The following is a 71,828-nucleotide window of genomic DNA, read 5'->3' on the forward strand; positions in this document are numbered from 1 at the left end:
ACTGGGAATCGAGCCCAAGACCCTTCAGTCTGAGGGCTGATGCTCTAACCATTGAGTTAAACAAGCTAGGGCTGCTTTCAGCTCTTTTGAGTATATAGCCAGAAGTGGAATTGCTGGATCATATAATTCCATTTTTAATTTTTTGAGGAAATGTCATACTATTGTCCACAGTGGTGATACCATTTTCATTCCCACCAGCAATGCATAAGAGTTCCAGTTTCTTTTTTTTTTTAATCTTCACCCGAGGACATTTTTCCATTTTTTTGTTCAGATAGAGTGGGAGGGAGAGAGAGGAAGAGAGAGAGAGAAACATCGATGTGAAAGGGACACATCGTGTGGCTGCCACCCACATGACCAACCAGGGCTAGGTCTACAACCGAGGTACGTGCCCTTAGCGGAAACCGAACCCTGGTTTCTCTGGACCGCAGGCCGATGCTCTAACTGCTGAGCCAAACCGGCCAGGGCGAGTTCCAGTTTCTTTGTGTCCTCATCAACACTTTTTTTTTTTTTTAAATAATACTCATCCTGATGGGTGTAAAGTAGCATCTCATTGTGGTTTTGATTTGCGTTTCCTTCATGAGTAGGGATGTTGAGCATCTTTTCATGTGCTTTTTGTCCACTGTATATCTTCTTTGGAGAAATGTTTATTTAAGTCCTTTTCCCATTTTTTTTATTATTAAGTTGTCGGAGTTTTTTACATATTTTGGATATAAATCTGTTGTCAGATAAATGATTTGAAAGTATTTTCTTCCATGGGTTGTATTTCACTCTATCAATAGTATCCTTTGATGTACATTCTTAATTTTGATGAAGTCCAATTTATCTATTTTTTTTTTCTTTAGATTTTGCTTCAGTGAATAGTAATCACTGTTATTCGTTCTTTGCTTTAGCAGGAAAAGGAATGTAGGAAGGAAGAGATGGAAGGAGACAAACGGTATTCTAAACAGATCTGGGTTTATTCAGTAGAGAAATGGCAAAGTTAACAATAATTTATTTAATAATAAATATTAACTTACTATCTCTTAGATTCCAGACTGCACTTAGCCCCGGGATATAAAATGAGTATGGAGAGTTCTTACTTATTTAGAGGACAACCAGAAAAAGGTATTTCCAACACAATGAAATAGCATATACAGTATATGAATGCCGTGGCCTGTGGTGGTAGCATTGAGGTGGAAGCCACTAAATGCCTAGCAGAGTCAGAGCAATCTTTACGGTGGAATAACTTTGAAGGAGAGTAGGAAACCTGTGGCCAGAGAAGGTGGGGAAGGGCAACCAGTAGAGGGAACAGCATGTACAAATAAGTATTGACATGCATGGCCCAATTTGTAAAAGGCAAATGATTTCCTATGGCTGGGATATGGAGAAGATAGTGAGGAGATACGGGAAATGTGGGGCCTGACTGTGGAGTCTTCAATGGTAGGACAAAGAATTTGAAATGTGATATTACAGGCAATGGGGAGTTAATAAACTTTTTTTTTTTTTTATCCTCACCCGAGGATATTTTTCCATTTTTTGTACAGATAGAGTGGGAAGGAGAGAGAGGGAGAGAGAGAGAGAAACATCAATGTGAAGGGACACATCGAGTGGCTGCCACCCACACGACCAACCAGGGCCGGGGACAAACTACAACCGAAGTACGAAGTATGTGCCCTTAGCAGGAACTGAACCCGGGCCTCTATGGACCGCAGGCCGACGCTTTAACCGCTGAGCCAAACTGGCCAGGGCAAACTTTTTTTTTTTTTCTTCAAAAGTAACAATAATCCACATTCATTATAAACACTGGGGGAAATACAAAGAATAAAATAAAAACCACTGGGAACCTCAAATCTTTTTATGTAGGGAGAAGCTAACAACATACCTATATCAGTATGCTTTGGAAAAAAAAGTCTGGTGACACGGGGAGAGAATGGAAGACAGGAGATAGGTTCAGAGGTTACTGCATTAATGAAGGTCTGAACAAAGTAGCAGTGGATGGAGAAGTGGGAAGAGATCTGAGACATTCCTGAGGGGACTTCAGCAGAGCCTAGTGACTGAATGTGAGAGGACAGAAAGAGGGGAAAATGTGGGCGACCCTAAGATTTCTAGTTTAGTTAGCTCTGACTTAGCAAACAGTTCTGAGATAATGGGGCAGCTAAATTTTAAGGGGATGGTGTTTATACAAAGTTCTGATATTTATACAAAGGTCTGGAACAAGGAATCCAAAGTGAGAAGTTTTCTTTAGGAGTCTAGAGCTGGGGTCTTCCCTGCTCATGGGTTACACTGAATTCTAAAAACGGCCCAGGTACTTTGGCTCCTAATGATTAATTAGGCAATTCTAGGCAATGAATATAAAAACTCTTTATTCCATTGTTAGTGAGAAATGAATCACTAAACTGTTTATTGAAAACATGTATTTGCTAAATAAAGTTGATTATATTGGGGCTTATTCTGTGAGTCTTTGATTCTGTTTATTGGTATGTATATGACATTTTTCAAAACCAAAATGTAAAAAAATTTTAGGTAACTTTATCAAGTAGAGTGTAAAATGATCTCATTATCTTTTCATTTATCAAGCATTTATTGAATGTCTATTATGTGTCAGGTACTCTGCTAGCCCACATGGAGAATACAAAGATATCTAAGGTGCATAAAAGTGCTATCAGAATGGTAAAAAATGTGCACAATGAATTAAAACTGGGAAGGACTCCTAGCTAATATGACCTGTACCACTTATTGGGGAGGACATAGGATAGAAAGCATGAATTTCTAATGGGCCCATCGGGAAGCTCTGAAACTATAGTGAAGTGAGGTACTAAGATAACCCATTTTTTGAGGGTCCCCTGCCTGTGCCCAGTTTCTTAGTGAAGGTTGTTTGTTAAGCATGCTCAACAGTCAGGAAAGGGAGGCTAAGAGTAAGTTTCACTCTGCTGCCCTGGCTTTAAAAGTTTGGTTTGGATCGGAGCATTGAGTATCTTCTTGATTCCAAGAAATAGTTCAATATTAAAAAATGGAAAAAGGTTTTAAAAAGCATAATTGTGATGCCAAACTTACCATGGAAAGATTGATTTCACTTTCTAGGACAACCCTGTGACCTAGGCATTACCATTCTCTTTAACCTGCAGGTTCTTAATTTAGAAGAGTCAGAAAACACATAAACATGTCAGCCAGCCTGTGTTGGGGTGACCTGTTTACCTCTCTGGGCTTGTTTCCTCATCAGCAATAACTGTCTTGCCAATTTCATAGTCATTGAGGGAACAAACAAGGTAACAGATGCAAAGGCTCTTAGAAAAGTATAAAAGCACTACATATAAGTGAACCATCACTATTATTCTAAAAGTCTTATTCATAATCTTGGATCTAATACATGGCTCAGTAAGCATAACATGGCCAGACATCACTGTTCCTCGTAGGTTTTCCATAGCCTCTGCTTCGGGATAAATAAAAAATGTCCTCATATCCAGCCTTCACTTTGTTGACTTCAACACCCTTTTTAGCTACATGTTCTGTTTGCTTTTCTGTGTGTATATAGGACAGCATTCTCCAAAACAGAGGAGAGAAGAGTATTTCCCTTAGAGACAGTGACTTGCAGGTGCCGTTCCATCTAATTGTCTAAGGTAGAATAGAAACTGGAGTACATAGCTGCCTTCAGGAGCGTAGGGTCCATCCACGGATAGTGACATCTTTCCTGTCAGGAGAGTAGGAGTTACCCGCCCACTTGCAAGACTGCACCAGCTGCAGACAAGCAGGAGCTAGCAGAGCAGGCCCCAGCTGGGCTCTGGAGGTGGAGCAGCCAGATGGAGGCTTCCAGGACCCCTGGAGCTTGGAAGGCAGCCCTTCCTTCTTCTTTTTTTTTTTTTTATCCTCACCTGAGGACATTTTTCTATTTTTTGTTCAGGTAGAGTGGGAGGGGGAGAGAGGAAGAGAGAGAGAAACATCGATGTGAAAGGGACACATTGAGTGGCTGCCACCCGCACGACCAATCAGGGCCAGGGACAAACTGCAACCGAGGTACATGCCCTTAGCGGGAACCGAACCCGGGTCTCTCGGGACCGCAGGCCGACGCTGTAACCGCTGAGCCAAACCGGCCAGGGCAGCCCTTCCTTCTTCCATTCCCCTTTCTTAGAGCCCAGAAAATATAAAAGATCCTTTCCTACAAGATAGTATAGTACAGCCATTTCCAACCTTTCATATCTCATGGCAGACATAAACTAATTACTAAAAATCTGCAGCACACCAAAAAGAAAAAAAGTGTATTTTTTGCTGACCTGACAAACAATAGGTATAATTTTGATTGATATACCAAAACAATATATTTAATAGTAATTACCTACTGTTTTTGCTCCAAAGTGACTTTTAAAAAAAATCAAGCGCCTATACTTGTCTACAAGGATTTCTGGTGCCAAGAATTAACCAATCAGACACAATCTTATTATCCGACATGACCAATAAGATGCAACTCTATTATATTGTCTGTATATTTGCGGTTCAAGACAGGGCACTCACACTAGAGCGCTATTGTTGTTTTGGCTGTTACCATGTTTTAATTTGGCACACGGGTTGAAAATCGCTGCTAAAGCAGATGAACTCCACGTGGGGACTTAAGAGTCTCAGCGCTCCGGCTCTCTGCTCCCTCTTAAGGAGCCACTGCGCCCTCCAGCGGAGGAACCCCAGAAGGTGCGCCAAAGCGCACCTTGGAGTCCTCCAAAGGAACTCCTTATTGCCGGCCGTCCTCTCCACGGAGTCCCGCCTCCGACGTGATCCCGTCCTGTGGCGCCGATTGGCTGGCTCCTGGGCGTGGAGACGCGGGGCGGGGCAGAGGAGCGTTGTCTGGAGCGGCTGAGCGGCGTGTCCCCGGTCGCCGCCCCCGCTACCGCGCGGTGTCCGCCCCTCGCCTGTGTTTAGGAGATACGGGCGGCAACTAGGCTTCGGGTGGTCGTACAGCCGCCAGCCGTTTCCGCGGAGCCGTCCTTCCCAGCTGGCGGCGGCTCTTGCCCGGTCCAGGTCGGCGAGGAAAATGGCGCCGGCGCCCCGAGGCGTCCGGGAGGAGCCGCTGCTGCAGTGTCGGTGCGGACCCCTTTCCCGGCTCCTCTTCCTCGCGCAGGCCTTCCTCCTCCTGCTGCCGGCCGCCCGGGCAGGCCTGTGCCCCGCGCCCTGCGCCTGCCGCATCCCTCTGCTGGACTGCAGTCGCAGGAAACTACCGGCGCCGAGCTGGAGGGCGCTGTCGAGCCCGCTGCCCCCCGACGCCTTCAGCCTGTGAGTCGAGTTGCCGGACGGGGGTGGGGGGTCTAAGGAAAGGGGCGCTCCCCTTCCATGGCGGACGAGAGGCCTGGTCGCAGGGCGCGGTCGGGAGCCTAAGTTATGAAGAAAAATGCCATTGCGATGTTACGAACTTTTTTTGGGGGGGAGGGAGGGGTTCGAAAAACCTGATGTTAAGGTTCTGGAGACTTGTATGAAGACCGGAGTTAAGATTCTTGGGGCCTGGGACGCCCTGAGCCTTGGGTGGGAGGAGCTGGGGCGGGGATATTGTTAAGGGCTCAGTAGGCCTGGGCACCCGCATTGACTCTGGGTGGTTGGGGCTCCTCGCCCACTTTGGGCCGCATCATCGGTGTGTCCCCCAGCTTCAGTGGTCCCAGGCCTGTGATTCTGCAACCACGACCGCCGAAGACACATGAACTGCCTTTGTCCCTGGTTCGCATTTTGGCTCATTCTGTGCTGCAGTTTTGGTACGTTACGGGGTTAAAACTAAATGTGTTAGGAGAGCCAGTGCTACCCCGAACAAATATCTTTATAAGTAACATTCTTGGTCTAATTTAGGAAAGGAGTAGTCTCTCCAAAATCATGTGATGCTTTAATTGTTTTCAGTGCATTTCTTGTGGCAAAGAACCATAAAACCAGCCCTCTTTGTTTATGTGTGAGAAACTGGTCTAGTGATTGGTTGAATTCTTCTGGAGACCCCACTGCTGCGTGCTCATTTTGACAGGCCTGTGTCAGTGGCACCTGGGGAGCTCTTTGGTCTGAGTCAGCCTGGTGGCAATAGCAGCAACAGTAGGTATTAAATGCTGCAGTCATGGGGCTTCTTAACCACTAACATACAGTTATTTCTCTGCCGCTAACTGAGCAGTTCATTTATTAATTAACAGATTTCTAGAGTACAGTAGTCTCCAAAAAAGGCTTGTCACAAAAAAGAATAGCTTGAAGTGGAATTAAAATATGAGGCTCCGTTTGAATTTTCAGTGGGAAATAGGATACAAATGGAAGATTCCTCTCATGCAGAGGTTATGTATACATTTTCAAATAGGTTAGAATAGGTAAGAAAGTTACCTCATAAATTACTTCAGAAAATTTAAGTAACTTAAGTAAATGCTGTAATAATGTAGACCTGTAATATAATACAGTGCTTTCTCTTGTTTTAAGATGTGATACCTGTAGCTAGTTCTGTTTCTGTTGATGCAAATAAATTTAAAAATCCATATCAATGTGCAACATAGTCTGAATTAAATCTAGCACAGCATCTTTGTAATGCAGCAAAGTGCCTTTTTCTAAGAAATTATTGGAACAGCTACCTGATTATGACAGAATAAATCTGGTGCAGGTTTCAAAACAACACTTTATTTAGCTGTAATTGAAATAAATTTGGCCTACTTTTAAGATCTTCCATTAGGTAAACAATAATTAGAAATGCTTTTATATAAGACACATGTATTTTGTGTGTAGGTTTGATTTTTGTTTAATTGAGATAAATTTCTTAAAGCCAGATGACATTCAAAAATTTTAAATGTTCTAGAATGAAATTGACATCTTCAGTTGAAGTGAAATGCCTTGGAGAGCAATTCTGTGGTAGAAATGTAATTGGATAGAAGTCTTATATTAGCAGAACAACTCTCTGAATATTAAAAGATGGGGTTGTGCTCTTTTAAACTGAGAAATGTAACAGTGTTTGTAAGTTGCCTTCAGCTATAAAACCACCACATGGGTTTCTTTATGTAATTTTGAATTTTTAAAACACACTCTATCCTTAAATATATTAGTGATTCAAACCCAAATGCTCAAACTTGTGGCCGTCTTCAAAGAGATTGTAGACAAAATTCATTAAACCTGATTTTTTAAATATATCAGCCCCTGGTTCCTGGCACAGAGCTCCTGAAACCCTTGTAATTTTCTAAGTGATAAGAGCACTAGGAGCATCTTTCTTTTTAATATTTGGTGTTTGACCTTGTTTCCTGACACAGGGCTCCTAAATCCTTTGGAATTTCCTGCGTGATAGGAGTGTCTTTTGATCTAATGAGACAATTCTTGGTAGGTTCTGGATAGCTTCAGGATGGGGGCTGGTTACCACAAAGACCAGTCTGTCATTAGAAGCTTGTGACTTTCAGCCCTACATCCCTTCATCCTGGAAGGGGAAGGGGGCTAGAGATTGAGTTAATAATTGATTATGCCTATCTGGTGAAGTTACCATAAAAATTCCCAAATCTCTGGGGTTTAGAGAGCTTCTGGGTTGGTGAACACATTTGCATGCTAGGAGGGTGGTGTACCCGAACTCCAAGGGCACAGAATTTCCTTTACTGAACTCTTTTAGATCTCATCATATGTATGTCTTCATCTGGCTGTGTTTGTCTGTGTCCTTTATCGTATCTTTTATTATACAATAAACCAGTAAACATAAGTGTTTCCCTGAGTTCTGTGAGCTGTTCTAGCAGGTGATTGAATCTAATGAGGGGGTCATGGGAACCTCGATTTGTAGCCAAGTTGGACAGAAGTTGTGGGAAACAAGGGATTCTGCTACTTGTGATTGTTGTCTGAAGTGGGGTGCAGTCTTGTGGGATTGAGACCTTACCCAGTGAGGTCTGCACTAATTCCAGTTAGCGTCAGAATTGAATTGAATTGCAGGATACATGGCTGGTGTTGGAGAAATGATTGGTGTGGGGAAGAAAAAAAAACATCCGGTATCAGAAGTATTATATGTGTGAGTAAAGGAAGAAACAGGTGACAAAAATTTTTTGCTTGATCAAAATTTAGGCTCCTGAACCTTCTCCTAGGCCATCTGTACACATCCATGTAAGGTACAGTTCTAGCAAGGAGCCTCTACTCTCTATGTTAGATTGGGTTCCTTCCTATACCATGTCCCAGATGATGTCTGATCACTCTGACCTGTTTTTAGCAAGAATCCTGTTGGGTCTGTTTAGTCAGAACCCTCTCACCCCTGATGTTTTCTCTTAGTATTTTTTATCTGCTGACCCTGCCCTGCTTTAAATTCTCATACACGCAGGCAGTATTTGGAGTTGAGCCCAGTCTCTTACCTACATAAAAAAATTTCATTGCAGTGGTCCCTATGCCTAGCTCCTCATTCCCCAAACTCTTCCTTATCATCCTTTTTTTTTTTTTTTAATCCTCACCCGAGGACATTTTTCCATTTTTTGTACAGATAGAGTGGGAGGGGGAAAGAGAGAGAGAAAAAATTTCATTGCAGTGGTCCCTATGCCTAGCTCCTCATTCCCCAAACTCTTCCTTATCATCCTTTTTTTTTTTTTTTTAATCCTCACCCGAGGACATTTTTCCATTTTTTGTACAGATAGAGTGGGAGGGGGAAAGAGAGAGAGAGAAACATCGATGTGAAGGGACACATCGAGTGGCTGCCACCCGCACGACCAATCAGGGCCAGGGACAAACTGCAACCGAGGTACGTGCCCTTAGCGGGAACCGAACCCGGGTCTCTCTAGACCGCAGGCCGACACTCTAACCACTGAGCCAAACCAGCCAGGGCTTCCTTATCATCCTTTAACAAGTGTCATTGAATATTGTTTTCCTTTTAACAGTTGTGGTGCCACAACACCGATAGGATCAGATTCATCACTGGACCCCCGGACCTCTCATCCAGGACCCTAAGTGCATAACCTTTGAAGTCTTTATCTTCCTCCTGACTGATTGATCGGGGATCCATTGGTGAGTCCGACTCCTGAACCATTGCTCCGGACAAATGTCCGTGGAAGCTGGTAAGGACAGATTTTGATTCTTAAGAGTCTGTATTTATTCCGTATGCTCTGGAAGATGGGATAGAGTCCCAGATAAACACAGGCTGGGTTAGAGTCCCAAGTAAGCAGCTGTTTGTAAGAAGTTGGATTAGAGTCCTAGGCTTCTTTGTTTGAAAGGTACCTACTGGGCTGGATGTCTCTAATTCCTGGCTCTCTTTTTGATTATTTCCTGACTCCTTGCACTGGTAGGCTTTCTTCCTGTATCTCTGTGACACCTCTCAGTTTTCTCTGTTAGATCCTGGAATTTCTCAGTTGATTCAGACTCTCTTGTTGAACCCCTGCTGACTATACTCTCCACCAGCTCTGTCTACCTCCATTTTTGTTGGCATGCTTTTGCTGAGAATAATATGGAACTTCATTGGCCTCTTTGGGAAACTTCACATCTCGGGCTGGCTCCTCTAGGACCTCTCCCTTCCCATTGTTTTGGCTTTTTCTTTCTCCTCATACCACCTTCAGTCTTCCCCCCAGTCCTTTGATATGTTCCCCTCCAAACCTCTTCCTTCTGTATTCACCCCTGCCAGACCTTTTCCCTGCCCACATGTCTATAGTCACTTGAACTTTGGGCTCCCTGCCCTCCACTGGGAGCTGTCAAGGACTTAGGGACCCTCAGAAGCAACTGCTTGAAGCTGAGAAAGAAAAAGGCTATTTGGAAATAGACTGGATGTTTTGGTTAGGTGGATGGGCTTTGGAGACATCCAGACAGCTGCAAAATGACTCCTTGGTCACTCACCTAAAATTTGATCCACAGCTTCCATATCAGGGCAAGGGAATGTCTTGAAGATGGTCTCTACAAAATTGGTAAACAGATAATCTTAACTTGTCTCATTTGCCAGAAACATAATTTGCATAGAAATATAAAGTAGAGAAAAGATGAGCTAATGATTTATAAATCAGCGAGTTTGTTTTACTAACTCATAGATAAACTTTTAGAATGTAAACCATAAGATCTCTATTTGCTTCTGTCTGTATTGTGTTTGTGTGTGTGTGTGTGTGTGATAGAGTGTGATTTTTTTTTTAATCTCTGGATCGTATTACAAAATTAATTTATAAAATCCCTCGAAGGAGTTCTATTCAAATTGGCTTAGAGATAAATGAGCACTTATAAATTAAGTATTCTTAAAGCTCTCAGAAATAAAGAAACTACCCCAGTGTTTTAACTTCACATGATCTGGGATAATTTTTTGTAAATAAAGCTGATTTGAAAGTTGTTGGGAAAATAAAAACAGAATTGTCTGTATTAAATATAATGCAGACAGCCCTGGCTGGTTTGGCTCAGCAGTTGGAGCATCGGCCTGTGGACCAGAGAGTCCTGGGTTCGGTTCCTGCTAAGGGCATAATTAATAAATAAATAAATAAATAAATAAATAAAATAAATAAACAAAATGCAGACATATAATTTTTTTCTACCTAGTCAAACAAGATTGTTATCTGTGCTCAGTGTTTAAGATTATAAAACTATAAATCCAAACTAAGAATAAAATATACAATAAAAATAAATTACTTGATGTATGTTGAGCACAGCAGTACAAAAAGAAAAAAAAGGGGGGAAAGACCATGTATTTTACCTTTTTAGGTGTTTGCTTTTGTGATGCCAACCTAACATGCACATTAACTGTGTAAAAACAGTTAATAGGAAAAATAACTTGAGATGATGGCTGGCTTTGTTTGGTGTTGTGTCTGCCTAAAATAAAAATCTAGGTAATTTCTAAGTAAGATAAACTACTGAAATATTTACCACTGAACCTAAGTTTAAGTTTCTATGTTTTTGGTATCTTGGTTTTGTATGGTATAGAGAAGCTAAATATATTTAGATCTATTGATAAACATATACTGTGCCACATTGAAAAGTTGTACTGTGAGGAATCATATGCCTCTAGAAATTGTGAAATTGAATATTCATAAATTGACTAGTCTACAGAATACTGATATATGACAGACCACAATTGTCTACTTCCTAGTTTTTCCCTGTAAAAGAAAGTTTACTGATAGCTAAAAATTGTAATCATTATAGGTAAATGAAACTTAGAAACCATAAGAATGAAGAGAAACAACTTTGTATGCAAAGTATGCAAGGTGTATGTATTTTGTTCAGGGGAAAACAGTAATTTTATTCTAAGGTAGACTCACTGGTTGTTCCAGAATGAGAAAGAGAAGAAATATAGGAAAAAGGCTGAATGAATATCTTGTATTAGAAAAAATAGTTGTAGAAGATTTGTAGAACGAGAATTTTGTAGAATGGATATTTTTTAGAACGGGAATACAAAACTAGAATGCTGAAGTTTTCTTGGAATATTGGTCTGCTCTTATTAAGAAATTGTTTAGCCCTGGCTGGTTTGGCTCAGTGGTTAGAGCGTTGGCCTGTGGTCCAGAGAGACCCAGGTTCGGTTCCCTAAGGACATGGTAAGGGCATGTACCTCGGTTGCAGTTTGTCCCTAGCCCTGGTTGGGTCGGGCGGGTGGCAACCACTCTATGTGTCTCTTTCACGTCGAAGTTTCCCTCTCTCTCTCTCTCTCTTTCTCTCCCTCTCACTCTATCTGAACAAAATATGGAAAAATGTCCTTGGGTGAGGATAAAAGAAAAAAGAAATTGTTTAAAAAAGCCCTGGCCGGGTAGCTCAGTAGGTCAGAGCATCATCCTGATATGCCAAGGTTGTGGGTTCAATCTCTGATCAGGGCACATACACAAATTAACCAATAAATGCATAAATAAGTGGAACAACAAATCAGTCTGTCTGTCTGTCTGTCTCTCTCTCTCCCTCTCCCTCTCTCCCCCCTCCCACCCCCTCTCCCCTACTCTCCCCCTCCTCCTCCCCCTCTGAAAAATCAATAAAAAAGGAAATTGTAAAAAGATTTACCTTTTAAATCTGCCTAGGAAACAGAGATTTCGTGTCATCAAAAGTATTTCCTGGCGCCAGCCAGGTGGCTCAGTTGGTTGGAGCGTCATCCTGTACACCAAAAGAGTGTGGGTTCAGTTCCCTGTCAGGGTTCTGTTGCTGGTCGAGGTGCATAAGGAAGGCAGCCAATTGATGTTTCTTTCTCTCCCTCCTCACTCCCTCTCTCTCTAAAATCAATAAACATGTCCTCAGGTGAGGATTAAAAAAAAAAAAAAAAATGAATTCCATGTGCTTCATGTGGTACTTATAGATCTTTGATTATTTTTATTTTTTTTTATTTTTATATTTTTTATCCTCACCCGAGGACATTTTTTGTTCAGATAGAGTAGGAGGGAGAGAGAGAGAGAAACATCGATGTGAAAGGAACACATCGAGTGGTTGCCTCCCACACGACCTCGACCTGGGCCAAGGACCAACTGCAGCTGAGGTACGTGCCCTTGGCTGGAATCGAACCCATGACTCTGGTCTATGGGCTGACGCTTTAACTGCTGAGCCAAACAGGCCAGGGCTGATCTTTGATTATTCATTTATTTATTTATTTATTTTTTATAGTTGGAGATTTTATTTTATTCTTTGATTATTTTTAAACAGTCTTCTTTATATTAAAAGAGCTAAGGGGTGTGTGTGTGTGTGTGTGTGTGTGTGTGTGTGTGTGTGTGTTTACAACTATATATTTTCTGGTTTTGACTTTGAAATAGTTTGTCACTTTGTTTATTTAGTCAGGTCTTTTGACCTTTTTAACAGTTTCCCAAAATCAAATTCTAAATGGAGTCTTTTTTACTTCAAACTAACTTAGAGATTTTCTAGAGAGCTCCTAGAAAATCTCAAAGAATTTCTTTCACCTTATAAAAGATATGTTAACTAATTAGATTTATGTTGTGTCTTAGATTACCATGGAAGCATTGGCAAATAACAAATGATGACAAACCTTCTTAGGTTATAGATGTATGTTACTAATATAGGTATTTATGAAATTCATAGAAATTTGTCAGTATGGTTGTTGTCTGCTTATTATGTCAAAATATTATACGCCATAGGAATAACTAATTTTCCTTATCAAATGAACTCTCATTAGAACTTTAACCAAAGCCATTGAAAATCTTTTTTTCATTCACAGACAAGTAGTTTTACTCTCTCATTCTTTGAAAGCATTTACAATCAGCTGTAGACAAGAATGTTACATGATGGCATCAGTTGAATAACTTTAAAGACCATGCTATTGGACTGAATTGGAATTTCCAGAACTAATGTAGAAGCTGATGGATTCATAAAACTGTCAACTCAAGATTAAGTAGAACAACAGTTAATTACATGGAACTAATTGAACTAATGAAGATGATTATAGTTTTTTTTATGGCTCTTTAATATTTTGTTTATGGGTTTTAAAGAATAATTTTTTCTTTTCTCTGAAGCTATCTGGTTGATTATACCTTTGTGAACGAATATGAAACAGTTACCTTTTCTCCCTAACTGATCCCTTCAGAATTCAGAAACTCTTAGTGAGTATTCATTCTTATTTTCCCAACAATATAGTTACTTGCATAAGTTCAATAAGAATCTATTCTTGTAATGGGATATAATTAGGAACATTGGTTATATTAGCAGGACTTTGATTAGAGTGTTATATCTGTGAGTGATATACATTGAATTTGGGTTAAGGGACTGAGATTGACTTCATGGAGCCAGTGCTTTTGGAAAATAGTTTGGTCTGGCCCTGGCCGGTTTGGCTCAGCGGTTGGAGCGTCGGCCTGCGGTACAGAGAGACTGGGGTTCGGTTCCCGCTAAGGGCACGTACCTCGATTGCAGTTTGTCCCCGGCCCTGGTTGGTCGTGCGGGTGGCAGCCACTCAATGTGTCCCTTCACGTCGATGTTTCTCTCTCTCTCTCTCTCTCTCTCTCTTCCTCTCTCTCCCTCCCGCTCTATCTGAACAAAAAATGGAAAAATGTCCTCGGGTGAGGATAAAAAAAGAAAATAGTTTGGTCTGATATCTGTCTTACAGGGTTCCCAGCCTTATAGGTGAGTAAGAAAGTCACTTCCTGATAGGCTCAGGAACCTCAGGATATGTATGGGAGACGAAGTCTGGTGGTTAGTTCCTAGATTGACTCCTCAGTCTCAAGAGGCTTTTCAAAGTTTCTGGCCAGTTTGGTTGAGCAGTTAGAGTATCAGCCCTTGGATCGGAGTCCCAGGTTCAGTTCTGGTCAAGAGCACATACTTCAGTTGTGGTTCATCCCCAGCCCCGGTTGGGGTCGTCAGGGAGGCAACCAGTTGATGTGTCTCTTTCTGGTTGATGTTTCTCTCTTCTCTCTCTCTCTCTCTCTCTCTCTCTCTCTCTCTCTCTCTCTCTCTGTCTCTCTCATCCCCTCCCTCCCGCTCAATCTGAAGATAAATGGAAAAAGATCCTAAGGTGAGGTTAAAAATAAAAATGTCTGTAGCATACCCTTGTGTATTCTGTCTTGCATATTTTGCTAGGTTCTTTTTTTAAATCAAATTCTCAATTCTTGTTTCCTCTAATACCTGGCTATAATTCACCAAACTAATATTTCCAACTTTTCTTCTGCCCTCCTTACTTGGCATCACTGAACTAAAACTGCCCCCTTTCTGGAAACTCTGTAAGCTGAAGCTGGATGAATTGATACATATATAATATAAACTTAAAAAATAATTACAACAGATGATGTATGGGTAACCTTTGTGCCTCCTGCTATATGGACCCCTCACAAAGTTCACCAGAGATATTCAAACTGCAAACCTGGGAGATTCTTCAGATGGCCACTGTCATTCTCACTCTACCATTTAGAGATGCTTCAAACTATAAAGTCTAAAAGTCTCAACTGGCTGTCTTCTGGACTCAGAAACTGAGTTTTAACTATTAATTTTTTGTTGTTGTTTTTTTACTTTCATAGGAACTCCCCTCATTAAATGCCCGACTGCTGGCTCCACTGAGCACATATCCTCTAATATCAAGTCCCAGCTGAAGCTTCACCTAGTCTTTAGTGAACAAAAGGCTACTGAATGAGAGAATAGACTGATATTGTTAAGAGGGGAAAAAAATGTCTATTCTTTCCTTGAACAAGAGACGGTACTGCTTAAGATTCTTTGCTTGACCAAATTTTAGACTTCTGAAAGTTCTAGGCCCATTGGTATACTTCCTTATAAAATGCAGTTTAAGCAAGAAACCTGCTAAGTTTAGCAAGAAGCCTCTACTCTCAATTTTTGATCACCCTTGCTATCTGACTGAGTCTCCCACCCCCACCCCCCAGGTAATGTCTGATCATCCTGGTCTATCTTTTTTTTTTTTTTATCACCCGAGGACATTTTTCCATTTTTTTTTTTTTTGTATAGTTAGAGTGGGAGGGAGAGAGAGGAAGGGAGAGAGAGAGAGAGAAACATCGACGTGAAGGGACACATCGAGTGGCTGCCACCCGCACGACCAACCAGGGCCGGGGACAAACTGCAACCGAAATATGTGCCCTTAGCGGGAACCGAACCCGGGTCTCTCCAGACCGCAGGCCGACGCTCTAACCGCTGAGCCAAACTGGCCAGGGCCCTGGTCTATCTTTGATAAGAGTTCAGTTAGGTCTATTAGCCAGAACCCCCGCACCCTTGTTGTTTCCTCTTGGTAATTTTCTATCCACTGGCCTTGGCTGACCACCCTGCTCCTTGGCTGTAATTTCCCACTTGCCCATGCAGTTTTTGGAGTTGAGCCCAATCTATTCTCCCACAGAAAAATTTCATCACAGTGATTTCTATACCTATAGAGATAACCTGTACCACCTTGATTAAGGTCTTCCTTGCTGGTTTTTAACAAATGTCATTGAGTATTTTAACACAGGGAGTTTTTCCTGGACATTCGGTGTCACGAAGTGAGATTTGCTAGAATGGCCCTGGTTCATGGAAATGTGGATGGGAAAAGAAGGGATAAAAGGGTGGGGGATATGGAACCTTTGATTCCTTGGTGGTCATGTGGTGCTCTCAGTTACTAAAGGTAAATTTATCAATGGAGATGGATCCAGTTCCCAGCGCATTAGTTCAGTCCCTTGGCTGTTACCTGTAATAGCTAAAATGAAATTACAAGAGAGTGCTGAGTCAGACCTTGATCTTAGACCAAGCTCAGATTTCAGTGAGTCTGAGCTTTGGCCACTAACCCCAAGGGAAAAATTAGGCAAGGATAGTAGAAAGTACTACTAGACCTCTGGTCACCAAGAAGGTAGTTGGTGTGAGGGAAGGGCAAAACCAATAAACTATTGGAAACCAGGGAGTATAGTTAGTGTGAAGGAACTGTTTTATTTTGTGGCTCAGTAACAGCTTTCTGAAGAACCTCTACTAAGGTATTCTGTGAGAGTAATGAATTTAGGAGCAGTGTCTGGTTTTAAATGCTGTGGTGGGGGAAGAGCATGTTTGGGTGGATGCAGGGTTTACAGCTCATTATGGAACAATCACAGATGGTTTATGTGATCCATACAAAGGTCATTCCCTAGGGGACAGCCAGCTTGGTGGACTGAATAAAGGCCAGTATAAGATCTTTTTACCCTGAGAAAGGGGACTGACTGCCTATTTCCTCCATAAATGCCAAGTGGAACACCCCTGATGAAGTAAATGATATGTTTTCTATATAAACCTTGTGGGATTATCTTTATGATAATGGGGATATTCACCTGCTGAATATGGCTGTTATCGAGTTCATGGTAAATGCAGTGGCTAAGGGGGACTCTTTTACATGGACATCCCATAAAACCTTACTTCTGCAAAACTAAGGGATAGTTGGGGAAACTTTGTGTATTTGCTGTCTCATCTTTGCCTCTGGGTTCCGTAGATCCTAATAAAAACATTAGGTTAATAGGAGAATGAGGAAAAGCAAAGGACAGAGTCAACAGACTTGGTCTTAGCAAGGCAGAAAAATTTAAATGGTTATTAAGAAATAAGATGAACTCTGGCCGGTTTTGCTCAGCGTTTGGAGTGTCGGCCCACAGACCGATGAGTTGCAGATTTTATTTGGGTCAAGGGTACTTACCTTGGTTGCAGTTTGTCCCTGGTCGTGGTTGGGGCTGTGTGGGAGGCAACCAGTTGATGTGTCCCTCTCACATGGATGTTTCTCTCTCTCTCTCCCTCCCATTCTATCTGAAGATAAATAGAAAAACATCCTCTGGTGAGGATTAAAAAAAAAAAAAGAAGGTGAATGAAACAAGTATATTAGGAGCAAAATAAAGGAAAAAGAAAGGGAAGAATCACTGGACTTGACCTAGTAGAATGGAACATTTTAGATGGTTATTAAGAAACTTGGTGGACCCTGGGCAATGTGACTCAGTTGGTACAGCATCATCCTGTGCACCAAAGGGTTGCTGGTTCAATTCCTGGTCAGGGCACATGCACATACATGCCCAGGTTGTGGGCTCGATCCCTGGCAGAGTAGGAGGTGAGTAGGAGGTAGCCGATCGATGTTCCACTCTCACATTGATGTTTTCCTTTTTCTCTTCTTCTCAATAGAAAAAAATATATATATATTTTAAAAGTGCGGTGGCCTTTCTGTGCTACCCAGAGAGGGGCCCACACTATATTATTCTTGGTTCCCACATAACTTAAAGGGAAACTTTCACATTGTCTGGAGCCCTTAATGTCCTGAAAATGAAGGAGGAGGATGTCCTCAAATTCCTTGCAGCAGGAATCCACTTAGGTGGCACCAGTCTTCATTTCCAGATGGAACAGTACATCTACAAAAGGAAAAGTGATCGCTTCTACAACATAAATCTGAGGAGAACCTGGGAGAAGCTTCTGATGGCAGCTTGCTCGTACCATGCTTACCATTGGAAACTCCACCAAGGTCAGTGTCATATTGTTCGGGAACACTGGCCAGGGAGCTCTGCTGAAATTTGCTGCTGCCACTATAGCCACACCTATTGCCAGCCGCTTCACTCCCGGAACTTTCACTAACCAGATCCAAGCAGTCTTCAGGAGCCGAGACTTTGGTGGTTATTGATCCCAGGGCTGAGCACCAGCCTCTCACAGAGTCATCTTATGTTAACCTGCCACATACCATTGCTCTGTGTAACACAGACTCTCCTGTGCGATATGTGGTCGTTGCCATCCCTTGCAGCAACAACAGGGCACACTCTGATGTGGTGGATGCTGGCTTGGGAAGTACGGCATGTGTGTGGCACCGTCTCCCTTGAACACGCTTGGGAGGTCATGCCTGATCTTTATTTCTATAGAGATCTCTAAGAGATTGAAATTGAAGAGCAGGCCGTTGCTGAAAAGGCTGTGACCAAGGAGGAGTTTCAGGTTGAATGAACTGCTTCACCTCCTGATTTCACTACTTGTGGTCGGAAAGCGCAGGTGCTCTCTGTGCCTGTTCAGCATTTCCCTCTGAAGACTGGAGCACTCAGCTTGCCACTGAAGACTGGTCTGCAGCCCCCACTGCTCAGGCCACTGAATGGATAGAAACAACCACTGAGTGATCTTAAGCTGTTCTTCCACAAACTTAACAGAATGGAAATAAAGTTGATGGAAAAGAAACAGTTTCTAAAAACAAAAAGAGGAAAAAAGAAATTAGGTGATTAAAACAGACATTGATGGGGTAATAATAAAGGTTTCAATATAAGACTACCTAAGTTTGTGCAGGCCAAGAAGCTCTCCTGGTCCCCCATCATTAGAGAGCCCCAAACAAGTCTGCTCTATTTACTTCAGTTTGGAAAAATTTAAAAATCCAAAAGCAGAGGTTGCAATGTGAAACCTGACCTGCAGTTGCTTGAGGCATTGCTTAGGCAGATTAAATTAGATGCGAAAGTTGACAGAAGGACGAGGATCCCTTCCTTCAACTCATGAGGGTGGGGGAGATCCAAAGCCTCTTGCACAAGAGTGGGTAAAATGGTCAGGAACTGGAGAAGTGTTCAGGATTCCTTGATATGGGAACCTCTTCTACTATGGTCCAAACCCATTGGTGAAGCCATGATGTAATTGAGAACATTGTGAAAGTTGGAATGTTTAAATAGGCTTTATTTAAAGACATCGTGTCGCCCTGGCTGGTTTGACTCAGTGGTTAGAGTGTCGGCCCATGGATCGAAGAGTCGCGGGTCCGATTCTGGTCAAAGGCATGTACCTTGGTTTTGGTTTGGTTCCTGGCCCAGGTCAGGGTTGTGCGAGAGGCAGCCAATCGATGTGTCTCTCTCACATCAGTGTTTCTCTCTCTTATCTCTCCTCTCACTCTATCTGAAGATAAATGTAAACATATCCTTAGGCGAGGATTTAAAAAAAAAAAAAGTAGTACAAGTAAAAATCTTAAAAAAAAAAAAGATGTTGTGTTTCCTTTATCTAAATATATTATGGGAATGGATATTATGTCTGGCTGGGGGAACACTACCCCTGCCTGGTATTGTAAAACCAAAACTTGTTAATAAAGTCCTAATGGAGGGTTACAGTGAGGAATGTTAAGGTACAAGTTTGTAAGGGAAGTAGTTGTTTGAAGAGGCTTTTACCTGATTGTGTTATGGAGATGGACATTGTGTATCTGACTGAGGGGGAATGTTTCCTTTACCTAATATTGTAAAACAGAAGGCATGTCAATCTACCCTTCAGGCAATATTAATTGGACATTCTTAATGGGAATCAGTAAGATTGCTCCAGCCCACACAATGCAGAGTGGAAATTGGAATGCTGATGTGGATTCTCTGTGGGGATAGCCCTATGCATGTGGTAGACTGGGGCTTAGGGCAGAAGCCTGTGAGTGCCTCCCAGCAATGACTCCTAGGACTTTGGACTAGAGCATTTCCATTTGAAGGGCAATTATTGGCTTGCTGTTGGACATTAATCGAAACTGCCGTGATGACTAAGTCATAAAATAATCTTGAAACCTGAAATACTCACGATGTCTTGCATAATGTCAGATAAACACTCCAGTAGGGAGGGCAGTGCCTAGAAGAGTTTCATAATAAAATAGAAATGGTTTATATAGGATCATGCTACCTGGGGAATGCAAGGCGTAGATACTCCACAACAGAGAGCCTTTTCCTCCCCTGACTGACTTTGGAACTGTGGGAGGATTCTGTTGGTCCTTGGGCAGTGTCCTATAAACAGCTCCTAACTGACCAACAAGGAGCTGCTTAGTTTGTGGATGGCAATTCCAAGATGGATGGATAACATCCTTTTTGGAAGGTTACCACTCTGAGGGAGGTAAACCCCAGTGGGCTGAAGTGCATGCTATTTTCCTAGCTGTAATAACAGTGATAAAAGTCCCTGTGTTTGAGTTTTTACTAAATCATGGGCAGTGGCCAGTGGTCTGGCCATATCGTCAGGCAGAAGAGCAATGGAAACTTGGTGTATTTAAGGGATGCCCATGTGGAGCACGGATAGGCCTGTGGAAATCACTGTGAGACTTTGACACTTTACAGCAGATAATGCCCAGCAGTGGGCAGAGAGATATCCTCCTTACAGTATAGTAAGTCCTCACTTGACGTCATTGATAGGTTGTTGGAACTGGGGTGAAGTAACGTATAATGAAACCAATTTTACTGTAGGCTAATTGATATAAACACATTTCTTGTTTTTTTAATTTTTCCTCACCCAAGGATACTTTTTATTTATCATCAGATAGAGAGGGAGGGAGGGAGAGAGAGACAGAGAGAAACATTAATGTGATAGAGCCATATCGATTGGTTGCCTCCCGCATGATCCAACCAGGGCGGGGGACGAACTGCAACTGAGGTACATGCCCTTGACTGAATCGAACCCGTGGCACATTGGGCTGTGGGCCGATGCTCTAACCGCTGAGCCAGACTGGCCAGGGTGATATAAACAAACACATTACTATGGCATCTTGTCAGTGTTATAAGGAAGTTATGTTTTTGAGGACCTGCTGTGCTAGTTTGATAGAGAATTGGAATGGGCAGTTAAAATATTGGTTGTCTAAAAAGGGAAGAGATAAAGATGGGAAGGACTGGCTTACATACCTTCTGGAACATGCTCACACTCAATGTCAGGTGGTGCTAAAGAAGTGGCCCACTAGATAGAGTCCTCTTTTTCTGGTGGATATGAGGTAGAGGGGGTGGGTTTGAATGCTGGAATGATGATGCAGTTCTTACCAAGGGAGGAGTATGCTGGCATAACGACTATACCTTTTTTTTTCTTCATACACTTCAACTTTTTTCCCCCTACTTGGTGAAGTGGTCATAGGACCAGAGCTGCAAATATAGGTGCTGGAAACAGGAATGATTCCTAAGCAAGAAACTGTATTTTTAAACTTTTGGGTCAGAATTCCTAAGGGCGTAATGGGGTAGATTGTACCTTCACCCCGTCTAGCAAAATTGAGGTTAACAGTGAATACCAATATATTGTCTGGTGGTAAAAATAGCTCAGTAGTTCTGAGCCTTTGTAACCTTACCCTAACTGAATGGAGTGAATTGAAGGGGAGGTACTTCCTAGACTAGTATTGCTGTTTGCAGTCTAGACCAGCACAATGGCTGAACCTGATGTCCCTTCCAAAGGTGGAAGATTTTGGGTATATAGTAGCTGTGGGTAAAAGAATGGATAAATGGTTGTGTAATGAGAGAAATTCATATTAATATCTCGGAGGGGCTCAGAGTAAGAGATGACATTGTTTCTTAGCTCAGTTATACCCAGTGACTGAAAGGGTGAAACCATACGTTTACTTAGACCACTCCTGCTTTGGAACCTGACAAAATTGAATGGAAGGAAGCCTGAAAACCTGAGTGGCCTTGCCTGGAATGCATTTTGCTTTCTTTCTATGTTTAAATCCTCACTCGAGGATATTTTTCCATTTATCTTTAGATAGAGGGGAGGGACGGAGGGAGAGAAGGAGAGAGATAGAGAAACATCCATGTGAGAGAGACACATTGACTGGTTGCCTCCCACACAACCCTGACCAGGGCCAGGGACCAAACCACAACCAAGGGACGTGCCCTTGACTGGAATCGAACCTGTTATTCTTTGGCCAAGGCTTTAACCATCGAGTCAAACTGGCCAGGGCCTGGCTGTAAGGGAGTCTCTGGCCAGACACCAAGAGGGTAAGGTATGGAATAATAGAAAAAATATATATTGGTCTCTGCCCCTAGTTCCTGAAAAGCCTTGTAATTTCTTAAGTGATTAGAGCACTATAGGAGCATTTTTTATTCTAATATTTGGTCTTTGAAAGTTTTGTTTTTTTTATCCTCACCCGAGGACATTTTTCCATTTTTTGTTCAGATAGAGTGGGAGGGAAAGAGAGGAAGAGAGAGAGAGAAACATCGACGTGAAAGGGCCACATCAAGTGGCTGCCTCCCACATGACCCAACCAGGGCCTGGAACAAACTGCAACCAAGGTGCGTGCCCTTGGCAGGAACCGAACCCTGGTCTCTCTGGACCGCAGGCTGATGCTCTAACCGTTGAGCCAAACCGGCTAGGGCGGCCTTTGAAATTTTTATTTAATTGCTTCAAACCACAAAGTGGTGAACTGAAAATGAGTCTTTTTTAAAAAGGTACAGATTAGATTTTCCTTCCATTTAAGGTCCCTTGTGTTTACCTTAATTGTTGCTGTCTACCTTTATTTTCCATTTCCTCCTTTCATTTGTGTCCATATTTTCTTTCTTTTTCTTTTTTGGTATGTGCCCCTGGCAGGAACCAAACCCGGGACACTCTGGTCCACAGGCCAATGCTCCAACCTCTGAGCCAAACCAGCCAGGGCTGTGTCCATATTTTCACCATGCTTCTTACGGAGAAGTGAGATTGGCTATGGTGCTGATCCTATGGTATGTTAGAAACCTAGTTTACTCTGTAATTAACTCAGGTAGGACTCCTCTCTTTAGGCCTCTAGGCCTCCAAAGGCAGGAATCAAGAGAAAACTTCTTGCTTTGTATGCTATCACCCTGGTCCAAGTCTACACTTCAGAGTAAAGAACTGTTCCTTTTCCTGGAAAGAATCCTTAACCCTCAGATCCGTAGCACCGATGATTCAGACTGTTAGCACTAGTCTCATTATGCCTTCTCTTCTTTAACAGTCTGCACAGGAATCTCAGGACTTGTAGGTCTCTCTCCTCTCCCAGAGACAACCTCAGCCCTCTTCATGGCTTTATTTTTATCTTTAGCAGGCATCATCTTCTGATATGCTTCATATTTTACTTTGTCTTCTTTTCAGTAGGATATAAATATCTTGAAAGCATGGGTTTTTGTCTGTTTATTCATTGCTGTAAATCAGTGATTTTCAATGGGTGTGCTGCAAGAATTTTTAAAACGTGTAATACTAGCCCTGGTCAGTTTGGCTCAGTGGTTAGAGTGGCAGCCTGCCGACTAGAGAGTACTGGGTTTGGTTCCCGCTAAGGGCACGTACCTCAGTTGTAGTTTGTCCCCGCCTCAGTTGGGGTCATGTGGGTGGCAACCAGTCAATGTGTCTCTCTCACATCGATGTTTCTCTCTCTCTCTTTCTTCCCTCTCTACCTCCCGTTCTATCTGAAGATAAATGCAAAAAATGTCCTCAGGTGAGGGAAAAACACACAAAAAACATGGAATACCTATTTAGTCAGAGGCACTGACCTCTTTTCCCTTAGATTGTCAAATTAGAAAATGAAAATGACAACAACCAACACAACAATAGCCACCCACTATAAACGAATCAAAATTATACCTATTTTTTTGGTCAGATTAACAAAAAAAATGACATTTTTTGGTGTGCAGCAGAATTTTAGTCATTTGTTTATGTGTGCCATGAGATGAAAAAGGTTGAAAATCACTCCTGTAGATGAATGGTGACCAGCATTAAATGAATGCAGTAAATTAATTATAACAAGTGTGTGGCTTTGCCTTTTGAGGGAGATGAGAAACTCTCAAAGAAATGAAAGCAGTTCTTTCTCATTAGCTTTTCTAATATCTTATTAGATGATTTTTTTTCAAGGTATCTCATGCTCCATAGTAAACATTATGAATGAATCAGAGCATATACAATGTGCTTATCTTAACCAATTATTTGTATTTTAAGGTCATTTTTTTTTTTTTTAATTTTGAAATATGGGCACATTACATTACTTTCTCTAGCTCCTGTCTCACCCTGTCTTGGGTGTTTTGTCTAATTGCCCCAAAAATTCACAGAAACTTCTGCATGTACACATAATCTTTGATTTATTCTGATCATCTATTTTTTTAAATTCTAACCTGAGGATATTTTTCCATTTCTCTTCAGATAGAGTGGGAGAGAGGGAGAGAGAGGAGGTGAGGTTGGGGGGGGGGAGAGAGAGAAATATCGATGTGAAAGAGAGACATCGACTGGTTGCCTTCTGCACGACCCCTGGGGCCGGGGATGAACCACAACTGAGGTACATGCCCTTGACCAGAATCGACCTGAGACTCATTGGTCTGCGGGCCAACGCTGTATATAAGAGCTGAGCCGAACCGGTCAGGGCTGATCATCTGTGTTTTTAATAGGACTTTGCAGCATCTATTAGATATTTACTAAATATTATTGAATGATCAGTTGAATGCAGAGTATCATTATGGCTTGCAGCTATAGTTTGAGGAGTTTTTTTTTTTTTTTTTTTATCCTTACCCGAGCATATTTTTCCATTTTTTGTACAGATAGAGTGGGAGGGAGAGAGAGGAGGGAGAGAGAGAAACATCGACGTGAAGGGACACATCGAGTGGCTGCCACCCGCACGACCAACCAGGGTCGGGGACAAACTGCAACCGAAGTACGTGCCCTTAGCGGGAACCGAACCCGGGTCTCTCCGGACCTCAGGCCGACGCTCCAACCGCTGAGCCAAACTGGCCGGGGCTAGTTTGAGGAGTTTTTAATAGTCTACAACTTCATTCCAACCTGTATAACCAGCCATGCATTTCTTTGTTAACCCTCACCTGACGATATTTTTCCATTGGTTTTTTTTTTTTTTTTTTTTAAGATAGAGTGGAAGGGAGGGAGGAGGAGAGAGAGAGAGAGACATCGATGTGAGAGAGATGCATTGATTGGTTGCCTCCCAAACAATCCCAACCAGGACTGGGAATTGAACCAGTGACCCTTCATTTATTGGGTTGACGCTCTAACCACTGAGCAAACTGGCCAGAGCTGAGCCACGCATTTTGAAGATGGGACACTTCAAAGGCATTGTGGATGGCTTTCACATACCCTATCTTTCTAGGCGCTAGCAGAAACACCAGCTCCTTTTTTCCCCCTCCCCTCCCCTCCCCTCCCCTCCCCTCCCCTCCCCTCCCCTCCCCTCCCCTCCCCTCCCCTCCCCTCCCCTCCCCTCCCCTCCCCTCCCCTCCCCTCCCCTCCCCTCCCATTTATCAGATAGAGTGGGAGGGGGAGAGAAAGACAGAGAGAAACATCAATGTGATAGAACCACATTGACTGGTTGTCTCCCGCACAGCCCAACCAGGGCTTGGGACAAAACGCAACCGAGTTATGTGCCCTTGACCAGAATCAAACCCAATACTCATTGGTCCGCGGGCTGACGCTCTAACTGCTGATCCAAACTGGCCAGGGCCAGTTTTCTCCTTTAAAATAAACAGACCTAGCCCTGGCCAGTTTGGCTCAGTGGTTGGATCGTCAGCCTGCGGTCCAGAGAGACCCGGGTTCGGTTCCCGCAAAGGGCACATACCTTGGTTGCAATTTGTCCCTGGTTGGGTCATGCGGGTGGTGACCACTTGATGTGTCACTTTCGCATCGATGTTTCTCTCTCTCTCTCTCTCTCTCTCTCTTCCTCCCACTCTATCTCAGCAAAAAATGTCCTCGGGTGAGGATAAAAAAATAAAAAATAAACAGACCTAGCCCTGGCTGGTTTGCTCAATGGTTAGAGCGGCAGCTTGTGGATGGAAGGGTCTCAGGTTTGATTCCGGTTGAAGGTACATACCTAGTTTTTAGGTTTGATCCCCAGCCCCAGTTGGAGTCATGCAGGAGGCAACCAATTGATATGTGCCTGTCACATCGATGTTTCTCTCCCTCCATTCCACTCTCTCAATAAATAAATAAATAAATAAATAAATAAATAAATAAATAAATAAATAAACAGACCTACTGGTAAACGCCTAAAGCTCTTTTGTGGGGAAGAGGAATGCACTGCTCTCGTATTTTCAGAATCTAATGTCTGTTGTCTTTGGCTTGCATACTGTTCTAATCAATTGTTTCACTTCCAGTAGTCATTTTATTTTTTAATCGTTTATAACTTTTTTTTTCTTCATTGATTTTATAGAGAGAAGAAGGGAGAGGGGGAGAGAGGAGAAACATCGATGAGATAGAACATCGATTGGCCACCTCCTGCATGCCCCCCACTGGGGATTTGGCCCACAACCTAGGCATGTGCCCTGACCGGATATTGAACCGGCTACCTCTTGGTGCATGGGTCGATGCTCAACCACTGAGCCACACTGGCTGGGCTTCCAACAGTCATTTTAAAGCATATATAATGTGCTTTTCTTTCATTGCATTAAAGGTGTTAACATAGTTCTTCATCTTGGTCTGGAGAAGTGGTAAACAGAAGATGTGAGCTCATGAAATTGGAATTCAGAAGCAATATTTAGTTTACTACTTTAATTTGTTGTAGATGAGTAGTTCCAGTCAATTAAGGTTTACCTTTGGAAGTTGATTATGGCTGCATGTACAATAGGTAAATACTCAGAAAAGGTGATGGTAGTGGACCATCAACCTATTTCAAACCTGGTATTATATAATAACCTACTATTTACACACTGACCTGTATGTATGGAAAAATGTCCTCTGGTGAGGATTAAAAAAAGAAAAAGAAAAAGCAAACCTAAAAGCAGACAGTTGTAAGAGTTGTGTTGGAATCCTTGTCTTTGGTATACTTCAGGAATAGTACTCATGCCCTGGCCAGTTTGGCTCAGTGGTTAGCGTGTTGGCCCGTGGATCAGAGAGTCCTGGGTTCGGTTTCCGCTAAGGGCATGTACCTCAGTTGCGGTTTGTCCCCGGCCCTGGTTGGGGTCATGTGAGTGGCAGCCACTCAATGTGTCTCTGTCTCTCTCTTCCTCCCTCTCTCCCTCCCGCTCTATCTGAAGATAAATGCAAAAAGTGTCCTTGGGTGAGGAAAAAACAATAGTACTCATGATCATCAGCCTATAAAATCACAGTACTGTAATTGATCATAATGATAAGTTTTGAAAGTAAATTATGCTAGATATACTCTAACAAAATGGACTTCCATTTACAGAAGAAAGGACAAATTATGCTAGATAAATGCACGAAACGTTGTAATACCCAAACTGTTGGATACAGTGTGTTTTTATTTATTTAATTCATTTATTTTTGTTACAGATGTTTCTTCTTTTCCCCCCACAATGTGTTCTTTTAACTTTGCAAAGGGCTCCTTTAAACAAGTTTTGTTATTGTTGAAGTTCACAGTTTGACCTATCAGTGCTGTGCATGACTCAAAGCGTACCTATGTAACTGGGAAGAATAAAACCTCTGTGTCTCCATTGCTGCTGGACTTCTTTGCAATTAGCTTGCAGAACTGATTTTCCTCCTCAGACTGTTGAGATTGCTCTGTACATCCTATAAATTATTTACACCCTGAAGGTAATAAATGACTACATTAATGGCACCTCTGGCTCCACATGATATCAAGAACCTTAATAATTCATCCTTTATTACAGATACATCCCTGTAGATTAGCATGAGAGGGAGCTGAGGTTACAACACTGAGATAAGGTCTTCTCTGAGACCTTTACTCTTCAAACATGTCCATAAATAGATATTAGTAGTGGTAAAAAATAAAGATTATTGACTATTACAAAGCTTTAGACCCTTTAGGTGATGTTTATCAAGCGTTAGATTACTTCAGATTTTTAAGTACATTAGAGGGATATGTTGGGGGAGGGGTCTTTGAAAGACAGTTTTCTGATTCAGGACTCTTGCTTAAAAAAAAAACAAAAACAGGCAACTGGGCTGGTGTGGCTCAGTGATTGAGCGTTGACCCATGCACCAAGAGGTTGCCAGTTCGATTCCTGGTCAGGGCACATTGCCCAGGTTTTGGGCCGATTCCCAGTGGGGGTGTGCAGGAGGTAGCCGATCAGTGTTCTCTCTCATTGATGTTTCTGTCTTTCCCTCTCCCTTCCTCTCGCTCTAAAATCAATTCAAGAAAAATATTAAAAAAACTAACAAGCAAACTAACATTAACTTAAGCAAAGTAAATGGAATTAATGATTGGCCACTGGGAAGAATAGTGAGAGACTTTAATTTTTAAAATTACCCAAATTCTTTTTATCTATCTTTTTTCAAAACCACCCAAATTCTTTTTTTTTTTTTTTTTATTCTTACCCGAGGACATTTTTCCATTTTTTGTTCAGCTAAGTGGGAGGGGGAGAAAAAGAAAGATAGAGAAAGAAACATTGATGTGAAAGGGACACATCGAATGGTTGCCACCGGCATGACCCAGTCAGGGTTGGGGACAAACTGCAACTGAGGTACTTGCCCTTAGCGGGAACTGAACCTGGGTCTCTCTGGACCACAGGCCGACGCTCTAACTGCTGAGCCAAACCGGCCAGGGCAAAACCACCCAAATTCTTTTTTTTAATTTATTTTATTTTATTTTTGTTACAGATGTTTCTCCTTTTTTACCCCATTGACATGACACCCTCCTCCCCATTCCCCCACCCTATCCCTGGCTTTGTTGTCCATGTCCATTGGTTAAAAACCACCTAAATTCTTAATCTAAGAATTTTACATCTGATATTTGCAATTTTCAAATCAGTCTACTTCAGTCTTTTGGGAGTACTTAAGAAAAAAAGAAATAGGACCCAATACTCCAAGGTTATGGGTTTGATCCCCAGTCTGGGTACTTACAAAGAAGCAACCAATGGGTTTGATCCTTGGCTCTGGTCGGGCACACGTGGGAGGCAACCAATCGATGTGTGTGTCTCATCCATGTTCCCCCCCACCCCTTTTCCCTCCCTTCCACTCTTTAAAAAAAAAGCAATGGAAAAAATATCCTCAGGTGATGATTACACATACACACACACACACACACACACACACACACACACACAGCAGTCAATGCATAAGTAAGTAGAACAACAGGTCATGTTTCTCTCTCCCTTGCCCTCTGTTCCTCTCTCCCTCCCTCCCTCTCTCTCTCTCTCTAAAATCAATCAATTAAAAAATTTGTTTAAAAAAGAAAAATAATTTGGAAAGGCATGCTACCAAGGGCAGGAGTGTGTCTATACACTCCTATATGCACATGTCATATCATTAAATTTCAGAGTGAAATTTAGGTATAAACGAAAGTTAATTTACAAATTTCCAGTGAAGAGGAATAGTGGAGTTGATGTTGAATTTATGTTTACAGTTTTGGAGTGACTCTTCTTCCTAGTACAAATATTGCTTTTAAAAAATGTATAAAGGTTACTAATGTTGGCAGTGTTTATAACCCTAGCACTTAGCACAGTGCCTGGCACATGGTTCAGTACATGTTTGCACGAATACCTGATGCTGAGATCAATCCATGTAATTCTAGTTATGTCCTGGCCAGTTTTTCTCAGTGGTTAGAGTGTCGGCCCTCAGACCAAGGAGTCATGGGTTTGATTCCAGTCAAGGGCAGGTACCTTGGTTGTGGTTTGTTCTCTGGTCCTGGTCCTGGTCCGGGTCTTGTGGGAGGCAACCAGTTGATGTGTCTCTTTTGCATTGATGTCCCCGCCCCCCTTTTGTCTGAAAATAAATGGAAAAATATCCCCGGGTGAGGAATTAAAAAGTATAATTCTAGTTAGAAACTTAGTGTTTTGATAAGTTGAACAGCTACACTGACTTATACTAGTTGCTTTCTATGATAGTACTCCTTTAGGAGTGTATTCCAGACTAGTGTTAGTGTTTTTTAATTAATTCAATGTGGATTTGTTGCAGAAGGGTCCAGAGAGCCTCATTATATGGGGTTCTGACCTGTAAGGCATATATATATATATATATACATATATATATATATATATTTTTTCCTTTATTGATCTTAGAGAAGAAGAGAGAAGGGGAGAGAGAGATAGAAACAATGATTAGCTGCCTCTTGCATGCCCACCACTGGGGATTGGGCCTACAACCTGGGCATGTGCCCTGACTGGGAATTGAACTGGCGGCCTCTTAGTGCATGTGTCAGTGCTCAGCCACTGAGCCCCCCCACCCCCACCCCCCGGGCTATGAGGCATATATTCTTAAGACAACGTTGTCCTATAGAAAGGCTCCAAAGTATTTCAGGTATCCTTTGGGTACCATTGAAATGCCTTAGAGTTTCTTTAAAGATACTGAGAAAATTGCTCTTTCCCCAGTAGAGACACTGGACAGTTTTTACTGATGACTAAATTCAAATTGGTTTATACCATGTTGAGTTTACCAAGTTTATACCAAGTTGAGTTTAATTTGATTGATTTCTATTTCTGTAATAATGGTTTTCTTTAAATGGATGATCTGGTCATCATTGATATCCATGAGAGAACTAGAGGGGAGTTACACTGCCGGGGAGATTAGGGATTGGAAAGGCATTAGAAGCACTGTTATTAAAATGAAAGTACTTAATCTGTAAAAGAAAAAAAATTTTCAGCAAGTATGAGATGCAGAATTAAGTCATAGTGTGCTAGTCTGCTATACAGATGATATTAGTTCTCTATTTACCAGGCCAGCCACCTTGGAGCAGAATATGGAATATCTATCTTAAATTAGAAAAGCTGTATTTCTCCTTCCGTTGAAACACACAATATATAAACATCTTTTCAATTGTAGGAAACTCTGGGTTTGTTGTTTAGTAGCAAGTGTGAATTGGATAAAGTTTCTGAATATAAGATTTTTATATGGAGCAAATTCATATTTTTTTTCTCTTATATTTCTCACCACACTTCTCCATTCATGAGTATCTTTCAGCTGATACCTGGTGCCAGATATCTTGGAATAAATGTTTTAGAACAGTTGTGGAAAACTGTTGGTTTGATCTAGTCTTAGTTATGTTATGGTGTAAGTCAAGCTCTTAAATGAAGGTGGCTGGGTTTTATAGATGGACAGACGTGAATCTTCCTGAGAACAAATTGTTCTGTGATGGAGACATCGCTCAAACCTGCATGCACCTGTCAGCTGCCCGTGGTGGCACAGTGAGAGAAAGTGATCTGTAATGTTTCTCTGGTGTGTGTCTATTACTAGCTATATTGTAATGTGTAATACATCTCTTGGGTAGACAGCTTGTGTGGGCTGGGTTCCACCTTAGTCTTGTAAAGATGCCCAGAAGCATCAAGGCACATTTTTTAAAACCTATTTAAACATTTAGACTAATGGTTAATTTTAGTGAAATTTCTGCTATATTTAATAAACTATTTGCTTTAAGTGAGATGAAAATTTAAGTTTATGGCTTCCTCACTTATCAGCTATGTGATCTTTGATTGACAAATTATTAATCTCTGCCCATTTCTATATCAGGAAAGGAAGATTATAAGAGTATTTGCCTCATAAGGTGGTTGTGTGGATTTAGGCAGCTCATAGGTATGAAGTGTATGGAAGAGTGAGTGTCTGCCACCACCACCACCATTATCTACATAATTTTGAGTGAGATGAATTTCCCTTCCCTGAAGCTAGATTGCCTTTTTTTTTTTTTTTTTAAAGGAAGATCACATTTCTATTAAGGATGTGGTCAACCCCAATTCTAACATAGAAGCTCTCCGTTTTGACTCATGAAATCTACAAGTGTATCTTCAGCTAAAGTGTAATATAGTATATTATAATATTATGTATCATACTATATGTTATATAAAGTATGTATTACTTTAAAAAGTACATATTACTGCCCTGGCCGGTTAGGCTTAGCAATTAGAGCGTCAGCCTGCGGTCCCGAGAGACCCGGGTTCGGTTGCCACTAAGGGCAAGTATCTCGGTTGCAGTTTGTCCCCAGCCCTGGTTGGGTTGTGCGGGTGGCACCTACTCAATGTGTCCCTTTCACGTCGATGTTTCTCTCTCTCTCTCTCCCTCCCACTCTATCTGAACAAAATATCAAAAAATGTCCTTGGGTGAAGATAAAGAACAAAACATTACTTTATACATTACTTTAAAAGTATATATTTCTTCAAAACTATAGTACATTATAATAAAGTATAATATCACTAAAATGGATGGAGAAATTTATAATATTGCTATGAAATGATCTACAAGATGTATTGTTGTGTGAAGAAAGCAAGGGCAAAGTAGTGTGAAAATTATCCTACCGCTTACATAAAAATTTGCTGGTACATGCATAAAATACCTGGCAGGCTATGCAAGGAATGGTATATTTTCATTTGTTGCTGTAGAGGAGGGAAACTGGATGGCTGGAGACAAGGGTAGGAGACTTTTTACTATATATCCTTTTCTATTTTTTGATTATTGAAGCATGTGAATGTATTTCCTAGTTAAAAAAACAAAAAAACCAACACTGTAAAAGTGAAAAAGTAAAATAGCTATTTTGAAGTCTAGGTAAATTTTTATCCATCCTTTGTAAACATTCTTTTTCGTTTGTCCTGCTCAAATTCACATTTGATAGGGATTTTAGATTCCTATGTTAGTTTTTTTTTCTTTAAGTTTGCTTTCCCTAACACTAAACTAAGAATGTTCTTTTGTCCTCTATTAGGGATTTGAGTCATAATCGGTTGTCTAACTGGAACATCAGCTTGGAATCCCAGACAATACAAGAGGTGTAAGTTATTTTGCTTAAATTTACATTAAATCGAGGTGATCTAACGAATTGTGAATTTGAGGATGTTCAATTTAGAAATGCTAAGAAAAAATCAAAGGAAAAAATGTACATTAAAAGACAATTGTTTTAAAAAACGTAAACTGTCATCTTTAGCTTTATTGTCAGAAATTCTGTGCATTGTGCCACCGGGTTGATGATTTCAAGTTGCAAACTGTAGGCATAGTCTTCCTTGGGGCCAAAAGTAAGATTTTTCCTCTCTTGAGACTATGTTTTTTGCCAGAGTTTAAGCCAACTTAAATTCAATTGTGTAAACTTTTTTTTAAATGTCCTTTTTGTTTTGTTTTGATAGTTTATTGATTTTTAGAGAGCGAGAGAAACATTAATGTGAAAGCGAAACAGAGCTCTACTGCCTCCTGCATGCCCTCTCCTGGGGATTTGAGCCGAAACCAGGCATATGTCCAGACTGGGAATCGCGCCAGCAACCTTTCTCTGCACAGGATGATGCCCAACCAACTGAGCCACACCTACTAGGGCTTTTTTATTAAAACAAACAAAAAATTTTTTTTTCTTGAATGATTTTAGAAAGAGGAAGGGAGAGGGAGGGAGAGAGAGAAACATCAGTGAGAGAGAACATCGATTGGCCCTCTCCTGCATGCCCCCACTGGGGATTTGGCATGTGCCCTGACTGGGAATCAAACCGGCAACCTCTTGGTGCATGGGTCGATGCTCAACCACTGAGCTACACCGGCTGGGCCTACCAGGGCTTTTTAAAAATGCCTTGACTCATCTAAAATGGAAGCATCGTGTCTAAAGTAGATTTATATGAAATAGAATACTTTTGGTATCATTTGGAATGCGGTGGTTAGTAATTTAGTTTTCTATTTTACCGAAGTTTTTCCTTTAATACTGTGATGTATTATTATGTATTTGGAGGAAATTTTCTAAAATAGGAATTCTTTTTTTTTTATTAAAATTTTTTTTTTCTTTATTAATTTTTAGAAAGAGAGGAAGGGAGAGGGAGAGAGAGAGAGAAACATCAATGAGCGAGAACATCAATTGGCCTCTTTCTGCACACCCCCTACTGAGGATTTGGCCCACAACCTGGGCATATGCCTGACCAGGAATCGAACTGGCAACCTCTTGGTGCATGGGTGGACACTCAACCACTGAGCCACACTGACCGGGCTAACATAGAAATTCTTAATATCAGTTATTGTATGGTAATATTCCCAGAGGCACAACTTTTGAGCCTGTTGTGCCTTTACCCTTGAACTCCCCCCAACTCTAAGATTTATTTTTCTTTTTAGTTTCTTTTTCTTTTCTTTTTTTTTTTTTTTAATCCTCACCAGAGGACAGTTTTCAACATTTTGTTGAGATAGAGTGGGAGGAAGAGAGAGAGAGAAACATCGATGTGAAAGGGACACATCGATTGGCTGCCACCCACACGACCCAACCATGGCCGGGGACAAACTGCAACCGAGGTACATGCCCTTAGCGGGAACCGAACCCAGGTCTCTCCGGACCACAGGCCAATGATCTAACCGCTGAGCCAAACCAGCCAGGGCTCTTTTTAGTTTCTTGCTGATAGGGTAACTTGTGCGCTCATTGTTCCTGCATCCTGTCCTTCCGTGCCCCAAATGATTGCTTCTGATCTGCTTCGGAGTGAACAGACAATTGATAAGCTTACTAACTGAGAGAGTAGCACCAAGGACAGGTGTGAAAATGCTTCAATGGGAAGTGCGTGAGCTGGTTTGTTATAATGACTTTGCAACTTCAGCTGGTTCCTTGGAGGCCTTTTACTTCAGGTTTTTTCCTGTATTTTAAATTGTTGAGGTTATTCATTGATTGAAAACCAGGTTAATGAGCCCTGGCTGGTTTGGCTCAGCGGTTAGAGCGTTGGCCTGCGGTCTGGAGAGACCCGGGTTCGGTTCCCGCTAAGGGCATGTACCTCGGTTGCAGTTTGTCCGCAGCCCTGGTTGGTCGTGCGGGTGGCAGCCACTCGATGTGTCCCTTCACGTCGATGTTTCTCTCTCTCTCTCTCCCTTCCTCTCTCTCCCTCCTGCTCTATCTGAACAAAGAATGAAAAAGTGTCCTCGGGTGAGGATAAAAAAAAAAAAAAAAAGAAAACCAGGTTAATGAAATATGATTATATTAGCTTTACTACCAAAACATTTACGACAATCTGTTTTAAAGAGCTCTGGGATCAGTTGGTGGCATGTCATGTCATCTGTAAAATTTAATCATAGGCTCTGTCTCTGGGTTGGTAAATTTCATCTGTTTTTCTCAAGCAATCCTCCCTGATTTTGAATAACTTTAAAATGTATATGTATTTTTTCGTGTGTGTGTGTTTATATTTTTAAAATTTAATTTATAATTCCATTATAAATATGAAAAAAAGATAAAGATGTGTTAATTATTCTTTCTTGTTTAAGAAGCACCCAAATTAACCACCATAAATGGAACTATTCAAAGAACCTTGGTGGAATTAAAAATATTTAATGTGTGTCCTGACCGGTGTGGCTCAGTGGATAGAGCATCAGCCTGTGTACTGAAGGGTTACAGGCTCAATCCCCAGCCCCAGTCAGGGCACATGTGGGAGGCAGGCAACCCATCTATATGTCTTTGTCACATCAGTGTTTCTCCCCGCCCCTTCCCTCCCTCCCTCTACTTTCTCTAAAAATCAATGGGAAAAAAATATCCTTGGGTAAGGATTAACAATAATAACAAATTTGCAAAATATACTGAGATCAATCATAGATCTATACCATGAAAAAGTGTTTCTTATTTAAACCTCTAATTTCTCAGTATGATACATTTAGTATAACTCATTCTGGAGTCATAGGCTTTTTTCAAATGTGCCACCCCTCCTAAAGAACTCAAGAGGTACCCAGTCAGTGTGGCTCAGTGGTTAAGTATCGATCCATACACCAAGAGGTCGCTGGTTCAATTCTCAATCAGGGCACATGCCCAGGTTGTGGGCCAAATCCCTATTGGGGGTTTGGAGGAGGCAGCCAATCGATGTTCTCTCTCATTGATGTTTTTATATCTCTCTCCCTCTCCCTCTCTCTCTAAGAATCAATAAAGGAAGAAAAAAAAAATAACTCAAGAGGTAACATTTCTCTCGCTAAACTTTGAAATCTTATTTTCCTCCTGTGCCTAGGAAAATGAATTATAATGAGCTAACCGAAATCCCGTATTTTGGAGAACCAACCTCTAATATTACTCTACTGTCATTGTAAGTAAATAAGATCTTTCAGATCTTTCACTTAAATTATGCATAGTACACATTTTTTGTTATTGTTGTTTGTTTTAGGTAACCTTTTTGTTGTTCCCAATTATTTAATATTCTTGTGGCCTGGGATGGTTCGTTCGCTGACAGTAGCTTCAACATCATCTTTGTTTTGTAGAGTCCATAATATAATTGCAGAAATAAATGCAGAGGCGTTCCAGTTTTACCCTGCTCTCGAGAGTTTAGATCTCAGCTCAAATATAATATCAGAAATTAAGACAGCTTCATTTCCTCGAATGCAGCTTAAATACCTGTAAGTTAAATAGAGTTTAAACTAGATATACTTTAAAGTGTATAATATTTATTGATACTTCTCAGAAATGTCTGTTGTGATTTTTATATGCTTATGTGAAACAAACCCACAGTCAGTTTTTTGAGGTTTTGGGGATGTTGGGGTTTTTTCACCTCTTAAAGAAAGAGTGCACTATTTTCAGACAATATTATTAAATATTCAGGGTAATTTTTGAGATTTAATTCTGGATTGTGTTTTACTAAAAGGTAAATAGGAGTGGTTTGTTAAACAGTGGCTTACTCTCTATAGCGATGATGATAATTAGCATGTTTATTAGTGTTTTACAGTTTGCAAGCATATTCACACTTATTGTTTCAACCCAAATGAAATAGGTCATATTCTTATTTTGTAGTTGAAGAAATAAAGCAGTTAAATGATTTGTAAAGTTGTACACAGTGGCCTATTGGTAGAGCTGGGGCTTAGTCATAGACTTTTTTGGGCAGTTTTCCTGTGGTAGAAGTTTTGTTCCACTAATTTTTTGTTATGATCTTGTTCATTTTAGGAATTTGAGTAATAATAGGATAACTGTTTTGGAGGCTGGTTGCTTTGATAATTTATCGAGTTCTTTATTAGTGGTGAAGTTAAACCGTAACAGAATTAGCATGATTCCACCCAAGATCTTCAAGCTACCTCACCTCCAATTCTTGTGAGTAATTAAGTAGTTGGCTTATAAGAAGATAATTTTTTTCTTACAGTGTGTTTTCCTTTTTAATTATTATTAGAGAATTTTCAGCAAACCATTTTCCTAACTGTAAAACTATTTTTGTTAAAGGGAACTTAAAAGAAACAGGATTAAAGTTGTGGAAGGGCTAACATTCCAAGGCCTTGACTCCTTAAAATCTTTGAAAATGCAGCGGAATGGAATTAGCAAACTTAAGGATGGAGCTTTTTTTGGCTTGGATAACATGGAAGAATTGTAAGTACTATGAACTAGCATAGGCGATTGTTAGGGAAGGGGTCTGACTGGGACTTTTTAGTGCCAGACAGCTAGGATAGCTGTTAGAATTATAGCAAGGTACATTAGTTCCTTTCTCCTTCTCTGATGTGAGATAAGTATACACGAAGCTCTCTAAGTTTTGTTACCTAACTGGCAATTTTGTCATCATTCTTACAAGCATTTTCTCTAAATAGTTTATGTTCCCTTAATGTTTTGGCTGATGAAAATCATCAGAATTTATCCAGAGCAGGTATACTATACCTCTTGGTGTCTTGATTTTATAGATCTGATATTTTAGACAATCTTATTACCTTCTAGCACTACATGTTAAGATATAAATAGTTATTGAGTAGAACTTGTTTGCTCACTTGTGTTGAACCAGAGGCATATATTTCTCTGAGGAAGACTTAGTGAAGATTTTTGGAATCTTCTTATTGCACTGCCTGTTATGAAACATGTTTTCTCCTTTCTCTAATTCTGTAGAGAACTGGAACATAATAACCTTACAGAAGTGAACAAGGGGTGGTTGTATGGCTTGCGAATGTTACAACAGCTCTATGTGAGCCAGAATGCTGTTGAAAGGATCAGCCCCGATGCTTGGGAGTTCTGCCAAAGACTATCTGAACTGTAAGTGGTAGATGGCATTTCCAACAGTGGAGGATCTGAGACTAGAACAGGTTGGAATAAATCATTCCCATGGCCAGTAATAAAATCTGACATCCCTCTTTATTAGAAGCTCGTTGAAAGCTCTAAATTTATTATGTAAATAGAATAAGAATATGAAAGTTGAACTAAAATACAGTGAATTTCTTACCTTTCATGTTTCCTGTTTTTAGTGATTTGTCCTATAACCAGTTGACCCGCTTGGATGAGTCTGCCTTTGTAGGTCTGAGCTTATTGGAGAGATTGAATTTAGGGGACAACAGAGTCACTCACATTGCTGATGGTGTATTTAGGTTTCTTTCCAATCTTCAGACACTGTAAGTATATCTGTTCTCTTTTTCCCCCCTAATTTTTTTTAAAGCAGTAAAGTACATAAAAGAACTAACTAATCAGTCTGCAAATTTATACATGTTAATACTTTGTGGTTCTTCTGTCCTGTGCCTTGGCACAAGGCAGTCTTACTTGTCTCTGTCCCTATACCTAAATCTTATTTATCTCTAGCCAGTGCTCTTTGTACTTTAATTCCGAATTAACCAACTAAACAACAAAGCATCTCTTATATCAGTTACTGTGGAACAAAACAAAGTTTCTAGTGTCAGGAATGCACATTTTCTTCTTTCTCTGACTTTGAACTACCACTGGTGTACCAGAACAACTACTACTCAGGAGGATATAGGACGTGTAGCTCTATCAGAGCTACAGTTGTTAACTGTTACTAATTTGCTGCATGATTTTGGACAGAAAAAAACTAACATTTAATGATTTGTTATGTGCCGGGTGCTTTCAGAATACTAGGATATTATTGCTCTTTTCCATATTAGAAGGCTGAGGTTCAGAGAGATTAAAATGATGTGTTTAAAGTCACATAGCTTATAAAGGTTTGGGCCAGGATTGGAACCCAGGTCTCTTTAATATTAAAGCTCATTTGTTTTTACCATACTGCCAGATGAACAACATCTCTTAACCTCTCCTGGGTATCATTTTCTTTGTCTCTTCATCCAAAGAAGATGGACATAAGATTAAATGATTGCTGAAGGCAATTTCAGCTCTGAAATTCTGTGGTTCTGTAAGTTGAATGTTACTGTGAACATGGTATATAATTAAATGAAGAGGTATTTTAATGAAATACAGTAATCTCAAACATAGAGCAGCATAAGAGAAAATAGTAATTAGTAGAATTTGTAGTCTTAAGGTTCCTGAATAAGGGACTCTTTGCTCATTGGGTTCCAGGTTGATAAATGGTCTCAGAAGAGAGGCAGGCTTCCAACTTTGGGGCCTAACTAACAATGAGAAGGAAAGCGTGATACTTTTCTAAATGTGGTGTGTATATGTGCACGAGTGTGTGTTTGATTTTTTTTTTTTAACTTAATGAGGTAGTCTTCCTTTAGATTTGACCTTGAAAAATTAAAAGTGATCTCCCCCTTTTCTACATTCTCAAAGGTGAAACTAGATCAGTTATCAGATGCAGATTGCTTTTTGGCAATCAAGGATGGAAAATAGGTTCTTTCAGTATATCACTGTTATCACTTATAATGTTCAAGTTTAGTAAAGTAACTGCAGAAGTAAATGATTGTCTAATGCCACAGAGATAGTTAAGGCAGAATTAAGATAAGAGCTGAGAAATTTTGGCTTCAGACCAATGCTCTTACCAAAGTAGATACACTTCTTACCATTTTGGTGAGTGAGTTCTTATTTATGCTATGCTGTGGAGGAGTGGGAAAGTCCTGAAGAGTTGAGGCATGTTATTCCTTAGTAAAATAAAATGAGCTTTATTAACTTTCACTTCAAAGTCAAGATAAGGCTAAATGGGAAGAGTGCTCTCCTATCTCCTTAGTGTTATTCACACAGCTTTATGTCTTGTAAAGCGAAAAGCTTTGTGCTCTATTATGAGCCAACTTAAGGAAGCAAGAGTGATCTCTTTAGCTGGTATTTCTTTCATCAGGACTTGGTGTGGTGCAGTTGCATTTCCTCTGAGAATTGAGCAGTGGATTTTAAAAGATCCATACTTTTCCTTTTAAAGAAAACAGTGATCCCTCTAAGCACATGGGTATATTATTCTTGCTTCCCAGGGGGCATGTTTAATTGCCACGGAGCTGTGAAAGTGTATTGACATTGCTCTGTCAGCCATTTTAGGTTAAGGGCCCAGGGGAAAGCTTGGTTCGCCCAGAAATCCCATTAGTCTGCATTAGATTTGTAAGCTCTATCTTCTGTATCTTGAACTCCTCCTGCTTTTGCAGGATCCTGACTATAACGTTTAGTAAACTAACACATTTAGGGGCTATTAGCTAGGGTGGTTCATACTCCTAGCAGTCTGGCTTAATATACTTATTAAGGCTAGCTTAATTTTTAACTTAGGAGAATCAGTTTTTATGTGTTTATCGCAGATAGATATTTTTAAAAGAGTTATTCATCATAACCTACCTGATAAAATAAGAATTGCCATGCCAGAATGGTGTTCATTGGTGTAATGGACATGTTGACTAACATAGACTGTCTTTCCCTGACTTTTTTATAGAAACTTAAGAAACAATGAAATTTCATGGGCCATAGAAGATGCTAGTGAAGCCTTTACTGGACTTACAAGTCTCACTAACTTGTATGTATTTAAAATATTTATGTATCTCTATAAAGGTATGTTTTTAAGAACCAATTGTAAATGTGATTGCATTGTATCTATATACTATGGCTGGAAAGTCTGAGACTTTTGTTTTATTCACTAAAGGAAACTTTAAAAAAAAAAAATCCTCACCCAACTATATGTTTTCATTGATTTTTAGAGAGAGAGGAAGGGAGAGGGGGAAAGAAACATGAGAGAGAAACACTGATCGGTTGTCTCCCGTGTGCACCCTGACTGGGGGTCGAACATGCAGCCTTTTCTGTGTTTGGGACAATGCTGCAACCAACGAACCACCTGGTCAGAGCTAAAGTAAGAAGTTTTGTTGGTTATTAAGTTTCGTGTTTGTTTTTTAATTTTGTTTTTTTTTTTGTGGTGGGACACTTTCTAATGAAAGAGCATTCCTATGGGCACTTAAAGAGAAGTTGTTTGTGGAACTAGAGTTTCTGTTTAAGTAAAAAAAAATGCACTGAGAAATGAGTTGAACCAGTAATCTGTTTATTCATGTGAGATTTATGGGTAATTTAACAAGAGAGGATTCTCTCAAGTAAGATTTTAGATCTCCCATGAGAATTTCTTCAAGGCTTCACACTTGTCTGGATTTCTTTGACCTAATGATCTTTTCCTAAGAAGGGAGAAATTGGGACTATAATCCAATTTCTCATGTGAAAACTGCCAGTGTGTCAGTGGTCAGGATAATGATTCACGGGTACCTCACTGAGCTCTAACATCTTAATAGAAGCTTTCATTCTCTGCTTTGCATTGGTTAGTCATAAATGTTTGCAAATTTCTTAAAAATGCCTGTTAAGCTTATTTTCACCTTTTATAGGTAAATGTTTGATTTAATGAATTTAATGTTGTTTAGTGGAGCGCTTTATTAGAAAGGTCTGTTTGTATTTCAGAATCTTACAAGGAAATCAGATTAAGTCAGTTACAAAGAAAGCATTCATTGGTCTTGAATCCCTTGAGCATCTGTAAGTATTTTCATATATTTTCCCAGTATATAAATAATCTTTGCTATTAGCAGAAATTTTTATGACTGTTCAAAGTGTTTATAGAACTTAATTGTAGAAATGGTGACTGCTAATGTTTTGTTTCTCTCCATTTCAGAGATTTGAACAACAATGCTATAATGTCTATTCAAGAAAATGCTTTTTCTCAGACTCGCTTGAAAGAACTGTACGTAACTTAAATATTTTTTGTTACCAATTAGATTATTTTCCATGTTTGTGCTTAAAGTGTCATGAATATGAACCAGATATTTTCAAAAGCACACAATTCAGGCAGGAAAAAAATGTTAATATGCAATTATTTTAGTTGCTGGATATAATTTAAAAATAATCCAACATTGAAAAGCACAGTGTGGCACAGCGACCCCTGTTTGCCTGTGCTTATAGTTAGCACTGCTCCTTGTGCTTTATGTATGCCTGGCTGTTCCTCCCCCCACACCCCCATTTCTTTATGGATTATTGGAAACATGTGTTTCCAATCCTTACCCCTTGGGGTGGGTTATAATTAGGTATATAATTTTTTTGAGATGATGTAGCACATTCAATATAATGATGTCTCTAATCTGTTCAAGCTACTGAAGTTAAAAACTACATATAGTTGTAATAGAAAAATATATGTCATACCTTTTTTTTCATTCATGATTTTTTAAAAATTTGCTTTTAATGGTTTAGAGATTTTACTGGGGTGGGATGGGGAGGGTGGTAGCTAGTTTGACTATTTGGCCACTGGTTAGAATCAAGGGCCAATAACATTTCTCTTGCCTTACCTGAAAGTTCCTTAAAGGAAGGTCTGTGGACCAAAACTGGTTCATAATGAGATAAAGATGGAAATTCAGAGTAAGTGTTTTGAAACTTTCATTTATTTTTTAAATATGTTTTTATTGATTTTAGAGAGAGAGGAGGGATAGGGAAAGAGAGATAGAAACATTGATGAGAGAGAAACATCAATTGGCTGCCCCCTGCATGTCCCCTACCAGGGATCAAGCCTGCACTGGGCATGTGCCCTGACCAGGAATTGAACCGGCAACCTCCTGGTGCATGGGATGACACTTGGTCCACTGAGCCACACCAGCTGGGCTTTGAAACTTTTTAAACAATTTAACATTACTGTGATACTTTTGTTCAGTTTTATAAAAGGACTGATCTATAACAGATAGGAAATTTAAAAAACTGGTTCTTTACCAGAGAGTTTGAGATGCACTGGAAATGTGTGAATTTAAATTGCCTGGGTTCAAATTCTTGCTCCATTCATTACAGCTATGTGACATTAGGCAAATTGATTAGCCTAAGACTGTTTTCCTACTTAAAATGACAATAGCACCTTTCTTGAAAGGGGCTAGTGAGGATAAAATGAGATTAATTTATTTAATTCAAGAAATGTATTGTCATCTATGTAAGGCATTGTTCATAGCAGTGAACAAGACAAAGCATATTATAGTAAATTCTATAAGGAAGACAAGTAATGAACCAGTAGATATATACTATCTCATCAGGTAATAAATGTTCTGATAAAAAGAAGAGCTGGGTCAACAGTTTGGAGAGTGATAGGAATTGCTATTTTGTATGAAGTAGTGAGAAAAGGCTTTCTGAAGATAACAGCATTTGAGCCAGTACCTTAATGAATGAAATGGCAAACCCTTGAATACTGGCAAAAGGGCATTCCAGGCACAGGGAGGAGCAGATGAAAAGGCCCTAAGGTAGGAGCTTACTTCTTGTGCTTGACACTGATGTGGCTGGAAGATAAGAGCTGGGAGGGAGTAGGTGGAGATGAAGTTAGGGAATTAAAGAGTTAGATCATGTAGGGCCTTGTAGGTAATGAGGAGTTAGTAACAGCTTCCCCGCCTCCCCAATACATTAGGAAACTTTGGAGAATTTTGAGAAGATGTTCAGTACAGAGCCTGGCACAAAGCAAAAATTCAACAAATAATATTAGCAAAACTAAAATGTTATGGTAATTATCATTAGTTATTTTCTGCCAGATTTTTTAAGTGGCTTCTGTTTTGGTCAAGAGATTTTGAATGATTTCTCCTAGGCTTAGGTTATCTTGTAAGGGTCCAGCTTATTGCATATTAGTATAACTTTTTTTTGCCTGTGATAATCTGAGGGCTAGCAAGGAAGTTTTAACTCTTGTTATGAGCTCTGTTCAAAATCTAATTTAGATAGATGAGAGTACATATAGTTTCATTCTGCAGAGAATCGTTTAGTAATTTTGGAGTTGGTTTGAACAGATTGCTAATGCAGGAACTCTAATGCAGCTTTTTTACTGAGAAGTTGTGGTTGCTTTTGGTTACTTTATTTTATTTTTCAATTGATTTTAGAGAGAAAGATATATACCCTGACTAGGAATCAAACCCGCCACCTTTTGGTGTTTTGGATGATGCTCCAGGCAACTGAGCCACACAGGCTAGGATGCTTTTGGTTACTTTAAATCTAAGTCATATTTATAATACTTTTTACTTCAACACTTACTAAAATCTCCACATTTTTTGGTATCCTTCACCATATGTTTGTATAAATAATGAGGGTAGTCGGGAGAGTTGCATATAAATTGAAAATATTTTGCATTAAAATTATATAATCATTGCCCGGCTGGTGTGGCTCATTGGTTGAGCATTGACCCATGCACCAAGAGGTTGCCAATTCGATTCCCGGTCAGGTTAGTTACATACTCAGGTTGTACATACCCAGTGAGGGTCTTGCAGGAGGCGGCCAATCGATGTTCTCCCTCATTGCTCTTTCTCTTTCTCTTTCTCTCTCTCTCTCTCTCTCTCTCTCTCTCTCTCTCTCCCCCTCCCTCCCCCTCTCCCTCCCTCTCCCTCCCTTCCTCTCTCTCTAAAATCAGTACAGAAAATAAAAGTATATAATCATGGTTGAAAAATTAGAAAGTCCAGTTAAACCAAGAGGGAGAGAAAGATCCCAAATCCTTACTACTCAAAGATAACGACTGTTAGAATTTTGGTATCTGTCTATCCACATACTTGAGATGATGCAGGGTACTCTATTAGGCACTTATAGGCAGGATTGGTTAGCATGTGAAGGGTAGAAAGATGCAGAGAAATATAAGTGAAAGGAACTAATGTGAATTCAGTGATATCTGTGGCCAGGCACTATGCCGAATACTTCATTTAAAAATGTTTTTGAGGTAGGTATTTTCAGTCCCATTTTCCAGAGATAGAAACTGAGATTTTGGAGACATTGAGTATCTGGCCTAATGTAAGTAGTGGAATTAGGATATTAGGTCTATGAGTCCAGCTTGTACCCAAGAAATCATAAATCAGACATCATTCCTCTGTTCTAACCGCCCAGTGGCTTCCCTTCACACATAAGGGAAAAAACAACTCAAGTTCTTAGTTTATAAAGTACCTGCAAGGCCTGGATCTCCCTGCCTAGTGCTGTGACTTCATTCCTGTCACTATTCCTTTGTTTCCTCTGTAATACTCAAAACCTCAAGTCACTTTGCTGTCACTTCTCTCAGGTCTTTGTCCAAATGTCATTTCTTCAAAGAATCTTTCCCTGACCACTTTATCTAAACTGGTAGCTGCTGTCTCAGTGTCATTGCCTAGTTTTGTTTTTCTTGATAGCACTTACCTTCTGACATTATACTTGCATTTATTTGTTTATTGCTTGGTTCTAAATACATAAGCTTCGCGAGGGCTATATTCCCACAGCCCGCAACAATGTCTGGCATGTAGTAAACTCCAGTATTTCCCTGTGAACGAATATAAAATAAGGATTCTTAAATGCATAAGATGACTTTTGGCCTTCTTAATTAAAATTATCATTGATAAAACATGGCTTTCTTTTTGTTTGTTGTTGCAAGTATTACAGATGTCCCTCTTTTTTCCCCCATTGACCCCCACCTCTCTGCTCTCACCCCCCTCCTGCCTCTTCACACTATTGTCTATGTGCATTGGCTATACATATATGCATGTAAGTTTTTCGGTTTATCTCTTTCCACCCTCCCCTGTCTACCTTCTCTCTGAGGTTTGTCAGTCTGTTCCCTACTTCCATGTCTCTCAGTCTGTTTTGATCATCTGCTTATTCTGTTCATTATATTCCAGTGAGATCACGTGATACTCGTCTTTCTCTGACTGGCTTATTTCACTTAGCATAGTACTCTCTAGGTCCCTCCCTATCATCTCCAAGGATAACAGATCTTTCTTTCTTACAGCTGTACTCCCTGGTGTAAATATATCACAGCTTTTTATCCACTCATCTCCTGGTGGGCACTTGGGCTGTTTCCAGATCTTGGCTATTGTAAATAGTGCTGCTATGAACATAGGGGTGCATATATTCTTTCTGATGGGTGTTTCAGGCTTCTTAGTATATATTATGAGAAATGGGAATCACTGGGTCAAATGGCAGTTCCATTTTTAATTTTTGAGGCAACACCATATTGTTTTCCATAGTGGCTGCACCAGTCTGCATTCTCTCTGGCAGTGTACTAGAGTCCCTTTTCTCCACAGCCTTGCTAGCACAAAACATGGCTTTTGATACAACCTTGGACTGAAACATCTTTGGAATCAGATCTTTGGCACTTTTACCAAACTTCAAAACTAGAGAGGAGACAATAAAAGAAAACACTGATTTTTTAATATACAGGGTGAGGCAAAAGTAGGTTTACAGTTGTACAAATAAACAATACAATTGATAAATAATAATACAAGAATAAACTGTTTTGCATACTCAAAACTGTAAACCTGCCCTGGCCGGTTTGGCTTAGTGGTTAGAGTGTTGGCCTGCGGTCCAGAGAGACCCGGGTTTGGTTCCCTCTAAGGGCATGTACCTCGGTTGCATTTTGTCCCCGGCCCTGGTTGGATTGTGTGGGTGGCAGCCATTCGATGTGTCCCTTTCACGTCGATGTTTCTCTTTCTCTCTCTCCCTCCCTCTCTATCTGAACAAAAAATGGAAAAATGTCCTCAGGTAAAGATAAAATAAAAAAAACCCAAAAGACTGTAAACCTACTTTTGCCCCACCCTGTATGTTTTATAGGTCTATTATAGAGCACAAATAATTCTTCAGTGGTTCTTAGTTTAAGTTATAGGACACATAGGCTGGAATGTTTTCAGTCTCGAAGTAATCTGAAAAAATATATCCTCCACAACAAAGATGTGTCTGTGCTCTAATATATATATATAAAGCTTTTTTCTAAATTTTTCTGGAAATAATTTTAAACCTTAAAGATTTAAAGGAAGGTACAAGGAAGATCCATATACCCTTTACCTAGATTCATTAATTGTTAACTTTTTGCTAAATTTGTTATCCTCTGTCTCCCCTCATCTTTCCTCTCTCCCGTTCCATCTCTATCTCTTTTCCTCTCTCCAAACACACAAATGCATGCATCTGTATATCACACACACACACACACACACAGTTATTTTGCTAAACCATTTGAAAGTTGAAAACATGACCGTTCACTTCTAAATATCAGCATGTATTTCCTAAAAACAAGGATACTTTTACATAACCACATGTTGTCACACCCAGTGAAATTAATATTGATAAAACAATATGCAGTTTATAACTCAGGTTTTCCCAGTGTAAAAAGATGTTCTTTGTAGATTTCTTTTTCCAGTCAAGGATCATGCATTTTATTTGGTTGTGATGATTCTTTAGTCTCCTTTAATCTAAAATTGCCCTTGTCATTCCCTCACCCCATTACTGTCTTTCATGACACTGACAGTATTTGAGCAATTCAGGCTGACAGCCTGAATTTGTTTTCTCATGGTTAGATGAGGTTAATTTAAACATTATTTTGGCAAGAAAAATAATGCATAGGTGTGTAGTAAACTTAATGCTTAAAGTAACTTAGAATGAAAAGTAAAAGTACTTTTTCCTCTCTTTGTTTCTACAGAATTTTGAACACAAATAGTTTGCTCTGTGACTGCCATTTGAAGTGGTTGCTTCAGTGGCTGGTTGATAATAACTTTCAACATTCAGTGAATGCAAGTTGTGCACACCCTGAATGGCTAGCAGGGCAAAGCATCTTGAATGTGGATCTGAAAGATTTTGTCTGTGGTTTGTATTTTTGTTTTAAAATTTATATATTATACACTTAGATCTTAACATCAGAATTTTTAAAAAGGGAGGATAATAGGATTAGAACGTGTCTTGAAATTTTAATATGGGTTTTTCGTTTATTCCCAGTAGCTGCTAATGCTTAAGAAGTACATTCTAGGCATAAGTGGCAGTAAGGGATAATGGGAAGAGGGCTGAAACCTAAAGTATGAAAACCTGGGGTCCAGTCCAGGTTCTGCTGCTGACTTACATGTCTCTGAGCAAGTCATCTGACCCTTCTGGGCCTCATCTTTATACGAAGGACTTAGATTCTAGCTCTGTAATCTATTTTAATCATAATACGCCATTTTGTAAACAGAATACACAAATTTACATAATTTGTTTTAAAATTGTATCTGTAGAAGTAAAAATAAACAACTGACTTGGCTCCTGCCCTGTTCTTTTCCCTTAGATGATTTTCTCAAGCCACAGATAAGAATACATCCTGAAACCGCAGTTGCTCTCAGAGGCGTGAACGTGACTCTGACGTGCACTGCAGTGAGTAGCAGTGATTCACCCATGTCTGCTGTGTGGCGCAAAGACAGTGAAATCTTGTGTGATGCCGATATTGAGAATTTTGTTCGTTATCAGCAGCAAGCTGGAGAAGCTCTGGAATATACTAGTGTCTTACATCTTTTCAATGTGAATTTCACAGATGAAGGAAAATATCAGTGCATTGTTACTAATCACTTTGGTTCTAATTATTCTGATAAAGCCAAACTGACTGTGAATGGTAAGGAATTATGCTCCCCAATAGTTTGTTGTAGTTAGAAGGATTTTGCACATTCAGTTTTGAACCACTTAGCTCAAGAAAATTAGGCAAAACCTGACATTTGAGGGGGGATCTTATTGTGTTTGTCTTAGGGTTGTGATTGTGTATAGACTGGATTACTAGTTTGTCTACTTTCTGTCCCTGCTTGGTCGTTGGTTGTGATGTAAGTGTGAATTCCATGGTCCCAAGAGAGAGGCTACTTTCACTATTATTTATGCTTTTGAAAAAATTCTCTTGAAATTCCCCTCTTTTCAGAACACAATTCTGTTCTGAAAACTATGAAATTTATTCCTGACACCGTTCATGGGGCCTTCCAATAACTGGGAGTATTTAGGATATTTCTGGGTCCACTTGATCATCATCATTATGTTAATGTAGTCACACAGAACCATTTTTGAAATGAATGCTCTTCTTCACTGTGGCTATAAACAGACTTCTCCAAAACAGCTTGATCTATTTATTGCCTATTAGTTTGAATAACTACTACATTGCATGCTTTGTGCACCCAAAAGATGTACCATGTTTTGCTTGTGTGTTGTTTCATGAGGTTTTTGAAGGCATAATTTTTTTTTTTATCACATAGTAGCCTTGACAGCTTTGTATATGTTAGTCTCGTAAGTAAGGGAATCCTAGTAAATACCAGGTTCTAAAATAGGGAGTTCAGAAAGGTTTGTGGCCCTCTGCTTTCCCTGTACCCATGGGGGCCGGGGTGGGGGTAGAGGTCAGGGAAGTGTGTCATGCATTCTAGAAGAGTTGGTCATTGCTATTCTTCAAATACTCTGAAGTGGGAGGAAAGATGGCCTCTGACGTTGTATTTTACTGCCATGTCAGTCCAAAGAGCATGTCTTCCCAAAGAAACGCAGCATTGCAACAGTTGTCGTTTGGCCTAACAGATTCTCCCATGTGTTTATGTGTGTATTCACCCTGCCCACATTTTCTCCGTGATTTTTCTTGGAACAGAGATGCCATCTTTTCTGAAAACCCCAATGGATTTAACTATTCGCACTGGTGCCATGGCCAGATTAGAATGTGCTGCAGAGGGGCACCCTGTACCTCAGATTTCCTGGCAGAAAGATGGTGGTACTGACTTCCCTGCAGCTCGAGAAAGACGAATGCATGTCATGCCTGAGGATGATGTCTTCTTCATTGCAAATGTGAAGATAGAAGACATGGGAATCTACAGCTGCATGGCACAAAATATAGCAGGAGGCCTCTCAGCAAATGCCTCGCTCACAGTCTTAGGTATGTTCACTGCTCCATGGGTCCCTGCTCTCGTAGGAACTTTTTTACTAGGGACCTACGCTTGTTGTTCTTAATGACAAGAAAAGTCTGAGATTTCAGTTGTGATCTTCATTATCTTATTTTGCCAGTTTATACAGGGTTATGTCAGCCTAGGGTATTAGTGGATCAGAAAGCTGAAATCTGGGGAATGCTGAGGTCAAATTTAGAGATCTTTATCATATAAATTGAAAATTTAGGTCCCTAGATATGTCCTATTCTGTCTACCTCTGTAAGGTGTTTGCTTTATACACATGGTTTTTCTGCTCTTCAGTAGTGAGTTTCAGTTGTTTCATGTGTCTTCACATACTGCTTCATAGGGAACTTGAGACAGTTCAACTGTTTCTCCCCCAGTTTATTTAAAAAAAATTTAGTACAGACAGAATGACCTCTTTTACTTAGATTTCCCGTTTTCCTTCCAGCGTGCTTCTTTTAATTTTATGCCATGATAAAATGTCTTTTCCCCAAAGATTTCTCCTGACAAGCCTATTTTTTCCTTATGAGAATGCTTTTCTTCATGGGACTTAAATCCCAGGCAAATTTTACTTTTAGTTCTCTATTCCCCTAGCTGTTAAGGTTTTTAAGTTTGTTGGTTTGTGTTATTTACTTGTATAATCAAAAAATAAGTTTATTGTGTTTAAAATTTTTAGCTATACAGAAAATTAGAATAAAGGAGGGAGAGTCACTCAAACACTTGCTAAAGATTTTGTCGTATTCTGAACTTTTTAAAATCTCATTTTTATGTAGTTATGTATACCTACTTTTTTCCACTTAATATTATCACAAGGTTACCCTGTCATTAATCTTCATAAAGCATTACATGGCTGTGTACTGTAATTTACTTAATCATTTACCTGCTAGATATTTTCCCCCTTATTTAAAAAAATTACAACTAATTTTATAATAAACATCGTGGTATAGAAAATTTGAATTCTTTAGCTTAGGATAGCCTGCCCAACGTGGAAATACTGAGATAAGATTTAGATTGTTTGAGGCTTTTGCTTTTCTGAAATACTAACTTTTAATTCTCCCACAAGTATATGAAATTACCTATTTCATTTTCACCTCATTAGTCTAGTCCAGTAGGACTTGAGGAATAAAATTGCTCAATGTGATTTTTTATACATCTTTCTGTTAGAGACACCCTCATTTATTAGACCGCTGGAGGATAAGACAGTGACCCGAGGTGAAACTGCGGTATTGCAGTGCATAGCTGGAGGGAGTCCTGCCCCGCGCCTCAACTGGACCAAAGATGATGGACCACTGCTGGTGACAGAACGACACTTCTTTGCTGCAGCCAACCAGCTTCTCATCATTGTAGACGCTGGGCTAGAAGATGCTGGGAAATATACCTGCATTATGTCTAACACTCTTGGGACAGAACGTGGTCACATTTACCTAAATGTCATCTCATCCCCTAATTGTGACTCTTCCCAGAGTAGCATTGGGCATGAAGATGATGGCTGGACCACAGTTGGCATTGTCATCATTGTTGTGGTCTGCTGTGTTGTGGGCACTTCTTTGATCTGGGTCATTGTTATTTACCACATGAGAAGGAAAAATGAAGACTATAGTATCACAAACACAGGTGAGTGGTACCTAGTTGACACCTTTGCCTTGTACTTGAATCAGGAATATATAGAATTTAGTGTAAAATATAAAAACTGAGGAGCTTTGATACTTTCTGTGGGGTAGAAGGAAGAGTTTTTCTGTTAAAATGTCCTATTTCCTTGATATAACGGAACCCCTTTCTCAAAACTTTGCTTGTCCTTAAGGCCTAAGGCTCATTTCCATCGTAATTCCCTGTGGGGAAGAGTGGAGCCCTTCTGACAGATCCGCCCTTCACCCTCACCCTGAAATCCTGTGAGAGAAGAGGTTCAGCCATAGACTATGAAAGTGCCTACAGATAAGATTTCAGATGTTAGGTTTTGTTGCTTTTGGTAATACCATTACATTGAAGCTTTGAAAATAATTCTAGTGAGGAATGATTTTAGGGGAAAATTCTAAGAGCTGTTAACTTCCTACATATACATAAAACATTGTCCTGGCCAACAGTGTCAAAGTGGAACACATTTGCCAAATAGTCTTCTGAGTGTTGGCTTAAATTGCCTAACATTATTTGTGAGCTACATACAGATTTCTGTTTCACAGAGGAGCTTAATCTGCCTGCAGACATTCCCAGCTACTTGTCTTCCCAAGGAACTCTGTCCGAGCCCCAGGAAGGCTACAGCAGCTCAGAGGCAGGCAGTCACCAGCAGCTCATGCCTCCTGCCAATGGATACTTACACAAAGGCCCTGATGGTAATGACTTCTCTTTGTATGTGCTTACAATTGCGGCCCTATCCTTTTGAAGTTATTTTTTAGTGTATAGTTTTCTCCTTTAACGTGGTGCAATATTTTAAACAGATATAAAAATTGACTAAAGTCTTAACAGCGCAGAAAGTCACCTGACAGGAGAAACACATCCTAAAGGGATTGAGAGTATACAGCACCGGCTCCCAAACCAGTGTTATTCTGGGGAGGAAAAGCTCTGGAAACATTTTTCAAGTGTCTTTTGTTTGATTCAGGCATGAACATCCTTTAGACGGTGTCCAGAGGAGGCTTGTTTCTCTTGCTGACAGGTATACAGTCACTAAAGTTTAAATGGTGATGATGTTTTTCAGCTTATTATTAGAGAGAGAAGAAGTTCTCTAATTAAATGAAACTAACCTCTCAACACAGCTTTTCTTCCCACTCCACCCTTCAGAGTTGAATTAGGGATAGAAGAATTGGGTTTGATTCCTAGTTCCTCTTCCACCTCTGTGGCCATGAACAGGTGAAGATGTGAGCTTTAATGTCCTTATTTTAAAAATAAAAAGTATTTTATAAGACACTTTTCTCAAGATTTTAGCAGATTCTTTCAACAAATGTGTATAGTACTTCAAGTATTATACAAATGAAAGGTCTTTTCCATTTCTAGAGACATTTATGCTGGGTATTAACAGAACTTCTGTATGTAATTGATAAGTTGGAGTTTATATTTTGGCTTTCTAGCTTTTAAAATAATACTTAAAGCCTTCACTGTTTGAAACTTGTGGGAAATAACATTGCCTTCTGGGTTAAACTAAATTACATTTAGATCTCTTTCATTCTAACATTTTGTTGCCTGATTGTGACTAAGTAATTTGCTCTTTATTCTCACTCTCTTTCCTCATTCAGATTTCAAAGCCCAGGAAGCTCATTGTTAAACCTTTACTTCTGACAAACACATATTTGTCAGGAAGGACTCTTGGCTTTCTCTAGGGCTACTTTCTGCAGCTTGTGTTGCTTAACCTCTTGATTCATGAAAGTAATATGGGCTTTTGTGAAGTGAAGTCATCATAACTCCTCGTTCTCTGCTTTGGTTTGCTGAAGCCAAACATGTCTTGTAGCACGGTGCCAACCTTATTTTGGCTCCCTTGATTGGAGCATGACCTTATCCAGGCTGGATAAAGATGGTTTAGTCAAGAGCATGAGCTCTGGAGCCTGAGTGCCTGAGTTCACATTTTAGTGTCTCAGTCTGGCAGTATGTTTGGGCAAGTTATTTTAACTTCTCTGTGTTGTAATTATTCCACCTGGGAGATGGGGATAGTAACAGTACCTACCTTAGAGGGATCTTGTAAGGTTATATAGTTAATATATAGAGAGACCTTGAAAATTCACCTGGTTTATAAAGTAACTGTTGAGTAAATGCCAGCTATGAAGATAATGATGATGGCAACTGTGGAAGGAAACTGATGACTGGTAAAGCTGGTTCCTTAACTGAAGGATGTTCAGGTTCTGTCCCATGTTGTCCTTAGGTGGCACTGGTGCTCGGGTTATCTGCTCAGATTGTTACGATAATGCCAACATCTACTCCAGGACGCGAGAATACTGTCCGTACACCTACATTGCTGAGGAGGATGTTCTAGATCAGACACTGTCAAGCCTCATGGTTCAGATGCCCAAAGAGACGTACCTGGCACATCCTTCCCAAGATGCCACGACCCTGGAGAGCCTGGTATTATCAGCAGATAGAGAGATGTCTGCCTTTCCCACCAACCATGAGAGGATAAATGAGAAGAAACTTTCTTCTACACAGATGAGTGGTGGTAAAGGGCACATTGTTTTTATTTATTTTGTTTTCTCTTTCATCTACTTGATTTGTTTCCCTGTCATGTAGGTAGCACTCTCATTTGACAGGAAGCAATCAGATTTGTAAAATAGAGTAATTAGCTACTGTTAACTGGTATAAACTAGAGCAAGAGATTTTTAGAGTCTAGAGTTACAAAGAAGTCTGCATTTGTAGGATGAAAACAGTTTTGGTGGGAATGACTAGACCATACCTCTAAAAATCAGAAGCCATATAGAAAAAGCTTTTAAAAGTTTCATATAGATGTTAATTTTTACTTTCATCTTTATTTAAATGATGGAAATCTGAAATGCTAAGGATATAATTTGGTGAGGGTCTTTACTGAGAAGATTTTAAAATGTTTTATTTGGTTGCTGTGCTGTCAGGTAAGTATTGAATGCCAGTATCACTTGGCAGGTGTTTGCTGTTGTCTGTGAGGTCCGATGGTCAGAACCATAAGTGGGAAAGCAGTTTAGGGATAGTGTCCTCGGACCCACATGGCCCAGGAAAAGGAATACATATTGTGCAGATGAAGCATTTGTGACCAAGCTGGTCACTAAAACAAAGCAAAACAAAACAAAACTCTTCCAAAGTCATAAAGGGCAGTACTGAACATGTCTTCCTGTCCATCTAGGCTTTTCATCAGCTCTCAGTCACCCTTCTGTCAGTCTGAAATCCAGAAGCACTGGAAACAGGGTGGGGTGAGAACTGGTTTACTGAGGAAGACAATGTATGATAGTGCTTCCAGGAATGGTCTGGCAGGCGTAAATGATCTACGTGGGACCTTTGAGATGTGCTCTTGTTCTTAATTAAGAGATCAGCTTTCTAAAGATTTTAAGAGGGTACAGGTCAGAGAAAAGCATACTGTTACTAAAATTGTCTTTTTAAAATTAGTCTCAGTGTCCATGAAAGAAATGCGCCAACACTAAATATATTTTCCTGTACCTTAGAAGAGTCACACAAAAATCTTTCAAGTAGACCCAGAAATGCAGTGCATCCTTTTCCTAACTGGGGACATCGGACTTGTTAATCTTGGTCTATAAGTGATGAAATCAGCAAATGAGAGTGTGTTGGTGCAATGCCTAGGGTCTCTAGCTCCTTGCTACTCAAAGTATGGTCTGTCCCACCTGACCCAGGAAACCAGGGTCTTTATTTTACCAAGACCCCCAGGTTATTTGTATGCATATTAAAGCTTGAGAAACCCTGTTGTAGTTTCCTTTTCACACGGGGTATTAAAATATTTTATTTCCAGAATGTTTTTTTTTTTTTTATTCTCACCCGAGGACATTTTTTTCCATTTTTTGTTCAGATAGAGTGGGAGGGAGAAAGAGGAAGAGAGAGAGAAAAACATCGATGTGAAAGGGACACATCGAGTGGCTGCCAATTGCACGACCAACCAGGGCCGGGGACAAACTGCAACCGAGGTACATGCCCTTAGCGGGAACTGAACCCGGGTCTCTCTGGACCGCAGGCCGATGCTCTAACCGCTGCATCGCTCTAACCGGCCAGGGCTATTTCCAGAATGTTTGACTAAGCTTTTTCCAAAATGCATCACCATGAAGTTAACATAACTTTCAGTAAATGATCTTTGGGGAGAGCGCTTACCCATGCAGTAAATAACAATGAGAAATACACACTTTTGAACTCAAAATATAGGTAATCTGATTTAAAATAGCTGCTTTTGGATATTATTCTATTGTTAGAGTTATGACATGCCAGAAACTGGAGGAAAACGGTTTATTTTTAAGGTAGGTTTTTTTTAAAAAAAGTAGGCATTTAATTGTTATTTTAAAATATAATGGTTGCTGTCCAGAGAGACTCGGGTTCGGTTCCCGCTAAGGGCACGTACCTCAGTTGCAGTTTGTCCCCGGCCCTGGTTGGGTCGTGCGAGTGGCAACCACTCGATGTGTCCCTTTCACGTCGATGTTCCTCTCTCTCTCTCCCTCCCACTCTATCTGAACAACAACAAAAAAAAAAAATGGAAAAATGTCCTCGGGTGAGGATTAAAAAAAAACAAAATAAAATATAATGGCTGCTCTGAATCAGTGTTTAGCTATGTATCATGCAACTTCCACTACAATATGGATACTATTAGTTTCTTAGTCTGTTTCCATGTGTTTAAAGAGGTTTATTTTAAAATTTGGTAGCAGTAGAATCACTAACACTAGGCATAAGTAGAAAAAGTGTGGGTTCAGTAAATAATCGGTTAAATTTGTTGAATAGAAGGGATTGCAAGACCATAGTTGGCAGTTTTTTTCTTTTTTCAGTTATTGCTAAGAAGATGGCAAGTATATATTTGATCCCAACATCCTTATTCAGAAATATTGGGTATCTTTATTTCTTTGAGAATTTGGGTAAAAGAAAATTAAGTTTTAGAAAATTAATTTTGAACTTGTGTTTGTCACTGATAATTCTTGTCTTTGATTCTCAGAAACACTGCAGCGGCCTCTGTGGAACATAAGCAAAGAACCAGGCCTGCCTCATCCTCCCTTTTCCCAGCAGCCCATCCTTGAGTCACCACAGCTCCATCGAAATGAGGGCCTGGCAGAGAGTGATGCAGACTGCTCCACTTCCCCCATGCCTTGTCACAGGTTACACGACCGTGCTTTTGATTTTAGTAGGACTCGGAATATTCAAGATGGTAGTGAGGGCACATGAAACATTCCAGGATGAAATCTGGGCAAAGACTCAAATTAATTAATTTTGTTATTTACTACCTCAGAGTTCAGAAGAAACCCCAAAGTCAGCATTTGCTTTACTCTCTGTCTCCAGTTACATCTGACCACACCAAGGTGGGCCAGGCGTTTGTTTGGGCTTGTACCTGACAAAGAAGGGGTAATGGCTGACACAAATGGGCACCTGTAATAAACAGTGTGCAGCAGGGGTAGAGGAAGATACAGGACAGACGTGCTTCTTGATGGTTCCATGGGCTGTGCCCGGGGCGCATTGCTTCTTAGGAAGAGTCTCAGATGGTCTCAACCAGAAGAATGATTCTGAGGAAGAATTACTGTTCTAGTTTGCCTTCCAGAGAACAAAAATAACTTTGGAGCCCTCTGGGAATTGTTCCCGGAATACTGTCATCTTTAGCATATAGTTGAGAATGGGCTTTGATATTCAAAGTCTTTGGCAAGAATCTCAGGCTTGACCAACTGTCACCAGGTCAAGTTTTGTATTCTTGTGAATCTTTTTGGGGAGGGTGTCCCTATCACCCAGGGATCTCATTGTAAATATGTGCATTTATAAATTTTATATTCGTTGACCATAAATGTTGGCTGCAGTGTAAATATTTTTGATATGCCAAAATTATATATGATATCCAGTTATAATATTGACAGCAGCTTCTCAGACCAGACAGATTTTGTGTATCTTGGATTAGTGAGTCTAAAGACTGTTTCAAGTTTTAAAAATGTATTTGTTAAGTATATGTATAAAGGCAGGGTACCTAGTGATTGGGTACACAAACACAATCTTGGTGTAATTAACCACTTACTTCATATCTAAAAATCCATACATCTACTCATTTGCCACCTGTTTACAAGTGTCAGGCAATAGTACCTTGCTAGCATAAAAAGGCTCTTTTCAAAGACACTAGCTGTCTTGTCATCACCATATGCGCATAAAGGAAAACTTGTTTGGGGAATATCTTCTTTCAACAAAGTTCATAGTTGATGAGGAAACCAAAGATTGCTTCTTTTCTGTGTGTGTATTGTGTGGTTTTTTTATGTCTCTTCTATCAATGCACAGTGAATCTTAAGGGAAGAGGGCTTTTGGAAGTAGAAGAATGGACAGAAATGCTTTGTACAGGTGATTATTTAAGCCAAAAAGTTTTTCTGAATTTCTGATAGCAAAAAGCTTTATGTAAACAAAGGACTTAACACTGTAACGCAGTGTAATAGATTGAAGTTCTTTGTGCTTTCAGTTTTCCTTATATGGGTGGCCAGTTTCTGTTCTCTCAATCTAGTAAGTATTAGCTATGTACTAGATAACCTCAGTCACTTCAGTGAAAATATCTAAGTCATTGTGCATTTCAGGGGTTTAAACTCACTAATTTCTCAGCTTTTTGCTGGAATTTCATATTTGTTTTCAATCCTAAATTTTTCTCCCATAGGCCACAGCACCTCTTGAGCTGTTTTGTACCACCATACCTTTCTCTTTTTCCTTTTTAAACTGTCAGCCCCTTTTCATTTTCACTTTGAACTTCTTAAATATCTTTTTTTCCCCGTCCTTCCCCTCTTCTTACTCAGTTGTAGTATAATTTGTATCGTCTTAGAATTAAGAGACCGGATTTCATTTCTTGTTCTGATCCTTTCTAGTTGTATAATCAAGGGCCAGTCCCTTTACAACTCAGCCTAGTTTTCTCATTTAGGAAATGAGGACGTTTTACTAGATGCTGTAAAGCCGTTTCCATCTGTAATATTCTATGAATCTGTGATCCCTCCAGGATCCAAGGAGGATTATGCTACTCTGATAAAAAGCTGCTTTCATGAAATGTTTGTTAGAATAGAACAAGAGTGATGCTGTTTACTCTGACTTGAGCCAGATTTATTTCCTCTGTAGCAGAAGTAATGGTATAAGAAATACTCATGAGAAGAAATACTCTGCTTCTAAACAGGATCAGTAAATAAGGGTTCTTGACTCCATTGACAAGCACTCTGTTCTCTGGAACAGCAAGTCTGAGCACTGGTGTCAGAGCACTCCACAGAATCAGAATCAGCTGAAGGGTGCACCATGACTAACCTGTAACTAGTTTGTGACTCCCTGTCCTTTCTGACGTGCTCCAGGTTATCCCAGTGTTAATAGTACTCTCACTCACATTCTGATAGACTTTCTTAAGTGACAAGGTGGAGTTAGAGCTAGGCTGCAATTGAGCATCAACTATTACTTGTGAGAGGACAAAATCAGGCTAGACCAGTGCTCTAGAAAATGCCGACTGCATGGGTGCCACCTCTGCTCTAGCAGAGGCTGTTCTGTGCCAGTGGTGTCCGAGTCTGGGCTTCTGATGGCCAGGTTCTCCGTTATGTCACCTTAGATGGTTGCAGTGTCCTTCCAGATACTCCTAGCTTCTCTACATAACTAAAACACTTGCCTAAAAAACTAGTCAGGAATTTGTTCAAATGTGAATCGCCTACCCCTTGGTCTTAAAAAGTAATAATAAACAATAAACTTTAATCTTAGGGGAAATTTCTGAAACTTTTCATTATTGCTTATGTTTTTGACCAAACCATCATTAACCATCTTCTATAACCAGAATTAGTGGCTTTATCAGTGTTGCCTTCCAGAAGCGTAATGTCTGCCTGTTGCCAATCTAACCAGGGATGTTGCAGAGCCAGGCAAACTAAAATGCTGAGAGAACTACTCTCCGCCCCCCCCCCCCCCCCAATTACCACTTCCTGTCAGGGTGATGCATACATTCTCTTCATGTGTTTGTTCCCCTCATACTAGTTCTTCAAGTGTACTTGGAAGAACTAGCACTACCCTTGAACTCAAGCCTTTGCTAGCACAGGGTCTACACCTAAGCCATTGGCCTTCTGTCACTCGGCAGCTTCAAAAATGCTTTCCCTAGTGTGTAAGTTGCTCTGTAGAACAGAAAATAGCAGAAATCCAGCCCAAGGTGCAGTTCCCTCCACTGTGCCATCTCAGAATGCTTAAAATGTATATTTTTCTGTAAGGTAACTTTCATGTTTAAAAACAGTTACTTTCACATTGCCCATTGGAAGTCTCTAAAAGAAACATTAAGATGTTAAGCAACTTAGACTTGTTAGCCATTTTCCTAAGAAAAGGGAGATATGATAAAAAGTCTTTAATTACTTACAGGGTTGTCATATGAAAGCAAGACGAGATTCACTCTTCATTCCAGAGGATGTGGGTTGCATCAATGGGGCAGGAGTTACAGGGAGGTGCAGAATACACCTGCCAATAATTCTGTATAAGCTCACTTTCTAACAGTTAGATTCGTCGGACATTGGAATAATCAGACTTATGGAAGCTGTACACAGTACACATGGAAGCTGAATAATCATCTGCTAACAACATTGAAGACATTTCTGCCTTTAGGTGGAATATGGGCAAGATGACTTTTAGGTCTCTTTCATTTTATCATTGGAAAGCTCCATAAAAACTCTGTCCTTCAGAATCCTTTCTATAAAGTAAGTATAGATTACTTAAAAAATTTTTTTAAACTAAAGAACTGTGGGTTTTGGCCCATTCTGTGTTAATGGCTGAAAACATAAAAGTCTGGGCTTACTCTTCTGAGGAAATCTATAACTAGGAGTTATTAACACAGATGGCACTACCATAATAAAAAGTTTTGAAGCCTGTAACATTTTATATCTATCCTTTTACTCTTTAATTTTTATTCCTGTTTCTTCTTATCAGTGGGCTCCCTTTTGAATGGGGTTGGAATTGTAGTGTTCAGTTTTATACCCAGTATTTTGCCCAAGTGTGTTGTGGTCTTTTCTGATCATTTCTGTATCCACAGAAATGCCAAGAAGGTAATGGAACAACAGGTAAATTTGCTGTCATTTGATGCTGTGTCCTCCATTTCTTTCTTTGCTTCTTTTTAAAATTTTTTTCCCTCACCTGAGGACATTTTTGCATTTATCTTCAGATAGAGTGGGAGGGGGAGAGGGGGAAAGAGAGAGAGAGAGAGAGCAAAACATTGATATGAGAGAGACACATTGACTGGTTGCCACCCACATGACCCCAACCGGGGCTGGGACAAATTACAACTGAGGTATGTGCCCTTAGTGGGAACTGAACCCGGGACTCTCTGGTCTGCAGGCTGATGCTCTAACTGGCCAGGGCCTTACTTTGCTTCTTGATGGAGATGACAGAGGTAATTGTGCAACAGCCGTGCTCAGGTTTCTTGGGCATCTGCACGGAGTGTTTCATTTTTCTATTACACGGTCTCTTTCCAGTTCAGTTCGGCAGATGTTTCTCCTCCTGCTTCTCCTTTTTTGTTTGGAGTACAATCTAAATCAACATCAGTTAGCCTTAATTTTCTTTGTTTTGGACACTGCCTGGTTTGTTGCAAAAATAACAAGTTCTGAATTGAGAGATATATTATAAGCTGCTCCTAACAAAACACCTGAAAGCTCATTAATCATCTGAAGGTTTTTATGGGCACTAAAGGGTGTGTGTGTATGTGTGTGTGTGTGTGTGTGTGTGTGTATTTTGAGAGTAATATTTGGACCTGTTCCCTGAAGGTTGTGTATATTATGAATCCTAATCATTTCACCAATGGGTGGGGTAAAGGTGAAAAACAGCTTTATTTGAGCCTGTCTGCAAATGTCTTAAGAGAGAAATTGATGATCATGTGGTCAACTGCTCTTGGAATATTTTTTGGCCTCTTGATCCACAGACTATTTCTACCCTTACATTCCTCCTGTTCTCCCCTCACCCCCCATCAGAGGGTGGCAGTCTGAGCGGCTCTGGTACTGGATGTCCGTGAGGAGAGTTATAAGCCAAGTTATTCAGTGTGGCCCTTTCCTCATATCTATTTATATTTTCTCACACATGAGAATGTATATTTTATAAAGCATGTGTTTGTCTACTTGTTTGTCTACTGTAATATGTCTTCAATAAAGCTAAAATACATTATGATTTTCTGGTCTTCTCTTTCCTAAAGTACAGGAGTGAAATGGTGCATTTTTAGTTTGTGGGTTGTTTTTTTTAAATCCTCACCTGAGGATATTTTTCTGTTGATTTTCAGATAGAGAGGGGGAGAGAGAGAGAGAGAGAGAGAGAGAGAAACATTGATGTGAGAGAGACACATTGGTTGCCTCCTGCATGACCTCAGCCAGGGCCAGGGATCAAATTGCAACCAAGGTACGTGCCCTTGACCAGAATCGAACCCGCGATTCTGGTCCAATGGCCGACACTCTTAACTGCTGAGCCAAACCGGCCAGGGCAAGTTTGTGGGTTTTTTTCAGAGGGTCTCCAAATAGCTGTACAAGTTTAAATGGGAAAGAGTTGCCCTTCTCCAGTTCCTGCTGCATGTAAGAGGCACATGTGCCTTGAGCATGCCACAGGTGTCCCTGCAGCTGGGAGCTGCCCCTGCGCCGTCCTCTGCCTCCCTCGTGGTGTCTGCCGTGGTGCTGGATGCCTGCAGAGTGGCAGCAAACATACTTACAAGTTCTTCAGAAAGTAAGAGTGCTTTCTGTACAGGGAAGAATTTGAAGGCAGCATTTCCCAATTTGGTTTTGATTAACAAAATCGTTGAATGAAGTCAGTATTCCGGTCCCCTTTCTCACTGTACCATTTTGGGAGCTCTTTTCTAAAGACTCAACTCTGAAGGCTGCCTCACAGCACTGATCCCGAGGTGACCTTCTGCTGAGGCGGTTCCAGAGATGTTTATCTTAATTGGATCTCGCAACACTCTTAAGATGTAAATTGGGCAGGTCATTTTAATTGACACTTTTTGTATTTAGGAAACTGGCTCAGTAACATTATCACTTACACGATGTCAAAAAAACTTTTAGGTAAATAGAGTAGGATTTGAATCTAGATTTTGTGGACTTTTTCCACTGGGACACCTTCGGGTTCTGAGCAGCGTTGTGTCTTCGTGTTCACTCGCGTTGGGATAGGAAGCGCTCTGGCCTTCACGCACTTCCAGTGTGGTGAGAATTTGGGCTGGAACGTACACTAGAAGCCAGCGTTGACTGTTCCTGATGGGAAAGCTGACTGCGATTTTCTTACGAGTGGAATGAAGAAAAATGCCTTTTTTTTTTTTTTTTTTTTGCATTTGTCTGTTGTTCGTTTTTAGTGTGATATACTAGGACCCAAGGAGCAGCATCCTGCTGAAGTGCACTCTGAGTAACCGAGTGCCTAAGCTCTCTGCTGCAGGACTGGTCACGGGCCAGTACTCTTGTAAAATGCAGTAGGAGTGAATATCTAGGAACATGAAAAAAAATATATAAGAAACATTTTATTACAAATTTATTATGTAAAATTTCTCTGTCAAAATGCTGTTTCTAAATGCTTACTCTTGATTTCTGTCTGCCATGGCTGGTAGCAGCCAGGTGATGGGTAGGCATAGATCTGATACCACTTTGGGTAGCACTGCTGTCACCATGTGCACAGCTGTGTCATGATGGGGGTGGTTCTTTCTGGAGGTTTTTAAAAATTCTTGTTGGTTTGGCCTGGCTGGTGTGGCTCAGTGGTTGAGTGTCGACCCATGCACCAAGTGGCTGCCAGTTCAATTCCTGGTCAGGGTACATGCCCAGGTTGTGGGCCTGATCCCCAGTGGGGGCATGCAGGAGGCGGCCAATCTATGTTCTCTCTCATTGATGTCTCTCTCTTTCCCTCCTCCTTCCTCTCTCTCTCAAAAAAAATAAACATTTCAACTTCCAGTCAAGATGGCAGTGTGGGTAAATGCTGTATCGCATCCTCCCACAACCACATCAGAGTTACAACTAAACTACAGAACAACCATCATTCAAAACCGCCTGAAATCAAGCTGAATGGAAGTCCTACAACTACGGAATTAAAGCAGCAGCCACATCCAGACTGGTAGGAGGGGCGGAGGCGGACGGGCTGGTCCCACACCCACGTGTGGTGGATAAAAATCAGGAGGACACCTCGGCTGGGTAGGTCCTCCCTGAGGAGTGAGGGGTCCCTGTCCCACACCAGGTGCCCTGCTCAGGGTTCCAGTGCCAGGAAGAGAAGTTCCCAAAACTTCTGGCTGGAAAAACCAGCGGAAAACTGAGGCTGAGGCTGCTGGCAGCTCCTCTAAAAGAACCCGCTCATAAACTTATCGGACTCACTTTCTCTAAGCTTGGAGGGGAGGCAACTAGAGGGGTGCCAGAGACATACAGGGAAGAACTGAGCTGTTTGGCATGAGCGAGGGCTGGAGTGGGTGCTTTCACCTGGACAAACATGCTGTCAGAGGCCCTTCCCTGGGGCAGCAGACAGTCCCCATATCTGGGACTCCAGCAACCTGGCTCACACTGGTAGCGCCGCCCTGGTGATTCCCTGAGGCCCCGCCCCACCCAACTTTCAGGCCCACCCAAGCTGTTGCCAGTTGCTTAACCATAGGATTGGCCTGTCTTGGATCCTGCTTCAGGTTTTCCTAAATTCTTTCAAACAAGCAGCATCTGGTCTCAGCTAGCCCCATACCTCTTGTTAAGTAATACATAGAAACAAACATAGGGAGACAGCCAAAATGAGGACACAAGGAAACAAGTCCTAAATGAAAGAACAGAACAAAACCCCAGGAAAAGAACTAAGCGAAATGGAGACAAGCAACCTAACAGATGCTGAGTTCAAAATACTGCTTATAAGGGTGCTCAGTGAACTTAGTGAGAACCTCAGCGAACTTAGTGAGGGCCTCAAGAGCATAAAAAAGGACCAGTCAGAAATGAAGGATGCACAGTCAGAAATGAAGGAGGCACTAACTGAAATAATTTACACAAATTCAATAGTAGAGTAGGTAAAGCCAAGAAGCAAACCATCAATTTGGAATATAAGGAAGCAAAAAACACCCAATCAGAACAGCAAAAAGAAAAATCCAAAAAAATGAGGTTAGTGTAAGGAGCCTCTGGGACAACTTTAAGCATACCAACATTTGCATCTTGGGGTGCCAGAAGGAGAAGAGAGAGAACAAGAAATGGAAAACCTATTTGAAACAATAATGGCAGAAAACTTCCCTAACTTGGAGAAGGAAACAGACATACAGGTCCAGGAAGCACAGAGAGTCCCAAACAAGATGAACCCCAAGAGGCCCACACCAAGACACATCATCATCAAAATGCAAAAGGTTCAAGACAAGAGAGAATCTTAAAAGCAGCAAGAGAAAGGCAGCTAGTTACCTACAAGGGAGTTCCCATAAGGCTGTCAGCTGATTTCTCAAAAGAAACTTTGCAGGCCAGAAGGGAGTGGCAAGAACCTACAACCAAGATTACTCTATCCTGCAAAGCTGTCATTAGAATTGATGGCCATATAAAGAGTTTCCCAGACAAAAAAAAACGTTAAAGGAGTTCATCACCACCAAACGGTTATTATATGAAATGATGAAGGGTCTTTTTGAAGAAAAAGATAAAATATATGAACAAACAAAATGGCAATGAATACATATCTATTGACAATGGAATCTACAAACAAAATGAACAGGCAGAACAGAAGCATTCTCATAGATACAGAGAACATTTTGTTGGTTGCCAGATGGGAGAGGGGTTGGGGGAATGGGTGAAAAAGGTGAAGGGATTAAGAAGTACAAATTGGTTGCTAGACTGACAAACCTCAAGGGGAAAGGGGTTGTGGGGGGTGGGAAGAAATAAACCAAAGAACTTAATGCATAACCAATGGACACAGACAACAGTGTGGGAAAAGGCAGGAGGGGCCAGGAGTAGGGAGGAGGAGGTCAATGGGGGAAAAATGAGGAACATCTGTAATATATTCAACAATAAAGGTAAAATAAATTAAAAAAAAAAATTAAAAAATTTAAAATTCTTGCTGGTTTTGAATGCTTGAAACTGAGAACTGAACTTCTGACTAGAGGCTCCCTTGACTAGAAGCAACAATGAAAACAAACCCCTCTCTAGCCCAGCCACCTCCCCCTGCACTAAAATGGAGTCCTTTGTAGTGGGACACCACTTCTCCATTCCTGCTCTTTCTGGCCAGTGCTCAGGATGGGCTGGCCTGTGACTTGTAAGGGACATTCTGTCACCAGATAGGCTAAGGGAAGAGAAAGTGCATAGGTCATCCTTGGAGGGAATGGTCTGGTGCTGTGGGGTCTGATGTGGACTGAGTGATCACGAGAGTAAGACTTCGCTGGGGAAGTTTCATCCGCCACCTCTGCTGCAGTTTTTGTTTAGCTAATCGAGATGTTTCTTAATCTGCAGGACAGAGATTTGTCACTTTATTTAGTTCACAGACCATCAGCAAGGCTAGTTGCCAAAGCACTTTGACAAGAAGAGGTAAATAGGGAGCATGAATTACTAGGAGGAAATAATGCAGTAGTAGCAGCCGTACCCTGTCCAGTACTGGCAAGTACCTCACATACTTAACACTTTATCTGTACGACAATCCCTTTGCGGAGGGAGATAGTCTTGTTCCCCCTTCAGAGATGAAACAGGTTAAGCAACTTGCCCAAATCCACATAATTAGCAAGCAGTGGAACCAGGAGTTGAAATTAGGCTTTGTGGTTCCAAAGCACACGTTCTTCCCCTACTTTGTCATGGCCCGAATTGTGTGCCCCCAAATAAGAGAAACTCTATGCCCCAGATGTGTTTGTACTGAGGAAGGACCACATGAGGACAGTGAGAAGGCGGTCATCTGCAGGCCAGCAGGAGAAACCTTGGGAAAACACCTGCTGATTGATCTTGGACTTCTGGCATCCAGAAAAGTAAGCAGCTGTTGCCTAAGCTACCCCGTCTGGGGTATGTTGTTATGGCAGCCTGTGCAAACGAATACAATCTTCCAACAACCCAGCCAGATGGGTGGAATTTTCTTACACCTCAGGCTGTATGATTTGCCTAAAATCACATGCTCCAAAGCCCATTTTCTTTGTACTGAGTCATACTGTCCTCTGGCCACAGACGGTGCTTTATATGCTGAAAAGCCCTGTAGAGAAACAAAACGAAACGGATGACGCTAGCTGGCACGCTTGCCGTTCTGGCACGCCGCACGTCGCCAGCCTCACAGAAGTCAAACAAAAGGCGACCGCAGCCCTGAAAGATGCCTGCCGGAAAGCAGAGAGCCAACTCGTGTGTGCAGCGTGAGTGATTGTAGGTTGAGTGCATCTGGGAACAGAGAAGCCAGGGGTTTTGCAGCATTCATGAGCAAGTGCTTTTAAGCTCCTATTTTTTTCTCTCCCAAGGAGAAACGAGATTTTTAAATCAAGTAGAATCCCATATGTGGGATAACTGGCTGTTCTTGAGTTGTTTGGATCAAGTAGTTTAATTTTGTGTTCTTTTAAAATCCTCCATCAAGGCCAATGTGAATTCCTCCGTCTCAGAAACAGTAGGCATGTGATTATAGTCGACGGTGATGGAGCCTAGCTTGAATTATTTATTTTTCTGGGCAAGCTCCAGAGATGAGTGCTGGGGTATCTGTTCCATCCCAGAAACAGCGAGTGCAGAGAACTAGAATCGTCGTCAGGTGGAATTCCTGCTGCTTCCAGCCTGTTCTTTATGCATGGAACATGCCAGACATGGTCTTACTGAAAGGGAACGTAACAGCCAAGGCTCAAGTGTGCAGTGTGGAGAACTGACATGCGGGGAAGCCCCAAATCACGATGGAGTGCAGGTCTGGGGGAAGGGCAGTGCATCCTGTTGGCGTAGTCTTGCCTCCTGGCCTCACTCCTCCACAAGCACCAGCTTTCTCTCTCACTTTCCTTGTCGCCTGGCTCAACTGCCAGGTGTGTACCAGTTCCTGAAGGTCCTGAGAGCAAAAGTCTTTAATACCTAGGAAGGTCAGAAGTGTGAAAACTGCCTACTGTCTTCCCCTGTGGAAAGTCTCAGTGTTTCTCCTGGGCAGCCTTAATGTAGAGAAGGCCCAAGAGCTGGCTTTCCTCCCTCCAGGAAAAGGCCTTTTGTAAAGAGAGATTCCAGCTTACAGAGGTGACTGGTTCATTTTGCCCAGAAGTCCTTTCTTGTGTCTAATGTAAGTTCTAGCAGATGCAAGACTTGGAGAAATGGTTACTGAGGTGATGGGAGAACTTAAGCATGTGTAGACTTTTTCTGTAGTTCTAGAAGGCAGGTTATGACTTTTAGAATACCTTTGGTTTAGAAAACAAAACTACTCTGTTTTATTTTTGTCCCCATTACACAGTGCTGAGTACTGTGGTTGTCCTACTCTTCCCAAACCCCAGGCTGCCCCCTGTGGTGGGACTCCCTTTCAGCTAGCCCGGGCTGCAGTTTTGGGCCAGGACAGCTGGCTGGTGTCTGAGGATTCCCTGTGGTCAGCCAAAATTTAATTTGAGTTTCCCTGGGCCCTGCACATAGCACATGATTATTAAAAGTCAGGGGGTCAGAGCATTGCCTTTGAAACAGCCGAACTCCACTCCTACCTCCACCTCCTACCAGTAGTGGGAACTTCAGCCAGTTCCCAAGGTGCTTTGTGCCTCATTCTCCTTATCTGTAAAGTGGAAATACTCATGTCTACCTTACATGGCTGTTGAGAGGATTAGACGAGCCAGTGCCTTAAAGTGCAAAGCATGGTGCCCAGCACAGTACTAGATAAATTTGGGCTATTAGCTATTATTATGGGCACTTCGAATGGAGTATTGTTCTTTTCCTTTCCTCCCCTCCTCCCCTCCCCACTTCTCCCTCCCCTCCCTCTCCTCCCCACCTCTCCCTCCCCTCCTCCCCTCCTCTCCTCCCCTCCCCTCCCCTTCCCATTTCTCCCTTCCCCTCTCCTCCCCTCCCCTCCCCTCCCTTATCTAGCACAGCTCAAGACAGGGAATGTTAGCAGTTTCTCCAGTCATTTTAGGAGTAGCCATGGAGATTTTTTTTTCCTAGCTGGATTTTATTTAGAAACAAGATACAGTCTCCTGAAACTATGATTAAGTGAAAAGTGCCTTCAACTCTGAGTCAGTCGGACAGGAATTCTGACCAGTTCTGCCACTTACTGACCATATGATATTGGGAAGTTGTTTAACTGCTGGGTCTTGGTGACATCTGCTAAGAGATCATTTATAATTGGGACTGTCATCAGATGCTCTCGGATGCCCTTTCAGCTCTGAGGTACTGTGAGAGCTGTCCTTACCACTGTCCCCAAACACGTGCATGGGATTTTATAGAGGACAAAGAGACTGTCTGGCTTAAACAGAAAGGAATGAAGTTAAGAAGCAAAGTCAGGAGCAATCTTTCAGTTTAAATGAGACGCTTTGAGCCGCCCAGAACGTGTGTTGTGTGAATTGACTCCCAATGAGCAGTTGTTTCTGAATGAGGGTCATCCTTGGTCCAGAGAGTCTACCTTAGAGTAGACCTAACGATTGTTAGAATTCTTGCAAAAATCTGTAGCACACTGAACTGCTTTTCAGAATATATGGTGGCTTCATGCCAAGAGAGATTGTGGCATTGGAAAAACTGGAACTGGAACACTTGAGTTCAAGTCTTGGCTACTGTGGGAACAGAAAAGTCACTCCCTCTTTTCAGACTCCATTTCCTTCTCTGCAAGACAGTGGTGATGATAATACTCATCTCCAGATCTCATATCAAAATTGCTGTGAGCATTAAGTGTTTCTACTGGGGAGAAGCAGACTCTTGTTTCAGTACCTCTAACTTATTTGGGAGCATGAGTAAAGGAAATGGCAACCTCGGTTCCGCAGGGCCTTGGGCCAGTCAGCGGGCTGCACTGCACGCATAGGGAACAGCTGTAGCTTTTTAACAGATTCAAACAGCATTCTAGTTTTCCCAAGGCTCCTCCGGATTCGCTGTAAAGGGAGCCCTTGTTTGAGTTGCCGTTGGTCTGAAGAGGGACCAGCAGCTGCTTGCAGGCAAAGACCTGTTGGGGCCTCCAGTCACTCCCCAGATCTGCTCACAGCTGCTGCCCCCAAGCAGCGCGAACCAGGATGCTCGGAGAGGCAGCGAGAGCTCGAATATTTTATGTCTCTTGTTTTCCAATTATACGTAACAATTCAATAAACCCAGTAGTAGGAAGCTAAATTGCTGGTCTGCCAAAGCATTGAACAGGAAAACCTAAAGTAAGAATTTTAACCCCCTTGCTCAGTTTGGGAGTTTGGGAGCTCGGTTTACTTCTCCTGATGTGCTGCTACCATCTGGCTTGGATTTTCTTCCGGCAAAAATAACTCCGTGCTGAGTTTGAACTATTGGTGTATCTTTGATGCCTTTGTAGACTCATCCAGCTACTTCTAAATAAATGGCCCATGAAAATGTGTGTTCATGCCCATTGTAAGGGAACGTGTTCCAAAATGTAAGCAGAATCAGCAAAGTCTCCCCAAGGGGGCCTTACCCACCGGAAAAAAAGCTTTCCTGAGCTAGCCAGGGTGGCCTGAACTCTGGGTAGGAGAGCAGCAGATGGACTGGAGTCTGGGCTGCAGGGCAGACTGGAGGGTTTTCTTGACCTGTTTGCTCTTCAGATCTCGATTTTCAATATGTGAGAAAGAGTGACATTCTCCCTCTGGTCCCTGGACATGGAGGAAATCCTATCCTCCTGAGCAGCTGAGACATTTTAGCTCTTGGCTGTCTCATCAGCAAACAACCTGGGGGTTGGTGAAGGGAATTCTGGGGTTGTCTGCCATGTTCATGCCTTTGTTACTTCTTTGAACATCTATTCCTGTTTCCACCTGCCCAGGCAAATTGTAAAACATTCCTCCACACTTGTTTGAGCTAAAACTGGCCTCAAGGTGGCGCTTCAGCACAGAGAATGGCAGTGGCTGGCATCACGTTGGGCCACCATTTCTTAGGGATATATCATTATATAAGAGAATTCACAGAAATCAGGCTTCTCAGGAGAGGGAAGACCTGGCCTTTGTCACTTCAAACTGGGACACGAGGTTGGGGGTTGGTGCGGGGCTGCAAAAGCACTTAATTCAAGCAACAGAACAGGTTTAGGTTCCTGCCATGGCAGAGCCCAGAGCAGCTTGGCCAGGGCACCAGGATTGGGCTTGGCCGCTGGGAGGCTGAGCCCAGAGCTTCAGGCTGTGTCCTGTCAGGAGGCCTCGCCCCGGCTCACAGCTCCAGACTGAGCACTTGCTGCCTGCACGAGGTCCCCAGACCTGGAGGAAGCTCCTGGGTTTACATCCTCCCCTCCTCCCCACACACTTCATTCTCACCCTCTGCTGTTTACAGAGCACGTTCCGCGTGTGATCTCATTTGCTGCTCAGAAACCCCCAGGGGGAGGTGGGCAGGGCGGCGCCTCCTGGCTTTGGGAGCACTTCTAGGGCTGCGTCATGCAGCTCTCCCCATGTCTCTGTGCTCCTCCCACGAACAGCAAGTTCCTGGGGGGCAGCTACTGAATGGTGTCCTCGTGGCTTCGTACTTAGTGCTTGGCCAGGAGGGGGTGCTCAGAGTGTTGATGGAGGAGTCCGTATTTACAGACGAGAGAACAGTGAAGGGACAGCGGTGGAGTCTAGTCTAGGAGTTCGGATGTCAGGCTTCTAGGACCAGCGACAATACTGCTCTAGGTGCTAATTCCATCGTGGTTTTCCAGCGAAGAATAGTTTCTAGTGCACAGAGGGACCCACGCAGACCCGTCTCTCCACGTCTGGCAGTCAAGCCCACGAAAACCACCCCGGGTCAGGCCCTGGGGCACCAGTCGGCGGGCGGTCGGTCAGGGGCCCATGTGTGTCTGGGGAGTGGCTGGCCTCATGAGGGGGACGGTGGGCACTCTGAGCTTCCCGTTTATCAAAAACAAACAAAACCACAAAAAACAAAACTCCAGGTACTGTTTACCCCACCCCACTCCAATCCGTGATTAGCACTCTGTCTGCTGGACGTATTTCAGGTAGTAAGAGGCTCAGTCCCACCTCCACCACCTCCGAGCTGCCGGCCTTGGGCAAGTCACTTAACTTATTTGTTTTTATCCTCACCGGAGAACATTTTTCCATTTTCTATTCAGATAGAGCAGGAGAGAGAGAGAAACATCGACGTGAAAAGGACACATCGAGTGGCTGCCACCCGCATGACCCAACCAGGGCCAGGGACAAACTACAACCGAGGTACATGCCCTTAGCGGGAACCGAACCCGGGTCTCTGTGGACTGCAGGCCACGCTCTAACCACTGAGCCAAACCGGCCAGGGCTGTTTCTTATCTTTTGAATGATAATAAAAGTATTTAACTCATAGTGATATTGTAGGGATTTGGGGATTTAACATATATATAAAACAAAACAGTCCTTGGCAATAAGCAAAGGCTAGGAAGTGTTCGTTAGCTCCCTCTTTACAGTGTCCTGGGTTGGGATCTGGTATGTTCACCCTCTGGGGGCTTTTTATGATTTTTTTTTTTTGGTACGTGCCCCCAGCGGGAACCGAACCCGAACTCTCTGGTCTGCAGGCCGATGTTCCAACCGCTGAGCCAAACTGGCCAGAGTTGATTTTGTAAAATTCCCTGGAATTCCTACATTTTAGCTGTCAGGCTCTCAATTTTCTCCAAACTCAATTACAGTTCTTTTAAGGCCTAAGAGAGGAAACTACTGGAAATGTGTTTTTGTGCTGACCAGAGCAGTGGCATTACCTTTGATGAGTAGAGAGCCTTCCCTGTGGCTCCAGAGTGCAAGGATTTCTTCTCTGCGCCAGTGCTCACCACGCCCACATAGTAGGTGTTCAATAAATGCTTGTGGCAAGCAGGAAGGATACTGTAGAGAGGAT

The 71,828-nt window shown here is 41.3% G+C and overlaps 1 protein-coding gene across 26 annotated transcripts; it reads left to right on the forward strand.

Moving 5' to 3' along the window:
* Nucleotides 1-904: 904 nt before the first annotated feature.
* Nucleotides 905-59,853, forward strand: LRIG2 (leucine rich repeats and immunoglobulin like domains 2). 26 transcript variants are annotated; one of them, XM_036272432.1, is made up of 23 exons: nucleotides 905-934; nucleotides 1,027-1,104; nucleotides 7,870-7,965; nucleotides 8,796-8,972; nucleotides 13,317-13,403; nucleotides 14,808-14,983; nucleotides 32,450-32,515; nucleotides 35,676-35,750; nucleotides 35,923-36,057; nucleotides 36,599-36,742; nucleotides 36,869-37,012; nucleotides 37,517-37,660; nucleotides 37,870-38,013; nucleotides 40,212-40,292; nucleotides 41,213-41,284; nucleotides 41,421-41,489; nucleotides 47,175-47,338; nucleotides 47,790-48,110; nucleotides 49,110-49,391; nucleotides 50,566-51,015; nucleotides 51,579-51,728; nucleotides 53,246-53,536; nucleotides 55,988-57,360. In XM_036272432.1, the coding sequence occupies exons 6-23, from the start codon at nucleotides 14,955-14,957 to the stop codon at nucleotides 56,212-56,214; spliced, it is 2,988 nt and encodes a 995-aa protein (XP_036128325.1). In that variant the 5' UTR covers nucleotides 905-934; nucleotides 1,027-1,104; nucleotides 7,870-7,965; nucleotides 8,796-8,972; nucleotides 13,317-13,403; nucleotides 14,808-14,954; the 3' UTR covers nucleotides 56,215-57,360. The 26 variants fall into 26 exon arrangements, with proteins under 26 accessions (XP_036128325.1, XP_036128326.1, XP_036128343.1 ...); XM_036272433.1 differs by lacking the exon at nucleotides 7,870-7,965 and having other exon boundaries at nucleotides 908-934; XM_036272428.1 differs by lacking the exons at nucleotides 905-934; nucleotides 1,027-1,104 and adding an exon at nucleotides 9,760-9,809.
* Nucleotides 59,854-71,828: the final 11,975 nt, after the last annotated feature.

Source organism: Molossus molossus, unplaced genomic scaffold, assembly GCF_014108415.1.
Source record: "Molossus molossus isolate mMolMol1 unplaced genomic scaffold, mMolMol1.p scaffold_m16_p_20, whole genome shotgun sequence".
Taxonomy (NCBI): domain Eukaryota; kingdom Metazoa; phylum Chordata; class Mammalia; order Chiroptera; family Molossidae; genus Molossus; species Molossus molossus.

What these genes read in the sequence shown, in the direction of transcription:
- LRIG2 (XM_036272426.1), top strand. Translation starts at nt 4,997, where the DNA reads ATGGCGCCGGCGCCCCGAGGCGTCCGGGAGGAGCCGCTGCTGCAGTGT. An exon ending in CCCCCCGACGCCTTCAGCCT is followed by an intron (nt 5,236 to 32,449) that starts GTGAGTCGAGTT and finishes GTCCTCTATTAG; the next exon opens with GGATTTGAGTCATAATCGGT. An exon ending in TGCCAAAGACTATCTGAACT is followed by an intron (nt 37,661 to 37,869) that starts GTAAGTGGTAGA and finishes TCCTGTTTTTAG; the next exon opens with TGATTTGTCCTATAACCAGT.